At 37.7% G+C, this 72,089-nt stretch overlaps 2 protein-coding genes across 4 annotated transcripts; one reads left to right on the top strand and one right to left on the bottom strand.

The window, feature by feature from the left end:
* Nucleotides 1–38,603: 38,603 nt before the first annotated feature.
* LOC107799000 (DExH-box ATP-dependent RNA helicase DExH10-like) lies at nucleotides 38,604–57,747 on the top strand. 3 transcript variants are annotated; one of them, XR_012697981.1, is made up of 17 exons: nucleotides 38,604–39,722; nucleotides 40,233–40,547; nucleotides 40,653–40,757; nucleotides 40,874–40,942; nucleotides 41,131–41,298; nucleotides 41,378–41,449; nucleotides 41,529–41,645; nucleotides 43,147–43,371; nucleotides 43,459–43,617; nucleotides 44,519–44,608; nucleotides 44,747–44,839; nucleotides 45,947–46,040; nucleotides 50,600–50,753; nucleotides 51,241–51,389; nucleotides 51,464–51,559; nucleotides 57,029–57,121; nucleotides 57,358–57,747. XR_012697981.1 is itself a non-coding variant. In XM_075227885.1 (16 exons), the coding sequence occupies exons 1-16, from the start codon at nucleotides 38,742–38,744 to the stop codon at nucleotides 57,466–57,468; spliced, it is 2,997 nt and encodes a 998-aa protein (XP_075083986.1). In that variant the 5' UTR covers nucleotides 38,604–38,741; the 3' UTR covers nucleotides 57,469–57,747. The 3 variants fall into 3 exon arrangements, 1 of the variants encoding a protein (XP_075083986.1); XR_012697982.1 differs by having other exon boundaries at nucleotides 45,822–46,040; XM_075227885.1 differs by lacking the exon at nucleotides 45,947–46,040.
* Nucleotides 57,748–57,831: 84 nt separating this feature from the next.
* On the bottom strand, nucleotides 57,832–59,604 carry LOC107820794 (cytochrome P450 CYP73A100-like). Its single transcript, NM_001326071.1, has 2 exons — nucleotides 58,720–59,604; nucleotides 57,832–58,625 (listed from the first exon to the last, which is right to left on the bottom strand). The coding sequence occupies exons 1-2, from the start codon at nucleotides 59,583–59,585 to the stop codon at nucleotides 57,887–57,889; spliced, it is 1,605 nt and encodes a 534-aa protein (NP_001313000.1). The 5' UTR covers nucleotides 59,586–59,604; the 3' UTR covers nucleotides 57,832–57,886.
* Between the last annotated feature and the right edge of the window lie 12,485 nt (nucleotides 59,605–72,089).

Here is a 72,089-nt window from a genome sequence, read left to right as displayed (position 1 = left end):
GAGTTTTTGAAGATAAAATGATAAATGATTTTTTATAGTTGAAATTGTGTTTGGACATTTATTTTACTTGAAAAAAATTTAAAGTTTTGTGAGTAGAAAATTTTAAAAATTACTCTAGAGCTATTTTTGGGATTTGAACATTTTGTTTTCAAAATCTACCAAAAAATGATTAACATCTATAATCAAATAAATATTTGAAAATAAAATTTTTAAAAAATCGCAAATTCTATGACCAAACATGAGCTAGTCTAGCTCAACGAGGCAAATTCAGTACAAATGCTTCCAAGATGTTTTAAATGTGGGATTGTCTTAATATTAACTCAAATTAAACGAAATCTTTCTCGTTTTGCAAGAAGTTACATATGAATTTTCATACGCCTTAAAGTTTATGGGTAAGTTATGTCAAAGCTTGGTAAAAGATAAAAAATAATATTACTAGCTAACAGTTTGTTTGGATAGTTGTTACAGGGTTTAGGGTTTAGGGTTATTGTATCGTATTGTTACTTTAAATACAATGTTTGTTTTGATTGTAACTTAAACGTTATTGTATTGTATCGTTAAATCCGTTGTTATGTAACGGCAATGTCACGGCTCAATTTCCCACTATAGGTCGTGATGGCGTCCAACGTCGTCGTTAGGCAAGCCAACAGTAAACTATCAATTCAATTATTCATTTTATATTTTTAAAAGCATAAGTCTTATTAAGTAAAGGATTCAGTGCGTTTAAAAATCATGAATACTTAACATATTAGCAAGATATAAAATAAAATATAAAATATCAAGCCGAACCATAACCAACCACTAGAGTATCCCAATATCTGGTGTCACAAGTGCATGAGCATTTACTAAGGATTACAATAATAATACAACATCTGTCTAGAATGTAAATAAGACACGATAAAGTAAATAGTACGATGGGGACTGTGTGGGATGCGATACGTAGCCTGAAGTACAGCTCACCATAAAATCTCCTCAGCAGATGCGCCTACGCGCCAAGATGACCACCAAATTAACTTGTCAGATCCTGCACATTTAGTGCAGAAGTGTAGCATTAGTACGTAAATCAACGCGTACCTAGTAAGTATCTAGCCTAACCTAGGAGAAGTAGTGACGAGTGTGAGTACCTAATTTTTTTACTTATTTGAATTTTTATCACCTTATACTATGTAAATATTTTTAGAAATTTAATATATATTATTTTAGCTTTGTTATATTTTTTTAATATAGGGTACGAATTAAAAATAATTTAAAAGGATAAATTATTATTAGTAGTATTTTTTAAATTTTTTATCTTTATTTTAAAATAAAATAAACTTTTTTAAAAAAACGAAAAAATAAATATATACTTTTTAATTTTAAGATGGGAATAAAATAATAGAAAAATTAAAAGTATGGAATAAAAAAATAAAAGTAAAAGTAGGTGGAAATTATTATTTTTTAAAAGTAAAAGAAAGTGGAAAATTAAAAAAATAAAAGTAAAAGAATGTGAAAATTTAAAAAAATAAAAAGTAAAATAAAGATGAAATTAAAAAATAAAAGTAAAGGTAGCTGAATTTTTTTTTAAAAAAGTAAAAAAAGTGGAAATTTTAAAAAATAAAAAGTAAAATAAGTGGAAATTAAAAAAAGAAAAGTAAAAGAATGTGGAAATTTAAAAAAATAAAAAGTAAAAGAAAAATGAAATTAAAAAATAAAAGTAAAGATAACTGATTTTTTTTAAAAAAAAGTAAAAGAAAGTGAAAATTTTAAAAAACGAAAAGTAAAATAAGTGGAAATTAAAAAAAAAAGGAAAGTAAAATAAGTGGGAAAAAAAAAGTAAAGTAAAAAAAAGTGAGAAATTAAAAAATAAAAGTAAAGGAAAGTGAGGATTTTTTTTTTAAAATAAGAAAAATGGGAAGTGGGAATTCTTTTTAATTAAAAAATAATAAAATAAAAAAACAAAAATCTGAAAAAAAATCATAATTTTTTCCCTATAAATAGAAGAGAAATGTGAGGAGAAAAGAGGGGGAAAAAAGAGGAAGGAAAAAATAGAGGAGATAATTGAGAAAGAAAAAAAAATCTTTTTTTACGCAAAGTGAATTTCTACTCGTTTCATTATTTCTTTCGAAAATTCAAGCAATTCATCACCCTGTTTAAGACCCAAAATGCCTCAAATTCAAGCCTAAAAACACCTTGTGAAGCTTCATTGATAGTCACCCTTCTCACGCCAAAAATCAGCAGCCTCACGAGGTACAGTCGAGTTTCGGTCCGGGCTCAAATTTTAGAAAGTTCGTCGTTAGATTTTCTACTCATATGCCGATTTGCCCTTGGTTTAATGTATTTTCTTGGCTCATAATTGTTTTGCATTAATCAAGTTCTGAAGAAAATTTTTTGCTGAAAGGTTCACTGCTTATCCTGTGATAATTTTTTGTGTTTTTTATTTATACACATTATCATGTTGTAGTTTTTTTTTTACATGTTTCAAGCGATTTGTCAACAAATTATTTGAATAGTATTTCATCTTAATGAGATTTGCTATTTAGAATTAAGAATGAAGATCTTGCCATATTAATGGGCCATGAGTTGGAGTTCAAGTAAGTGAACTAGAAATGAGTTACCACATTTAATAGGAAAGAAAGAATTAGACATGGGTTGGATTGACTATAAATCTGTCAGGCCCAATAATTTTGTCACTAGACTAATAATTAGTTCATTCTTTCATAATGGATAATGTCTCATAATTTCAAAGATAGAGTAGTAAATTGTAAATATTTTCAAGTGTGGATGACTTTTCAATACTTTAAATAACTAATATATTTTCCGAATTCCAAATAATTTTCTATCCATAAACTCTTGGCCTTACAATAATTTCAAATTAGTTTAGGAAAATAATACAAGTACGCATTCACATGACTTGACCAATCAAATTCGAATAATAATAAATGTGTTATTGATTGTGTATACGTATGTGTGACATGATTCTTGACGCCAAACAAAAATAAGTACACGTACGCGTGACTTATTTCAAGATAATTTTTATAAATTTAATCAAGCAATAAAAGCGGACATAGGTAAAATATGAGAACCAATAAAACACAGGTTATCCAAAAATAATATAAGCCAAATGTAGTCAATAAAGCGACCGTGCTAGAACCACAGGACTCGGGAAATGCCTTACACCTTCTCCCCGGTCAACAGAATTTCTTACCCGAACTTTATTTTCGCAGACCAATAATAATAGAGTCAAACCTTCCTTTGACTAGAGATTCAAATAAATGGTGACTTGGAACACCTAAAAAATTAATTTCAAGTGGCGACTCGGTAAATAAAATAATCCCTACTCAAATTTGTCACTTTAATTGAAAAAACTCTTTAACCCACAACAATCCATAACACATATATCTTTTGGGGCAAAAAGAGGTGTGACAGTTCTAGCGACTCTGATGGGGACAAGAACCCAGAACCTCTGGTTCAGGATTCAGAATTTGAGATTGTAATATGATCTATACTTGGCTTTCTTGATTGTTAATATTACTATGTTTGTGGGCCTAATGTGATAATTGTCGATCATTTGCCGCTTTGATATTATTTGAACTATATAAACTGCCTTCTTATGCCTTCCTTATGAGTCTTCTGAATTTACGGGCCACACGTGCGCGTGACCCACTTTTTTGTTAGAGTTCATACCAAATAGAACGAGGTTGGATCAGTAACTAGGTCGGGTAAACTTTCGTGCTCCCGATACGTTGCCCTCACCTTGGCTCGAGCTGTCCGCTTGGGTAAGCCATGTCTAAAATACTCCGCCCAAGATTTTAAACCTACAATAACATATCCCCATGCCGGATCCCTAGAAGGAACGTTTGTTTGCATCATGTGCATTTGACTTTGGGGACTCAACACAGGGGTTGAGTCCGTCTAGGACAGGTGTACCTGAAAATTACAAGACTATCCTAATGCATCTTATGTGCTACATGTGAACAACTGATTTTTTACCACACCCGAATTTTATACTATTTTAGTGTAAATATTTCTTTTAGGTCTAATCTTGAAATTTTAAACTTTTGTCTTTCTTTTAATAGAATCTGTTTGAAAAAGAAATTATTACAAATAAATAAATAAATAAATAAATAAATAAATATATATATATTCACATACTTATAGAATATAGTTCATTTCTACTTGTAAAGAGAAAATAAAAATTTACAAAGAATACTTGGTTTATTTTAGTTAGTATTTTAATAAGTAAGATATGACATTTTTAATATTATTTAAATTATATATAAATATTTATTTTCTTATATTGTTTCTTGGTGTAAAAATGGTTGATCAATATTATCATTTTCATAATCTACCTTATCTTTCAAAATAAATGACAACAACAACAACAATAATAATAATAATAATAATAATAATAATAATAACAATAATGAAGTTAAAATAGGTCAAAATAGATATAAAGTTTTGTTTAACAAAACTTTCTAACTGACCATCTCACGTCCCATTCCCCTAACTCCCCCCCCCCTTTCACGTCTCACTAGCACACACACGATCACACACATTTATTTTAAACTATCTGCGCATCTTTATCCTCACTACTAGACATACTCATATATATAGAGTAAAAGCTTTAATCAAAGAGGGGTGGGGTGGGGGGTCCAATATTTTAAGGAGGACAACGAAACTAAAAAAAAGAGGGAAGGAAACAAAGCGACGCAACAACCTGAAGTACAGCTCACCATAAAATCTCCTCAGCAGATGCGCCTACGCGCCAAGATGACCACCAAATTAACTTGTCAGATCCTGCACATTTAGTGCAGAAGTGTAGCATTAGTACGTAAATCAACGCGTACCTAGTAAGTATCTAGCCTAACCTAGGAGAAGTAGTGACGAGTGTGAGTACCTAATTTTTTTACTTATTTGAATTTTTATCACCTTATACTATGTAAATATTTTTAGAAATTTAATATATATTATTTTAGCTTTGTTATATTTTTTTAATATAGGGTACGAATTAAAAATAATTTAAAAGGATAAATTATTATTAGTAGTATTTTTTAAATTTTTTATCTTTATTTTAAAATAAAATAAACTTTTTTAAAAAAACGAAAAAATAAATATATACTTTTTAATTTTAAGATGGGAATAAAATAATAAAAAAATTAAAAGTATGGAATAAAAAAATAAAAGTAAAAGTAGGTGGAAATTATTTTTTTTTAAAAGTAAAAGAAAGTGGAAAATTAAAAAAATAAAAGTAAAAGAATGTGAAAATTTAAAAAAATAAAAAGTAAAATAAAGATGAAATTAAAAAATAAAAGTAAAGGTAGCTGAATTTGTTTTTAAAAAAGTAAAAAAAGTGGAAATTTTAAAAAATAAAAAGTAAAATAAGTGGAAATTAAAAAAAGAAAAGTAAAAGAATGTGGAAATTTAAAAAAATAAAAAGTAAAAGAAAAATGAAATTAAAAAATAAAAGTAAAGATAACTGATTTTTTTTTAAAAAAAGTAAAAGAAAGTGAAAATTTTAAAAAACGAAAAGTAAAATAAGTGGAAATTAAAAAAAAAAAGGAAAGTAAAATAAGTGGGAAAAAAAAAAGTAAAGTAAAAAAAGTGAGAAATTAAAAAATAAAAGTAAAGGAAAGTGGGGATTTTTTTTTTTTAAATAAGAAAAATGGGAAGTGGGAATTCTTTTTAATTAAAAAATAATAAAATAAAAAAACAAAAATCTGAAAAAAAATCATAATTTTTTCCCTATAAATAGAAGAGAAATGTGAGGAGAAAAGAGGGGGAAAAAAGAGGAAGGAAAAAATAGAGGAGATAATTGAGAAAGAAAAAAAAATCTTTTTTTACGCAAAGTGAATTTCTATTCGTTTCATTATTTCTTTCGAAAATTCAAGCAATTCATCACCCTGTTTAAGACCCAAAAATGCCTCAAATTCAAGCCTAAAAACACCTTGTGAAGCTTCATTGATAGTCACCCTTCTCACGCCAAAAATCAGCAGCCTCACGAGGTACAGTCGAGTTTCGGTCCGGGCTCAAATTTTAGAAAGTTCGTCGTTAGATTTTCTACTCATATGCCGATTTGCCCTTGGTTTAATGTATTTTCTTGGCTCATAATTGTTTTGCATTAATCAAGTTCTGAAGAAAATTTTTTGCTGAAAGGTTCACTGCTTATCCTGTGATAATTTTTTGTGTTTTTTATTTATACACATTATCATGTTGTAGTTTTTTTTTTTTACATGTTTCAAGCGATTTGTCAACAAATTATTTGAATAGTATTTCATCTTAATGAGATTTGCTATTTAGAATTAAGAATGAAGATCTTGCCATATTAATGGGCCATGAGTTGGAGTTCAAGTAAGTGAACTAGAAATGAGTTACCACATTTAATAGGAAAGAAAGAATTAGACATGGGTTGGATTGACTATAAATCTGCCAGGCCCAATAATTTTGTCACTAGACTAATAATTAGTTCATTCTTTCATAATGGATAATGTCTCATAATTTCAAAGATAGAGTAGTAAATTGTAAATATTTTCAAGTTTGGATGACTTTTCAATACTTTAAATAACTAATATATTTTCCGAATTCCAAATAATTTTCTATCCATAAACTCTTGGCCTTACAATAATTTCAAATTAGTTTAGGAAAATAATACAAGTACGCATTCACATGACTTGACCAATCAAATTCGAATAATAATAAATATGTTATTGATTGTGTATACGTATGTGTGACATGATTCTTGACGCCAAACAAAAATAAGTACACGTACGCGTGACTTATTTCAAGATAATTTTTATAAATCTAATCAAGCAATAAAAGCGGACATAGGTAAAATATGAGAACCAATAAAACACAGGTTATCCAAAAATAATATAAGCCAAATGTAGTCAATAAAGTGACCGTGCTAGAACCACAGGACTCGGAAAATGCCTTACACCTTCTCCCCGGTCAACAGAATTTCTTACCCGAACTTTATTTTCGCAGACCAATAATAATAGAGTCAAACCTTCCTTTGACTAGAGATTCAAATAAATGGTGACTTGGAACACCTAAAAAATTAATTTCAAGTGGCGACTCGGTAAATAAAATAATCCCTACTCAAATTTGTCACTTTAATTGAAAAAACTCTTTAACCCACAACAATCCATAACACATATATCTTTTGGGGCAAAAAGAGGTGTGACAGTTCTAGCGACTCTGATGGGGACAAGAACCCAGAACCTCTGGTTCAGGATTCAGAATTTGAGATTGTAATATGATCTATACTTGGCTTTCTTGATTGTTAATATTACTATGTTTGTGGGCCTAATGTGATAATTGTCGATCATTTGCCGCTTTGATATTATTTGAACTATATAAACTGCCTTCTTATGCCTTCCTTATGAGTCTTCTGAATTTACGGGCCACACGTGCGCGTGACCCACTTTTTTGTTAGAGTTCATACCAAATAGAACGAGGTTGGATCAGTAACTAGGTCGGGTAAACTTTCGTGCTCCCGATACGTTGCCCTCACCTTGGCTCGAGCTGTCCGCTTGGGTAAGCCATGTCTAAAATACTCCGCCCAAGATTTTAAACCTACAATAACATATCCCCATGCCGGATCCCTAGAAGGAACGTTTGTTTGCATCATGTGCATTTGACTTTGGGGACTCAACACAGGGGTTGAGTCCGTCTAGGACAGGTGTACCTGAAAATTACAAGACTATCCTAATGCATCTTATGTGCTACATGTGAACAACTGATTTTTTACCACACCCGAATTTTATACTATTTTAGTGTAAATATTTCTTTTAGGTCTAATCTTGAAATTTTAAACTTTTGTCTTTCTTTTAATAGAATCTGTTTGAAAAAGAAATTATTACAAATAAATAAATAAATAAATAAATAAATAAATATTCACATACTTATAGAATATAGTTCATTTCTACTTGTAAAGAGAAAATAAAAATTTACAAAGAATACTTGGTTTATTTTAGTTAGTATTTTAATAAGTAAGATATGACATTTTTAATATTATTTAAATTATATATAAATATTTATTTTCTTATATTGTTTCTTGGTGTAAAAATGGTTGATCAATATTATCATTTTCATAATCTACCTTATCTTTCAAAATAAATGACAACAACAACAACAACAACAATAATAATAATAATAATAATAATAATAATAATAATAATAATAATAATAATAATAATGAAGTTAAAATAGGTCAAAATAGATATAAAGTTTTGTTTAACAAAACTTTCCAACTGACCATCTCACGTCCCATTCCCCTAACTCCCCCCCCCCTTTCACGTCTCACTAGCACACACACGATCACACACATTTATTTTAAACTATCTGCGCATCTTTATCCTCACTACTAGACATACTCATATATATAGAGTAAAAGCTTTAATCAAAGAGGGGTGGGGTGGGGGGTCCAATATTTTAAGGAGGACAACGAAACTAAAAAAAAGAGGGAAGGAAACAAAGCGACGCAACAACCATCATTTTATGAAGGCATACTCATCTTCTTCCCCTCTTATTTCCACCATTAACGTGAAGCTTTTTCTTCAAAATCACCCAAACACTATACAAACAACCATCAAAACGAGCCCCACAAATCTAAAACCAGTCCAAAATCCAATCATTGACGAGGTATTGTTGTTCGAGTTTAAGGATCTGTCTAGGTCGAGTTTCCGACGAGTCAAGTTGTAATCTTGTTGTTTGGACGACGAGTCGATGTTGAAAGTCCTGTAACTCAATACCAAAGGAAACGTCAATCACGATAATAAATTAAACGCACCTAAAGCACCTACAATGTTCATGAGTTATTTATTTTCTATATTTTGAGATTATTGTGAGGCCAAGAGTATATGAATATTGAATTATTGTGAAAGAAATGATGTACTCTAGTCTTAGGAGTAGAACTAAGAATTTTAAAGTCATTTTATCAAAATTGCCACTCAAAATTACGGCTAAGGTCTACTAATGTTTCTATTTTTATTAATAAATAGTGGATACATTTTTTGAACTTAACTCTTTGCATATTGACTTGAATTCGAGATAAATAAACTGTCAAAAATAACCTAAGCAATAACTATTCCATTTAAATAAGAGAATAAATAGCTACCGTGAATAATAATGCATTTCATCAAACAGTGATCATGTAAAATAAAGGAAAATAAAATGTCACATAGCCTACATCATTAGAGTCCATAAGATCAATCTATCCAAACAAAACATTCACGAGCTAAGTTCCAAACAAAGTGAATTTACCAAACTTATTTTGACTAAGTTTGCACACTTCATTCCGGTAATGACTACCTATTTTTCAGAGTGTTTGGCTTAGATATACATTTGGCATATTATCTGCTTGCATGGCGTGCCCATTTCCATCATTTCTAACCAAGGCACGCAGTTTGCATCGCAATTTTGGAGGGCGGTGCAACGATAGTTGGGCACACAGGTTGAGTTAAGTACAACATTCCATCCTCAGACGGACGGGCAATCTGAGCATATTATTCAATCTTTGAGGATATGTTACATGCATATGTTATGGATTTCGGAGGTTCATGGGATAAGTTTATTCCATTAGCAGAATTCGCCTACAACAACAACTTCCAGTCGAGTATTTCGATAGCTCCTTGTGAGGCCTTATATGGGAGGAGATGTCGCTCTCTAGTTGGTTGGTTTTATCCCAGGGAGGCTAGGTTGTTGGGCACTGATTTGGTCCGTGATGCCTTGGAAAAGGTGAAGTTGATCCAGGAGCGGCTCCGTACCACATAGTCCAGACATAAAAGATATGCTAATAGGATGGTTCGTGATGTTGCATATGTGGTAGGTAAGAAGGTTTTGCTCAGTGTTTCACCCATGAAGGTTATGATGAGGTTCGGAAAGAAGGGCAAGTTGAGCGCTCGGTATATTGAGCCTTTTGAGGTGCTTGAGAGGATTGGAGAGGTGGCCTACAAACTTGCATTGCCACCTAGTGTATCATATGTTCATCCAGTGTTTCATATTTCTATGCTCCGAAAGTATTATGGTGATCCGTCACATATTTTGGACTTCAGCTCGGTGCAGTTGGGTGGGGATTTAACTTATGATATGGAGCCGGTGGTTATTTTGAGCCGGCAGGTTCGGAAGTTAACATCAAAGAATATAGCTTCGGTGAAGGTTCAGTGGAGAGGTCAACCAGTTGAGGAAGCTACTTGGGAGATAGAGCAGGAGATGCAGAGCAGATATCCCCACCTATTTGAGACTACAGGTATGATTCTAGACCCGTTCGAGGACGAACATTGTTTAAGAAGGGGAGAATGTAATGACTCGACCGGTTGTTTTGTGTATTGAGTCCCGTTTTCCCTTTTGATGCTTCACACAAGTGTATTTGTAGTTTTATGACTTGTGGGATTGGTTAGTTTCGTTCCGGGAAGGTTTTGGGTTGATTTGGATCCTTTGGTTCTTGGTTTAGAAGCCTAAGTTGAAAATATTCACTAAAGTTTGACTTTTGTAAAAATGACCCCGAAACGAAATTTTGATGACTCTGATAGACTCATATCGTAATTTTAAACTTGGGCATATGTCCAAAATTGATTTCGGAGCTCCCTAAGTTGATTTGACTTGTTTTGCCGAAAGATGGCAATTTGAGGTTTAGAAATTTTTCTAAGTTTGACCGTAGGTTAACTTTGTGGCTATCGGGTTCGGAATTTAGTTTCGGACTTGGAATAGGTCTATTTTTCTATTTGAAACTAGTTTGCAAAATTTGATGTAATTCGGAGTTAGTTCGATAGGATTCAGACGCTTGGTTGCAATTATAGAGGTTCTTGAGTTTTCTTTTAAAAATTTATGTGTTTTGATATCCGATTCATGGTTCTAGATGTTATTTTGGTATATTGATCATGCGAGCGAGCTCGTATGATATTTGTAGACTTGTGTGGACTTTTGGTTTGGAGTCCCGGGGCCTCAGGTGAGTTTCGGACGTGTTTTGGAATGGTTTGAAATCATTGTTTGGTTGCTGGTGTGCTTGTGCTGCAGTTATTGCAATTGCAAGCACCAGCCTCGCAATTGCGAAGTGAACAGTAGTGAGCAGGTATCGCAATTGCGAGTTGGAGCTCGCGTTCGCGTAGAAGGAATTCTGGGGCAAGTTGGTTTGGCCTTCGCGATCGCGAGGGAATTTCCACGATCGCGAAGAAGAAAGGCACGGACAAACTTTAATTTATTTCGGGTTTTGGATTATTTCTTCTACTTCTCACATGTTTTGGGCGATTTTTGGAGCTCTTTAAGGGGAAAGTTTCATCATCGATGTCAAGGTAAGTACTCCCCACTTGTTGTAAGTTAATTACATTGATTTTATAAGGATTTAAACATGGAAATTGGTAGAAATTGTGAGATTTTTGAAAAAAAACCCTAGAAATAGTAAATTTGGATTTTGACCACGAAATTGGACATGGAATTAAGAATAAATTATATATTTGAGTTCGTGGTGTTATGGGTAATGTTTATCTTTAAAAAAAATATCAGAATCCGGGCACGTGTGATAGGGGGTTGACTTTGTTGACTTTTCGAGCGGAGTTAAGAATTGTTATAAATTGTTAAATTATGAATATTGGGCATTTTCTTATTGCTTTGCACATTGTTTGATTAGCTTTTGATCGCTCGGCATCGGTATGAGGGGTTAGAGAGGCGTTGGAGCCGGTTATGGAATTTAAGAGTGAGGTAAGTCTCTTGTCTAATATTGTGAGGGGGAATTTACTTCGTAAGTGTTATGTTTGTTATGTTCTACATGTTGTTGGAGCTACGCACGTATGAGGTGACGAGTGTCCATGTGTATGTTAGAAATCCTGATTATGTCCGGGTAAACTTAGACTCGCGCCATACTTTAATTGTACTATTTGAGTTATTCTTGCCTGTGTAATTGTTTTAATTCAAATTATGGCCTGAGGCTAGACTCGCGTAGAGTAATAGACTTGATAATTTAGATACTTGACGAGCTTCTTGATTTGCCATTGAACTTTTCAATTCTCTTACGGATTCCTCCTGCGTTATGCGTATTCATCGAAAAGTTTCCTTAAATTTCATGATCCACATGTATATTCGTGAGTGGGGTCAAGGACCGGTAAAAGTTTCATATTCTAATGGGATCGGGCTAATAGTCTCAGTAGTACTCTTATAGGATTGGGTCGTATACCTCGGCACAGTAACACATTCTAATGGGATCGGGTCGTTCGAGTCGGCAAGATATTGTATCATACTCTTATGGGATCGTTTCGTTAGCCTCGGCGGGATATTGCAACACACTCTTATGGGATCAGGTCGTTCACCTCGGTAGTTCTATGAAACACTCTTATGGGATCGCTCGCCTCGGCATAATCGTGCATGATATTTTATAAGAAGTCAATGTATCTGGGAGTTTTCCTGATTTGAGACGTGGCATTTTATCTAGTGTTGACCATTGTGTATTCCATTCGTGGTATTATCCGATATTTGAGGACTTCGTGTTTACTGTTCAGTTGAGGATCGTATTGTGTACTTATATCTGTTTCACTGTTCTTACTTGCCATGTTTCGTACCTGTCTACTTTCATTATTATACTTGATTTATTGGACAACTAATAAGTGTCTATGTCGACCCTTCGTCACTACTTCTCCGTGGTTATGCTAGATACTTACTAGGTACGCATTGATTTACGTATACATGCTACACTTCTACACTAATTGTGGAGGTTCTAAGATGTTCAATTAGTGGTCATTTGGGCACATAGGCGTAGCTGCTGAGGGGAATTTATGGTGAGATGTACTCCATGCTATGATTCGCATCATAGAATGTCTTCATCATATTTATTTACTTTATCCTGTCTATATTATTATCGTACTTTCTAGTAGATACTCATGCACTCGTGACACCGGGTTTTGGGAATATCTAGTAGATGTTTATGATTTTGCCTATTGTTGTCACCTTTTATTTTATGTTTTACGAATATTTTATATATCCATGTTATTCTAATGCGTTAATTTTCTTATTTAATAAAAGCCAAGATATTAAAGGTAATAAAATAAATAATTAAATAGATGGTTCACCGTTGGATTACCTAACATCGACGTTGGGTGTCATCACGACCTACAGTGGGAATTGGGTCGTGACAATTTGATATCATAGCACTAGGTTCACTTAGATCGCACGAGTCATGAGCAAGTCTAATAGAGTCTTGTGGATCGGTACAGATACGTCTGCACTTATCTTCGATAAGCTACAAGGCTATTAGGAGAACTTTTCTTTCTTGATTACTCGTCGTGGGATTTAAGTTCATTGGATCATATGTCTTCATTTCCTTCATGCTCATTCTTACATGATCTCGAGTATTCGGTCTAAGTTGGGCACATGCGAGTTGTGGAGATGCTACATATATGGTACATGATATTTTTCCTACATATGCAAGCGGATTATTATCGTCATCTTGATGAAGGGTGTTCTGTCATTTCAGCCTAGTGTATTGTGATGTTCATGCGTTGTTATCACGCAATGCTTGTGTAAATGGTAGGGTGTTTATTTATGTGTCGCGATAGTGAATGACTCGAGAGTAAGATTATTCATTTTATGGTTTAGAGAATTCGACATTTAATTCCAGCGCCGAAGAGGCAATTGGACTATGGATGTTCAATCTTTGGTTAACGGAGTAGCGAGATTGGATATGTTCGAAATTGGTGGAATTCTTGTTAGTGATGTGGTGTCTTCGCCCTAGATTGAACACATTAAAGTTCGACAGTATGATGGTCTCCATTTGTTTTCCTTTGGGGCATATTATTGTGAGATGGTACCTAAGAAGCAGTTAACGGAAATGGCAGTGTATTACAACTTCAGGGTCGAATTAGTATTCCAGCGTTGAGGTTTCGAGAGAGATGACCCCCGAGGTGATTTCTGTACTTAGAGAGTTTGAATACGACAGAAGGACTTTTCATGGAGTGTAGGGGAATGTGAATGCTTGATTATCATCTTGGGATATAACACAGTTTCGCGTTTTGAACGTATTGTTAGACATTCAGCTAATGCTAATATGATGAACGTACTCCTAAAACTAGTTGATGAGCGTGGGCCTAGGAAAATCAACTGATTTCATACGAGATATGGTTATGGCTATACCATTAGAGGATATCGGTATGGGGTTACACATATGGGCTATTTCGTGTGAGCAGGTTAGCGGTTACGTGATTTCTGATGAAGTTCTAATAAAGAGTTCTTCCTTTTATTCAATGGGATGCATGTATAGCGATGTGAGCTTAGATCTCTTGAAGAAGATGGTGCGATTGCCAGAAAGTCGAGTGCGTGATTGTGGCTGATAATTCGGGATGCGTTATGATTAGTGCAACAAGAACTTATGAGAAATTTGGCTGAGTAACGGTGCGAGATCATGGCAACTAAGAGGGATGAGTCATTGTGGGTTTTGGATTTATGGGATTATGGCTTAAAGCTAAGTGGGGGAGCCTACCGTCTATGATTGGGTCACATGGTTATGTGCCTTTAAAATTTTTGGTTATCAGTACGTTAGTGGGTTAGTTATGTCTAAGGGAAGAAAACATCAGGGGTAATCCGAGTAAGGGATTTGATGGATGTGTGCTACATGTAACCTTATTGATATGTGAAGGTTGTGGAATGATTCAGAATTTATACTTCTTGTGGATGTGGTATACAAGGGAAAGGATTCATCCGGTTGCTTCTTCGGAGTGTTTGTGTGCTAACGGAGCACTATTTGTTTGGTTATATAACCAGGACTGGATTAGAGTGGGCGACTCTCAATAATAGTTCTAGTGGGCTCGAGATTTAAGGTGTGGTGCTTAAGGATTTTCGAGTTCGTTATGTGGCCGAGGATTGAATCATGCAGCAAAGTGTGAAGTGTACTTGGAGTGTTTTTATGTTAACAGCGGATATGCAGTATAGTGTTAGATTGATAGGAGAAACAACTTTGGATTCGCATAAGATCTAATCAGAACGGGTGTATCAGTAGGAGGTACTATTGAGTGCTTGAGAAGTGGCTTATGGGTATTGAGGCGAGGTAGTCATGAGGTTTGGGGTCACTCGGGATGAGTGTCGAATGAGGTCCATTGTGTGATGGAAATGAGAGGTATTGACTCTGAAGGCAAGTCAAGAGTAAATTGGGAGAAGTTAAGTCAGTAGTAGTGGTTTGGATCAGCATGGTTAAGGAAATGATCGGTTCCTTCAGTGTGGTAAGGTTATACAAGTGTTTTGTGGCTATACTTGCGGGCTTGATAGCCTCTGTAATTTGGTTCTTTGATGGGATTCAATCATGATGGTTTGGTTATGGGCAAATGGGTCCAAAAGGGTTATGACGAACTAGGCCACAACTTGAGTTATGTGTCTTTTATGGTTATGGGAAGTTAGTTGTGTGTTGCGATTCTTCTTCTGAAATGAGTTAAATGAAAGGTTTCTAGTCGATAAAGTTTTTATTCTACCGGTGGTTCAGGAGTTATGATGAAATTCTTGTACCATCGCATAATCGCATGATATGTGCAGTGAGCAATGTGGAATCAGGATTAAAAGATCAAAATTGTGGTTTAGTTTGAACGGGATGTCATGAGCTCGGAGGAACTAGGAAAGATTTCAGATGTTCAGACGATGTTGACGCTATTTTAGTGCCGCATGAGAATGGTATTCTGTAAAAAAAGGCATAATGTATTGAATTGCGGATTCTTGATTTTCATTACAGAAATAGTATGGTTGGTAGCCATGGATGTGTAGATTTTTCTACCTGGTGCGGAAGGTCATGGGCGTATCTCCCATGGGATGATCGTATAAGTGTGACATGTCAGTTATTTATGTGGTACAAATTGAAATCGGGTATGAAGATTCTGGTACTGTCGCTAATTTGAGAGTTTATGTCTGATAGATGCTCTGTCCCTTGGTTGCGAACTGTGGAAGTTTGTTCCTGATTTAATGATCTATCATATGTGTCATGGATGGGGTGGGTCTTTAGGAGGTTATAGACCTATTTGGGGATGATCGGAATCAGCTTTGAGGTCCATGGGTAGGCCTAATATGAATGTATATTCTATACCAGATCAGATATGCTTACGGCATAGCATTGCTTATGGATGAGTCTTCGGCATGCTACTCTTTATGCCATGTGGGTTGTGAGACGGCTTGGTTATTCACACGTGTGTTGTGATCTTGTATAGCTTGTGGTGTTATATGAGCGAGATGGATCTCGAGATGCAACTTTGAGATGTTGAGTACGGTTCATTTTACTTATTTTGTATGTCTTGTTCCTTATATCTGAGTTAGGTTCATAGCACTTGTCTGGTTGTTTTATATGTTACGCGGGTTGGATAGTTCTTTACTAGATTTCGTTTTCCTTATTGGTCATATTCGAGTTGTGGTTTATTGGTGCATCGATGGCATCGTATGAGATTTTTAGATGGTTTTGGTATGTCTGTTGACCGATCAGCTTGTACTGGGTGAGATGAGGTTGTTGGACCTGAAACCAGTGCAATCGGATATATATAATGTATATTGGAAGGAAAATGTCACTTATTAGTTCAAAATGAGGCAATGGTTCTTATCGAGTGGAGAGACTCCATGAGTTATTGATCCGGAAGGTGGTTATGAATTTTTACACATCTCTTTAATCGTTGCAGTATTGTGAGGGTTGGAACATGGCTTGTATGTGTTATGACGTGTACTACTGGCACCGGGTTCGTGAATTTACAGCTATCATGGTGTGAGGATGTTACTATGGGCAAATGAATTATGATCATTGTGTGATTACAGCATGTGAGTAAGATCATGTTTTTGGTACAACTTGTCGAGATTGATATGGGGTATGTATGATCGAATCAGACCTTATAGAGAATTCTGGATGTTGGAATTTGGTTCTAAGGCTTGTGGGCTAAGGTAGCAGGAAGGAACTTCAGCCAGAGTAATGCTAAGGTACTCCTATGGATTGTGGTGGCATGGGTAGGTGCACGAGGCATTGTACAATGATTTTGGACAACTCTGGAACGGTTCCTAGCACGTTTAAGGATGAATGCATGTTTAAGTGGGGGAGAATGTAATGACCCGACAAGTCGTTTTGAGTTCTAGAGCATCGTTCAGCGGTTTGCGGGCTTAAGTAGATTCTATTTATGTAATATGACTTGTGCATATAGTCTGATTTGAATTTCGGGAAGTTCAGAGTTGATTCGGAAGAAACGTTCTCAATTCGGAAGCTTTAATCTAGAAGAGTTGACCAAGGTTTGACTTTTGAGTAAACGACCTCAGAATCAGGATTTGAAGGTTCCAATAGATTCGTATGATGATTTTGGACTTGGGCATATGTTAGAATCGAGTTTTCGGTGGACCGAGAGTGTTTTGGCACTTATTGTGGGATGTTGGCATTTTGAAGATTTTATAACTTCCTAAGTTTGATATGAGGTGGACTTTGGTGTTATCAATGTCTGTTTGGAATTTCGAGCCTTGGAATAGGTTCGTATTGTGATTTATGATTTGTACATAAAATTTGGCGTCGTTCCAAAATGTTTATGTGTGATTCGGACGCGTTTGTCGAAGTTTGAGTTTTTGAAAGTTAAAAGAAGGATTTTGATCGTTGAATCGTGATTTTGAGGTTATCCGTGACATTTCAAGCCTTTGGATAAGTTTGGATAAGGTATTGGGACTTGTTGGTGAAATTGGACTGGGCCTCGGGCATGTTTGGGATGGTTTCAGACCATTTCTCTATGTGTTGCAGCAACTGGTTTCTCGTGTATTTGGTATGCATCGCGATCACGGAAGAAGGGTTGTGATCACGAAGAGTTAAGTGGACTGGTGGAGACTGTGTTTGATAGTAGGCTATAACTATGTAGTTTGGCCACTATTTGCACTCTAAATTGGCTGCACTTCACTAATATTTGAGCGCTAAATGATAGTAAATTGCTCTGCGTGGCTTTGACTCCTTCTTTGCTATCAGGTACTTAAGTGTTGCATGGTCAGTATAAACAATCACTTTTGAACCAATCAAATAATACCTGAATTTGTCGAATGCAAACACCACAACCAACATCTCTTTCTCAATCATAGTATAATTGAGTTGTGCACCGCTTAGCGTTTTGCTTGCATAGTAAATTGGGTGCACCAGTTTGTTACATCTCATACTTTAATATTAGGATAAGTCGTAGTAATCCACATGAGCTTGAAAGGATTAAGACCATTCATGAGATTATAGAGAATTTGTCACTATGTTATTATAAGACCCATAAGTTTAGCAACCTTGATACCGTTATTAACATTTGATATGGTATTTTGAGTGGAATATTTTTGTAAAACAGTTTGAAAAATATGATTTTATATAATTATTAATATTACTACTTTCAATTATACTCATAATATGAGAAAGTTTATGAGCTTTTCTTTATTGTAAAGATAGAAATTATTTTCTCACGAGAAAAGAAGGATATCTTTTTACCATTTTAAGAATTAATCGTACGAAAATTTGTACTCTTTATATGAGATTATGAAAATTAAAAGTTGAAAAAATATATGTATTTTTACATGGATGTTTTAATGAAATAATAGTGTATGTATTAATTTTATATGGTACCACATGACCATGATAGTAGGGTATATATAAAGTGTGTTAAAAGTGGGTAGTATTTTAAGTAATTTGAGATAATTGGTTAATTAATAATTTTTTTGGAATATTAGTTAGTTAATTATAAAATTTTAGATAAGTCTTGAGCCTCCCCCCCCCAACGTGGCAGCCATATAATAGTCATTAGATGACTCTTAAATGAAAATTTGCAAGATGGCACTTTGAGAGGGTTTGATACCTAAGTCATCACTTTAATAGGAATTCTAACATATTTTACGTCAATATCAAAAATTCTCTTGGAGTTCTTTAACACATGAAAAGAGAAATGTTTAGCAAAGTGTTGATTAAATTAAATTTCACCATTAGAACTCAGGTCATACGCAAAAGTTGTGATAGAAATGCTAGACCACACACGACCATTGTCATTTCTATCCCTCTTTTCAACTTCTTCCTCTTATTTTCTTCCTTTTTGGGTAGGAAATGGCTATAGTAATATTTCAAAACTTCTAATTAGAATGTGTAGGTATTAGAACTAGCCTTTTCTAGTGAACAGTGAGAAAGTATGATAAATATAAAGGCATCTGCCTCAAAAGCCCTACTCCCAGATAACACTTACTAAAATGGCTTGTTCTTTCTCATAAAATGGTAGGCAACTTAGTAACGTGACATTTCTGCTTCAACAAGAATTCGAGCAAGAATATCATATGGAGTTTTCCCTACTCCATGTATGTTAAGGCTATCTCTCATTTTCTTTTGGCATGATTCAAGTAAAGATACGTAAACTTAATTTTATTCCATAAATGGTTCTACTCTTAGCAGTTAAGGATATCTATGTTATTCATTCCGGTAAAGTTATATTCAAGTATGTCTAAGTACGTTCCTAAGTCTCTATTGAGGTATACGATAGAGATGTTAATATTTTTAATATAGTGATACATGCATCTTCATGCATGTACCACCGGTTAGGTAGTTATGTATCATTATTTACCGCTGGTTGGGCAGTTATACATTTACCATTGAGTTACGACCGGTTGGGCAATCATACATTTACCAACGAGCTAGGGCCGGTCGGGCAGTCATGTATTTACCACCGCGCTATGGTCAGTCGGGCAGTTACCACTGATCAGTTGGGCAGTCATGCATCATACGATATGGATAACAGATTCAAAGATAAGTATTATATATATAAGTATAAGTATGCATATATGGTGGCACTTCAGAGATTCAGGTTGATTCTTATATGTCTTTAATTAATGTTGACTTATTGTTACTTTTCAGTTCTGCCTTACATACTCAGTACATTATTCGTATTGACGTCATTTTGTTGGGGACGCTGCATTCATGCCTGCATGTATAGATAATCAGTTGAACGAGCCCGCATAGTAGACGAGGTTAGCATTCAGTGAAGGATCGGTAAGACTCCACTTCATTCGGAGTGCAGCCGAGTCTATAAGTCATCGTGTCAGAGTTTTGTTATAGATTTATGGGTAGGCCGATACCCTGTCCCATTTGAGGTCAAATAATCTTAGAGGCTTTGTAGACAGAGGTTCATTTTGTACAGTATGTTAGAGGCCTTGACGGCCCATATGTGTTCATGTTTTAAGAAAGATGATTCATTGATACAATATTTTCCTACTTACAGTTGTACATTATGAATTGTGGCCATGTGGGCCCAAGATAGTTACAAAAGGAATGAGTTCAGTTAACTCGACCTATGTATGTTCTAATTTTGGTCGAACAATCCTGAGTTACAGAGTGGTTCGCTCGGGCCAGCACGACATGGGGTGCCAGCCATGCCTTCCCAAGTTTGGGGTGTGACACAGTTTGTCCTTTTGCTGCCCCAGAACTGCTCCTATAGCATAGTCACTTGCATCACACATGAGCTTGAACGGTTGCTCCCAGTTGGGTGCAACGATGATTGGTGCAGTCACCAATCTCTTCTTCAGTTCCTCAAATGCTAACGTGCAGTCATCAAAAAACATAAAGGAGTGATCCTTTTCAAGGAGTTTACATAATGGGTTAGCAATTTTAGAGAAATCCTTTATAAATCGCCTGTAGAAACCGGCATGCCCAAGGAAACTTCTTACTGCCTTGACCGAAGTGGGCGATGGAAACTTCTCAATCACGTCAACCTTAGCATGGTCGACCTCAATACCTTTACTTAACACTCGATGTCCCAACACTATACCTTCTTGTACCATAAAATGGCCCTTCTCCCAATTCAGCACTAAATTTGTCTCCACACACCTTTTCAACACTCTTCTTAAATTGTGAAGACAATCTTCGAATGAATCCTCCACCACTGAGAAATCATCCATAAAGACTTCCATAATATCTTCAACCATATCAGTGAAAATGGCTAACATACATCTTTGAAAGGTGGCCGGTGCATTGCATAGGCCAAACGGCATTCTCCGAAAGGCAAAGATGCCATACGGACAAGTAAATGACGTTTTCTCTCTATCCTCGGGGGATATTGAAATCTGATTGTACCCCGAATATCCATCCAAAAAGCAGAAGTGAGACCACCCTTCCAATCTATCCAACATTTAGTCAATGAATTACAGGGGAAAATGATTTTTCTAGGTGGCCGTGTTCAGTTTTCTGTAATCCATGCAAATTCGCCAACCCGTGACTGTACGAGTTGAGATCAACTCATTATTCTCATTTTGCACTACAGTCATTCCACCCTTCTTTGGCACACACTGAACTGGGCTGACGCAGTTACTATCAGAGATGGGGAAGATGATTCTCGCATCTAACCACTTGATCACTTCTTTCTTCACCACTTCTTTCATGTTAGGGTTCAGCCTTCTTTGATGTTCTCTGGAAGGTTTGTGCCCATCTTCCAGTAGAATCTTATGCATACAAAATGCCGGACCGATCCCCTTAATATCTGCAATAGTCCAGCCAATTGCAGTCTTGCATTCCATTAACACCTACAAAAGTTGTTCTGCCTGCACATCTAACAAACTGTATGAGATAATAACAGGTAAAGTGGATTTAGGTCCCAAGAAGGCATACCTGAGGTAAGACGGTAACTGTTTTAGCTCCAACTGCGGTGGCTCCTCAATTGATGGCTTAACTGGAGGTCTTTTTCTTTCTTCTAAGTGTAAGGACTATAATTAGAGCTCTCTTTTCCAGTACCCTTGCCCTTCAAGGGCCAAAACCCACTCCGCCAATTCATCACCATCCATTTCTTCTAAGTTCATGAGGTAGGCTGCTAGAGGGTCTTTTGTGTTCAGAGTCTCATCTTCCTCCAGCAAAATCCACAACCTCTATTAGAGAGCAGTTAGCAAACTCACTGGGTCGCCGCATAGATTTCTGCACATTGAACGTTATCTCTTCATCGTTCAGTCTCATCTTTAGCTCCCCAGTTTCACAATCAATTAGAGCTCTCCTAGTGGCCAAGAATGGCCTTCCCAAAATTATGGGAATTTCCTCGTCAACCCGGCAGTCCAAAATGACAAAATCTACCCGAAACACGAACTTTCCAACCTGCACCAGCATATCTTCAAGTATACCTGAGGGCCTCGTCACCGTTCGGTCGGCTAGCTGGAGTAACATGGATGTGGGTCTTGTTATTCCAATGCCTAACCTTTTATAAATAGCCAAGGGCATCGGGTTTATGCTCGCCCCCAAATCAAAAAGTGCCTTAGCAAAAGCATAGTTGCCTATTGTGCATGGGATTGTGAAACTCCTTGGGTCATACAACTTCTCATATATGTGTCTCGTCACAATCGCGCTACATGTCTGAGTCAGTGTAACCGTGGCCAAGTCTTGAAAGTCGAACTTACGAGACATCAAGTCCTTCATCATTTTAGCATAACCAGGCATTTCCTTCAAGGCGTCAATCAATAGAATATTCACCTGGATTTGCTTCAACATCTCCATGAATTTCTTATACTGCTCATCTTTCTGATATTTGGCCAATCTCTGGGGGAAGGGTACTGGAGGCCGCTTCCTTCCTGTGATTTGAGTTTGAACCTGCTCGGGCTCTGTTTCTACTGCCTTCTCTTTCACTAGCTCAGTTTTCTTCGCAACCTCTTTTTCTTTGCTAGATTTAGCTGGTGCATGTTGTACCGTCACCTCTGTTAACCCTGTCGAATCATCTACCTCGATTGGTACTGGCACAAGTGTTTCAGTTGGTCGGCTTTCGCGAGCAATTTCTTGCTCTAGATCAAGATCTCTACCACTTCTTAAACTCATCTCCATAAGCTTCTTCGGGCCCTACTCTTTTGGATTGACATGCGTGTTTGCTGGCAACGTCCCTTGAGGGCGATTATTCAGAGCCATGGACAACTGCCCTAATTGAAGCTCAATGCCTTTTATCGCTGAGTCATGTGCTTCGACCTTCTGTTGCATTTTTCCATTGGACCTAATCAGTTGTTGTAGCATTCCTTTGATTTCGGACAACCCATCATCTTGTCTCACTATCTGTTGTTGTTGAGGCTGTTGATAAGCTAGATGCTGATTTTGCTGATTGTAGCCTTGTTGCCTTTGGTAAGGCACAACTTGACCTTGTGTCTCATAGCTCCAGGATTGTTACTATTATTATACTGCTGCTGTGCTGGTCTATACTATTGATTCTGCTGCCCCCAATTATGACCACCTTGTCGTTGTCCTCCATAGTTGGCCACATAGTTCATATTCTTCTGATAGTTCTGGTTGTCACCTTCCGCACTCCACGAGCATACATATGGTTGGTTGATGCATGGTGTACATAAACCCCCATTAGTCGTGTCAACTATGTGTACCTGCTACTTCTGGCCTGATTCATCAATCTTTTTGGTGAGGATACTCATTTGCGTCATCAGAGTGGCCATATTTTCAGCTATGGAGTTGTTTGGATCCAAATCCATTGAGTGAAAAACATGAGTGATCGTAGAGTCTCTTGTCATCCATCCTGTGTTCTGAGCCATTTTATCGAGTAAAATCTTGCATTCTCTAAATGATTTGCTCAAAAATGCTCCTCTTGCTGAAGCATCAACATTGGCCTTCAAGTTGTCTGCCAATCCCATGTAGAATCTTTACCCCAACATCTGATCTGGAATGCCATGATGAGGACACTTAACTAACATACCTTTGAACCTCTCCCACGTTTCTTGTAGTGTCTCTGTTGGTCTCTGCCTGAAGCTCAATATCTCGTCAACTTGTTTGGCAGTTTTATTAGGTGGGTAGAACTTGTTCAAAAATTGCTTGACTAATTCCTCCCAAGTAGTGATGGAATTTATGGGGAGTGAATTGAGCCAAGTCTGAGCCTCTCCCGTCACCGAGAATGGAAACAACAACAACCTTATTGCTTCCGGTGTCACATTTGGTTGCCTTTGCGTGACATATATCGAGAGGAAAATTTTCAGATGCTGCTGAGGATCTTCAATGTAAGACCCTGAGAACAGTCCCTTGTTCTACAATAAATGTAGCATGTTGTTCGTGATTTGAAATGACTCAGCTTGTATTTGAGGGACTGCAATTGCGATTGCCAGATTTTCGGCGGTGGGTTGTGCCCAATCATACATGGCTGCTTCTGGTACAAGAGGCACCACACCTTGATTGTTTGGTTCATTCGCATTGTTTCTGTTGTTGTTTGGATTTTCTATTCTGACATCTATTTCTGATTCGATTTGTTCTGTTGAATTCTATTGATGTTTGTCTTTCTTGTTCGCATGATTTAATGCCTTGAAAGCTTTCTCAGGATCTGATAATGCGTCGAACAATTCACCAGTTCTTGAGGAGTTTCTAGGCATGCACCTGTAACACCCGAGACTACAAACATTAGAAATTCAATGTATTTAGTTTAAGATGAAGAAAATTGACTACACTAAGAATTCTAGCACTTTTTTGCTTCAATTAATAATACCGTTAAATTCTTCGGCAACGACGCCAAAATTTGATCACGTCCAACTATGCCTTATAAAAAGAACTAAGCGGTCATTGCAAATATAATCCGGTTTACAAGTCCGGAGTCGAATCCCACAGGGAATTAACGTACTAATCACAACTTTTAGTTCAACAAGATTCCAAATAATCAACTTCCAACAAGATTGAATAATGACTTGAGTTTTTACTAACAATTAACAAGGTAATTAAAAGTTGTAAATTTATTACTAACAAAGCAACTGTTGTAAACAAAATTAGGAAGATCTAGAGTTACGATTTCCCCTCTTATCGGAATCCTCCCTGCTATGTCTGCTACAAATTCGCCTAGATACTCTCTACCGATCGTGAGCACTTTAGGTATCGTAATTCTCTTCTGAGTAAATACAATAATTTACTAAACGTATTCTTCCGAATTACGCTAGCTAGCACTAGTTTGCCGCTCACTACAATCACACCAAGGTTTCGTTATTCCTAAACCCACATTTAAACCCTCTGTATTGATCCCTTATATACGTTAGGAGTGATGTTGTTCAACAACTACCTAAATATGTACCCTTTATCCAAGTAATACACACTAAATAGGTATAGTCGATTGAGGGCCCTTCAATCAACCACAATAATCACGTAGTTGAACATGTAGAGAAAATTCAATGGCAAATTTATATTAAAAGCCACAAAGATTCATCCTCCAAGAGGTTCCATCAAACCCTAGAATAAAGAGTTTAGCCTACTCATAATTGTTTTAACAATCACAACATAAGAATTCATTATCAATGATAAAAAAGGGAGAAAGAAAGATAAAAACTCGTTTCCGAATCTTCCGTCTAGATCCTTTCCTGTTCTTGCCTTCAAAGTTCTTCAAAAAAACCAAGATACCCTCTTTTTGGGCGAGCTGAGCTTCATATAGGTCAAGGACAGTCGCCTCTGAAATTATAATTTTAGCCCTGGAATAGATTTTCTCGGAGGGACATGCACGACCGCGCACCTGGGCAGGTGACCGCGTATCTGGCCGCGCACTTTGGCCAGTTTCTGCCTGACTTGCGCGGCCCAGTGCACGGTCGGTGCACGGCCGCACACCCGGGCGATTTTTTGAACTTTTCTTTGTTCTTTTTAAATGCGCTAACTTCCTTCGATCCTCGAACAAACTCCCAATTTACTCCATAAGCCTTTACTTGGCCTTCAACGCTCTATATTATCTCAAAATACTCCTTAACCTCATTGTCACCCGTAATTGCTCCTGCAAAGCATAAAAATACTCATCCGTTGGGTTTTTTTGCTACAAGTATTCGATTTGGAAATCCGCGATAGGAAAGGGGTAGAGAACCAAGTGGCAGACCACCTTACAAGGTTGGAGGGAGCTGAAAAGAAAGTAGAGGTAAAAGATATAACTGAGACATTCCCAGATGAACAATTACTAGCAGTGGCAATGGAGGAGGCGCGATGGTATGCAGACATTGCAAACTACGCGAGTGGTATTGTCCCCTATGACCTTTCCTCTGTCCAAAAGAAAAAGTTCTTTCGTGACTGTCGCATGTATTATTGGGATGAGCCTTATCTGTTCAGGATTTGTGTTTATAACATGATGCGAAGATGTATCCCCGAGATAGACCAATCTTCTATTTTGCAAGCTTGCCACGCATCACCATATGGTGGCCATTTCAGGGGAGCAAGGACAGTTGCGAAAGTGCTGGAGTCAGGCTTCTACTGGCCAACATTGTTCAAAAATGCACACTTATGGGTGAAGGGTTGTGATGAATTCCAACGAACCGGGAATATTTTCCACCGACATGAGATGCCTATGAACCCAATTCAGGAGGTAGAAGTGTTTGACATATGGGGAATCGATTTCATGGGGCCTTTCATCAGCTCATATAGCAACAAGTACATACTCGTAGCGGTGGACTATGTGTCAAAATGGGTGAAGGCTGCAGCGCTCCCTACAAATGATGCAAATGGGGTAATTATTTTTTTGAGAAAGAATATATTCACCCGATTTGGCACCCCAAGGGCAATAATCAGTGATGGAGGCACTCACTTCTGTAATCGCGCCTTCGCCTAAGTTGTTAGAAAAGTATGGTGTACGCCACAAGGTTGCCACCCCATATCATCCACAAACGAGTGGGCAAGTGGAAGTTTCGAACAGAGAGATAAAGAGCGTTTTGACAAAGACTGAATGTTACACGAACAGATTGGGCGAGAAAGTTAGATGATGCACTCTGGGCATATCGTACCGCTTTCAAAACTTCGATTGGCATGTCGCCGTACAAATTGGTGCTTGGGAAGACGTGTCACTTACCAGTGGAGTCGGAGCATATAGCCTTATGGGCATTGAGGTAGTTGAATCTCGACATAGAAGAGGCGGGTACAAGTAGAGTCACTGAGTTGCATGAGCTTGATGAGTTTCGCTACCAGTCTTTTGAGAGCGCAAGACTATATAAGGAAAGAATGAAGATGATGCACGACAAAAATATTATTGAGCAGAACTTTAAAACTGGAGATATGGTATTGCTGTACAATTCAAGATTGAGGTTGTTTTCAGGCAAGTTGAAGTCAAGATGGTCGGGACCATTTCGTGTGGTAGAGATGTATCCAACTGGAGCCATCGATATTACATCGGAAGATATCTCTCGCAAGTTCAAAGTTAATGGACAAAGGCTAAAACATTACTAGGGCATGGTTAAGGAAGACAAAATGATCTCGACTGTGTACTTAAAAGATCCATGATAAGGGATAACCCGAGTCTTGCCGCGATGTTAAATCCGGCGCTTTTGGGGAGGCAACCCATGTGTTTGTTGTAATTCATCGTGCCGCGACGTTAAATCAAGTGCTACTTGGGAGGCAACCCAATATTTTTTGTGTTTTTGCTAATTTTCGTGTTTGATTTTGAATTGTGGAAGTATTGACAGGTTTATCAATGTGTAGGGATGAATGTGTGCGAGCTGGAATTATTCAGGTGAAGAAATGAATTTGAATAGGGGCCAAAAGTGGCATAAGTCGAGAAGTTGATACTTCAAATGTTCACGGCCACACACTGACCGTGCATGTGGCAGCGCATTTCTGGACCTTCACTACTACACATGCGCGGCCGCGCACCGACCGCGCACTGGGCGCCGTGTTGTAGGGTATTTAATTGGTTTATTTTATTTTTCTTTTCTTTCTTCTTTCTTTGTTTTTATTTTAATATACACGACCCCCCCCCTTCCCTCTCCCCTCCTAAATCTGACCCCCCCTAAACACAAGAAACAAAATGCCCAACCCTTCCCTTCTCCCCAATTTTAAAATCAAAACCCTATACTTTTCCCCTCATCTCTCATATTCCATCACTTCCCAACCCAAATCCTCATAAGTTCTCTCGGGTAAGTGTCATTTTTTTATTTCCCTTTTAATTTAGTTTGTTTTTTTCTTTTTTTTCCTTTTTCTTTTCTTTTCTTTTCTTTTCTTTGTATTGCAGTAGAATTCATTGTTGTTCTTTTCTTTTCTTTGTATTACTAGTATACTTATTTGTATGCGAGGTGATAGTTGAATTTCACCTTGTTGGGTTGGATTAGACTTTGGTATATTTTTGGTTGAATTGGGGTTATAATTGGGTATTTGGGGAGTTTGGGTAAACTTGTATATTAAGTATTTGTATAAATGCCACAGTAAGTTTGAGAATGTAATTTTGTGACCAAGTGTGCTGGTGAAGTCTGAGTAACCGCTCTTGGTTCACACATCGTGCCTTTTATTGATAGTGGCAATTGTTTCAGGTAGTATGACGCCCTCCAAGAAACGAAGAACCACAAGTGCCTCTTCTAGTGGTCACGCAGGCTCATCCCGATCGCGGGCCTCAACTAATGCGCCCCAGTATGATAGTACCAAGTTCGTATCAAGCGCGGCCCAGGAACGTTTTAGCCATAAGGCTCCCAAGAAACCCATATCGGAGAGGGGAATTGATATGGGGTCCCTCCAAAATGACTGTCCCAATATGTATCGTGAATTGGTTCGGTGCGGGCTGGGTATATTCTTTGAAGAACCTGATGAAGCCAATTTAATGATTGTGCAGGAGTTTTACGCAAACTGTCTAGAATATATGAACCATGTCTGCACGGTACGACAGAAGAGTGTGGATGCATCCATCGAGGCTATTAGGAGGGCTTACTGGTTGCAGTGTTTGGGATAAATCCTGAAGCGGAGGACTACTATGACGCCTATAATAGAGAACCAAGCTCGTGGAATATGTTCTTTAGAAGAATATATGTGCCCAACAAGGAAGTAGTGTGGATTACTCAAGGGTGGAAGTTTCATTCTACATCACTTACCTTTAAAGGGAAGTGTTGGCTCTATGTCATAAATAGCCGCATGTTGCCTTCTTCTAATACCACTGAAGTGAATGGTCCCCGGACTGCACTGATCCGGTGCTTTATCAATGGCCACGATTTTGATGTGGCTAAGGTTATTCACGATAAAATGTACATTCGTTGTCTAGTGCAGAGGTATGGGTTCTTCTTTCCTTTCTTAATCACTAGATTATGTCGTGCGACATGTGTACCGGAAAACAAGAACTTGGATGGGAAAGTAAAAAAAGAACAGAAGTTCCGGACTGATAAAGTAGTAATTGGAAAAGATCCTGCTGCACCCGTTGAGGCAAATAGCGATGAGTCTGATGCTCCAAATGAGGCTAATGAAGGGCAAGATGAGGTTGTGGCTGCTTCGCCCCTGCACAAGCAGGTTGTTGAGGGAACATCGGTTGTCAAATGGGACACGAGAATGACGGCCTTAAAGCAGGAAATGACAGGGTTGCGTACGTCTGTCATGGACGTGGGAGCTAGAGTGGATGCCCTTGCTACCCAAAATAAAAAATCTGAGAGGAGGGTCATGGCATGGCTATGTGCACTTAGCAGGGCTTACCATCTCGACCCCGACACTGTCTCCGACCAGGACTGACTCTATCAGGGAAGTCCTTTACCTTGCATTTTTTCTTTATGTGACATGTGGACATTCCGCCATTTAAAGTGTGGGGTGGGGGGATATCTTGTATTTATGTTGTATATATATAGTAATGTAGATTAGTGTTAGTTTCTTTGGTTACTTAATTTTTTTTTTAAAATGAGTGAAAATTTCAAAAGTTTCGACTTTTTCCGACGATGGATATCATTCGACGGGTTTCTTGAGGGATTAAAGTTGAGTAAAAAAAAGATAAAAAGATTTTCTTTTGTTGGTAGTGTATCAATTCCCCCTTGATTTTTCTTTGGGCCGCGGTTCTTTTTCAAGGGTTTCGTTTGAACCGGGTGTAGTTAGTTTTATTTTTTTAGAAGTAGAAACCAGTGGGCTATAGGCTGAAATGAAAACAGGGTCTCTCAACTTCGTTATACCTTGAGAATAGCGAGTGCGGTAGTGTGACGATTAGGTTCAGTTGTTGACTCTTGTATATGTGCCTTAAATTGTATGTTCTTAACTTGGCTTAAGTGCTTTGACTAGAGTGTTTTGATGATCCAATCTGGAACGAGTCATGTGCCATGTGTGTGTGAGATTTGGTGTATTATGTGCATTGCATTTGATGTCTAGAACTTTCCCCGTGTGTTTGCAAAGTGAAATAGTAGTTTTGTTCAGTCTTGGAAGTGATATAGACGTTTCTTTGTTGAGTCAGATATGTATATTTTACCCGCCTAATTGTTATGTATCGTAGTTAAACCCTTTGAGCATGTAATCTTGTTTCTTTGGTAACCACATTACAAGCCTTGCCCCTTTGTTTGAATTAACCATCTATTTGAACCTTTTAACCTCTTATGAGCACTTGAATTGTTATGAACTTTGTAAAAGTTAAAGTGTGGGGTGGTTGGTTTGGCTTTTAAGTGGAACTAATGAAATAAGGAGAAAGGTGCACAGTTTTGAAAAAAAAAAGCAAGAGCCACTTGAATTGAAAAAGAGAGAAAAGAAAACAAAATAGTTGTATTGTTGTGAATTTTAAAAATAAATAAATAAATAAATATTCCCTGATAAGTGGTGACACTTGATGCAATTGTTCTTAAATAATTGGGAGTTAATGTATATTGTTTTGAAGGCGGAGTATGGTTTGACATAAGTGTGGGGTTCCGACTGCTAAAGAGTATGTATTAAAGTGCTTAGGGAGGTGTAGTCACTCTTATATCTGAGTGTATCCTACCCGTCCCGCAGCTTACATTACAACCAGTTAAAAGTCCTACTTGATCCTTGACTGAATGAACTCAATTAGTAGAGTAGTATACTATGGGCAAGCCTACGGTGCATCTTTTGTGGCACATGAATGTCGTTTCTGAGAGTGAGTGAATTCTGTCTATCTTGAAGTTCCTAATTGTTCATGAATTTTATTAATTGTGGAACGATTATCTTATGTTGTGGGAGGGCACTTGATTCATGAAGGAAAGGTAATTCTTGACCTATGTGTTGGAGTAAGTGAGTAAGTTGTGAATAACGCGTGATGCTTGTGAGTCAATTCTTGAGGTGAAGATGTTACACTACTGTGCTTAGTCGGTCTATTTGAAATATTCTTGGTATGATGAGTTAGGAAAGTCGCTTAGTGAGGTTATGTCTATGTAAAATGTGGTTTGTTTGCTCGGGGACGAGCAATGGTTTAAGTGTGGGGTATTGATAGTAGGCTATAACTATGTAGTTTGGCCACTATTTGTGCTCTAAATTGGCTACACTTCACTTATGTTTGAGCACTAAATGATAGTAAATTGCTCTGATTGAGTATTTTTATGCTTTTTCAGGAGCAATTCCGGGCTACAATGAGGTTAAGGAGTATTTTGAGATAATATGGAGCGTTGAAGGCCAAGCAAAGGCTTATGGAGTAAATTGGGAGTTTGTTCGAGGATCGAATGAGGTTAGCACATTTAAAAAGAAGAGCAAAGAAGAGTGCGGAAAATCGCCCAGGTGCGCGGTCGTGCACCTACCGCACACTGGGCCGCGTAAGTCACGCAGAAACTGGCCAAAGTGTACGGCCAGATACGCGGTCACCTGCCCAGGTGCGCGGCCGCGCACGTCCCTCCGAGAAAAATTATTCCAGGGCTAAAATTATAATTTCAGAGGCGATTGTCCTTGACCTATATGAAGCCCAGCTCGCCCAAAAGAAGGGTATCTTGGTTTTTTTGAAGAATTTTGAAGGCAAGAATAGGCAAGGAGCAAGACGGAAGATTCGGAAACGAGTTTTTATCTTTCTTTCTCCCTTTTTATCATTGATGATGAATTCTTATGTTGTGATTGTTAAAACAATTATGAGTAGCTAAACTCTTTATTCTAGGGTTTGATGGAACCTCTTGGAGGATGAATCTTTGTTACGTTTAATATAAATTTGCCATTAAATTTTCTCTACGTGTTCAACTACGTGATTATTGTGGTTGTTTAATTACCTTGTTAATTGTTAGTAAACACTCAAGTCATTATTCAATCTTGTTGGAAGTTGATTATTTGGAATCTTGCTAAACTAAAAGTTGTGATTAGTACGTTAATTCCCCGTGGGATTCAACTCCGGACTTGTAAACCGGATTATATTTGTAACGATCGCTTAGTCCTTTTTATAAGGAATAGTTGGGCATGATAAGTGTTCTATGCGATCAAGGAAAATATTTCGCGATCGCGGAGCTTGAGCAGGAGGTTTTTCGTGTTCGCATGGGAAGAGTCGCGAACACGAAGGGTTATTAAGGCTGGCCTGTTATGGTAGAGTTGTTCTACACGATCGCAGGGGGAGTGTCGCGATCGCGTATGAGGAAGTACTGAGGCTAGGCATTTATAACTTCGCGTTCGCGAAGGCTGGCACGCGATCGTGTAGGTTTGGATGACTGTGAATCGTGATCGCGAGTTGGAGCTCGCGTTCGCATAGAAGGAATTCTGGGGCAAGTTGGTTTGGCCTTCGTGATCACGAGGGAATTCCGCAATCGCGAAGAGGAAAGGCCTTGGTAGACTTCAATTTATTTCGGGTTTTGGCTCATTTCTTCCACTTCTCACATGGTTTGGGTGATTTCTAGAGCTCTTCAAGAAGAGATTTTCATCATCTATGGCAAGGTAAGTAATTTTCACATATTGTAAGTTAATTTCATAGATTCTACAAGGATTTAAACATGGAAATTGGTAGAAATTGTGAGATTTTTTTACAAACCTAGAAATGGTAAATTTGGAATTTGACCACGAAATTGAACGTGGAATTAGGAATAAATTATATATTTGAGTTTGCGGTGCTATGGGTAATGTTTATATTTGAAAAAATTCGGAATCCGGGTACGTGGGTCGGGGGGTTGACTTTTCGATCGGAGTTGGGAATTGTTAAAAATTATTAAATTATGAATATTGGGGTATATTTTGATTGGTTTGTACGTTATTTGATTAGTTTTGGATCGTTCGACATCTGTTTGAGGTGTCAGAGAGGCATTGACCATTTTATATTCCATTCGAGATAGTATATGATATTTGAGGACTTCGTGTTTACTGTTCAGTTGAGGATCATATTATGTATTTATATCTGTTTCAGTGTTCTTACTTGTCATGTTTTGTACATGTGTACTTCCATTATTATACTTTATTTATTGGACCACTAGTAAGTATCGATTTCGACCCTTCGTCATTACTTTTTTGGGGTTAAGCTAGATACTTACTGGGTACGTCTTGATTTACGCACGCATGCTACACTTCTGCACTAATTGTGCAGGTTCTGACATGTTCATTTGGTGGTCATTTGGGCGTATAGGCGCAGCTGCTGAAGGGACTTTATGGTGAGTTGTACTCAATGCTACGATCCGTAGCACACAGAGTTTCTATCATATTTATTTATTTTATCCTGTCTATCTTATATTCCAGACAGATATTGCGTTATTATCGTACTTCCTAGTAGATGCCCATGCATGTGTGACATCAGGTTTTGGGAATATCTAGTAAATATTTATAGTTTTGCCTATTGTTGTCACCTTTTATTTTATGTTTTTACGAATATTTTATATACCCATGTTATTCAAATGCATTAATTTTCTTATTTAATTCAAGCCATGATTTAAAAGCAATTGTTGGCTTGCCTAACGACGACGTTGGGCGCCATCACGGCCTATAGTGAGAATTGGGTCGTGACAAGGCTAGTCTGGGTAGGATCGTATTTGCGACATTTTAGTCGCATTTGCGATGGGAGCAGGCTTTGCAATTTTGAAGCCATTGTCGTATTTGCGACTTCCCCTTAGTCTGTCAGGAGTCGCAATTGCGAGTCTTTCTTCGCAATTGCGAGGGTTTCAATTGCGAAACCAGTGTCGCAATTATGAATCCAGCATCACAATTGCGACATCTGAAACTGAAAAAAGGGTTGGAAAGTCGGGATTTCATCTCATTTCTCTTATTTTAGAATCCTAGACTCGGTAGGAGGCGACTTGGAGAGGAGATTTTCACCTACAATCATTGGGTAAGTAGTTTTAATCATTTTTCAACTATATTTCATGATTACATATGAGATGTGACATGAAATTTATGAGAATCAAAGAGAATTTTTGTCTAAGTTTTGAAAAATAAAAATTTGGGATTTGAGAGTCGAATTGGACTCGGATTTGAAAACAAAACACATATATAGACTCGCGGACTCGGGTTTTGACCGGGTGGGCCTGGGATTAACTTTTGTTGACTTTTGGAAAATTGTGCGAAAATCATAGCTTTATTAATCGTAATTGGTTTCTCTTACATTGTTTGATAATATAAAGTCATTTTTGTTAGATTTGAGCCGCGAATGCGAATTTTAGGGGAAAAGTTATTTTGAGGGTTGATTTGGCTTGCTTGAGGTAAGTAACACATCTAAACTTGGATTTTAGATTATTTAACCATGAGAACTACGTTACATGAAAGATATTGGGGTGACGTGCGTGTGTACGTGCACCAGTGTGTTCATAGTTTGGGAAGGTCTTTAGTCTATTACCGAGCTTGTTTTGTTATCATGCCTTGTTATACCCGCGTTTTCCCTGCTTGTTTGATTACTTGGACTGTGATTCATATTAGACATCATATTTAGGCTAAGTGTTATTTGTTTGAGACTTGATAGGGCTATTCTTGTTGTTTCTGAGCTATACGCCTTATTTATATACATATTCTCAGTCATGATGCTATATCCGTATGATATCTCTGTCTCAGTACTTCTTATTTGATTCCTCACATGTTGTTGATGTCTCGTATATGTAACACTGTTAAACTGAATACTGTGAGATGTGTTGACTGAAACTTGATCGGTAAGTGACTAAGATTGGACCATAAAGACGATTTTGTATTGATTTTGAGGTGACGCGTACGCTATGTCCGTATTGGGCTAAGTGTTATTGTTTTGGGTCGACGCGTACACCAGGCCATACTATTGGGCTAAATAATTATGATTTGTGGTTGGGCATGATCCACCCCTCTGGAGTCTGACATGCCAGTAGTAGGCGCATGCACATTATGTTATCTACGTGCTTGATGATGAGCAAATATGCCAGACACTTGTACAGTGCTAAGTGTGAATATTTTGATGGATCTTATGTGAAATCATTAATTTGACATGTATACTTGACATGTAGGCATAAAGACATACTTTCCTCACGCTAGCTGGTAACTGAAATACTTTATCGGTGTTAGCTTTAACTGTTATACTAGAAAGCATGCCTAAATTCCTGAAATGTGAATAAGTTGAACATAATATCATCGAGCTACTTTCTATTGTTTTCCCTTTATATTCTAAACTGTTACTCCTCCTGTTTCAATTTAGATGACACACTTTCCTTATTAGTCCGTTCCAAAAAGAATGACACATTTCTACAATTGGAAATAATTCAACTTTAAACTCTTCATTTTACCCATCTTACCCTTAATGAGAATCTTTTATAACCACACAAATGTCATCATCCCATAAAACTTTTACCCTTTAAGCTTTTAAGATCACACCTTTCAAAAGTCTTATTTTTGTTCTTAAACTCCGTGCCGAGTCAAACTACCTCATCAAAATTAAAACGGAGGGAGTACTAGTTATTGATGTTGGCATCTGTCTATTGATTCTGAGCTCGTCACTACGTTCAACTCAAGGTTAGTGTTGTTACTTATTGAGTACATGGGTCGGTTGTACTCATACTATACTCTACACTTCGTGTATAGATCCATGTACATTCGGTCGAGGCGATTTCCATTGTTGAGTTTCTATTAGCTTTTGGGAGACTACAAAGTAGCTGCTATATCGTCCGCAGTCCTTGAAGTTCTCTTTTAGTTATTTCTATCTTTATTGTTCTATTGTTCAGACAGTTGTATTAGAGGATTTTGCTTGTATCTTGTTATACAATAGTGTTCGTGTACTCGTTGACACCAAATTTTGGGGATGGTTGTAGTAGTATTATGGTTATATTCTCATGTATTTCATGATATTTGTCCTCTGATGAGTTATTAAACCATGTTTATTGATTTCATTATTATTTTGAGGATGTTGGCTTATCTAGCGAGTTGGGTTAAGTGACATCACGACTAGTGAATTTTGGGTCGTGACAAAAGCATTGATATAACAAGGAAGCATTTATATCAATTTATAAGTTAAAGTGCAAGGAGATGAACCAATAATGTAAAACATATTTCAAAATCATCTCCTTTAGCATTTAAGTTCAACCAAAATCATGTGAGGTTTTACCTTCGGAAGCACTATACAGATATCAGCATAATAGAAATAACACTAGGTGATCAACCTAGCCACAATTATTTGATCCTACTTGCCCGGGTGCCTTCCCGTAGTACTGTGCGAGTCGACTTGACCTCATTACATTTAATAATGATCATTTTCCTACAAATTAGGAGACTTTATCCTACAAACCTCGACTTAACCTTGGAATGTGTCACTACACCGGTACATGTAGTTCCATGGTAATGAATTCAAAATTCGAATCAATCTTGGTGGTCTCCACTAGTAACTCCCAAAATATTTGACTTTTCTAAAATAAAATGATAGCTTATAAGCCTAAAAGAAATCTACTTCAAATCAAATTATAGTGTTCATAACTGATCTATCCATTTGAACAAAAATCAAATGAAAACCTTCTTCAATTTCATGTTAAAAGAAATTAACAAAATGAGAATTTATCTTTTAGTTCAACAAGTGTCACTCCAACATGTAAAGAAATTAACAAAATAGTGTAATCCCAACCTGCTCGTCCCCACAAGTTAGGATCTACAACTACCCACTTTTAGAATTAGATATGAAAAATGTAATTTTTTTTGTTAGTTAAACATATGTAAAGGAGGGGGATAATCAATCTGTTTTTTTGTCCATAAACCCCCTCCTCATCCATATATATTATGTTTACAGTATGTATTGTAATTGGAGGTTATAAGCCCCCCTCCAAACTTGATTTTACTGGAAGTGAAATATATCCCAACCCAGATATTGATAGACAGTTTATTAAAAAAAAGTATCCAATGTCTTTAACCAATCACAATCTATACAATTATATCCAACATGAGTCAAGATTTGCTCAACAATACCTAACAATACCAATTTAAGCCTTTACTCTTGATCCATTCTTAACAGTCTCATTTATAGTACTTAATAGTGTAGTTAGGATTATAAATAATCTATATTTAATGCCCAAGTTACTATTCATGTCTTCCTCAATCACCAACCATTAAAATCCAACTAGGGTTTCATAATTTCTCACATTCAACTACTTCTTAATATCATGAATATCACATATACACTTATTTATATCTCATAAATTAGAGTGGAGTAGAAGAATTTACTTTTTGAAGGAAACCTTAGAAAATCCCTTCTTTGGTGTTCTTGGTGATTCTTCAAGATTCAAGTGAATTCATATGGATTAGATCCATAAATGTTTTAGTTCTAATATACAATGGTATTATAACATCATAGATGTATCAAAAAATCATACCTTGAAGTGTATTAGATACGGGCTTGTCCCTTTCTCTCTCTGAAATATCAAAGCTTCAAAAACCTTCCTCAAATTCTCTCTTTGTGTCTCCTTCTATTTATATAAAATGGGGTGTGTAGGAGCTGTGCGTAGCTACGCACCTGAAGTTCCTCTCTTTTTTCATCTGGTTTCAGCTACGCATGCCAGCGTAGCTGCCCACCCTAGCTACGCACATCTAAAGCTTCTCCTTTTCCTTTTCTTTTCTTCTTGGTTTTAGTTACGCATGCCAGCATAGCTACACATTCTAGTTACCCCTCGCTACAAGAATTCTCTTCCTCCTTTATTTGCTAAACCCTCCAAGTCATGCATTTAGCCACTCAACTAGGGATCTCCAACACTTATGACCTTATGCTCAAGTATCCCAATGGCCCCACTACCCTCGCATGGGTCTGTTTGTACATCGAGGTCTTACTAATTATTCTCTTAAGCTTGAATTAGGCTTAATCGTACTAGAAAACTTCTAGGCTTTATACTCTGCTATCTTGAGAGTAAGATATGCTAGATTATATGTTGAGTTGCCACTTGACTACCCAGTGATACCCTTTATCTTTAGTGGCCAACACAAATTAAAATTTGTATGAAGGATTTTTTTTTATGAGTTTCTTCTAAATCAAACTACCCATGATAAATCAAAACAGAATGATTGCAATCCCAATCAAGTAATTTATAAGTGGGCCCAAAATATATATACACAATGTAAATTGCACATTTAAGTAAACAATCAAAATACAGCGGTGGGACTCCAATATAGAGAGAAAATGACAAAATAAATAACTATAAGCCAACCATCTAAAATTTTAAGGTAAAAGAGTTCCTGACCCAATGATCCCTTATATTTGGTGGAAGATTTAAAATGATCACTTAAATATAATTTTGAGTAGTTTTAATTCTTTAAGTTTGACAAACGTAATATTTTTGGTCTACATCAAATATTTAAAATGTTCTGATTGCTATATTTAACGAAAATTGTGAGAAAGAAAGAGATTTAATATGAATTCACATTTCAAGGTGTAACTTTTTCAGTTTTTGATAAATTTGATTTATTTTTGTAGTTTGGTGCAATTTTTTCGAGGTATAATTTTTGATATTTTAAAATTATTTTTGATGCTTGGTGAAATTCTTGATGTTGCTATTTTTCAGATTCGACGGAATTTATTAGTGTTTCGGTTAATTTCTTTTTTCCACAGTTCCCGTTAAATCTAAATGCTATACTTGATCAAGACCAAATGTACATACTTTAAAAACTTATTAGAGAATCAAATAGGAGTATATTTTAAACTTTATCTCAAACCTAAGGACCATTACTGTCGTTTTCTCCCAAAGAAACATCAGCTGTTTTCTTTCAGGGAGGGCGGGCTGCCAGAATTGATTTTATACTTCAGAGAGGGGTTTAAGCCTAAACCCTAAAACAAGCTGAGATGGAATCTTCTTCTCCGACTGCAGGGAAAAGAAAGCAACCGGAGGAGAACTCCGACGTGAACTCAGTCCAGAAGCTAAATTCATCATCCTCAAAGAGAGTCACTTTAGCTCGAACCTGCGTCCACGAGGTAGCAGTTCCAACTAATTACACTTCAGCCAACGACGAAACAATCCATGGAACCCTCTCAAATCCTTCGTATAATGGAGAAATGGCAAAAACCTACCCGTTTAAGCTCGACCCATTTCAGGAAGTATCCGTCGCGTGCTTGGAACGTAAAGAATCAGTCCTCGTATCCGCACATACCTCCGCTGGGAAAACAGCTGTCGCCGAGTACGCAATCGCAATGGCATTTAGGGATAAGCAAAGGGTTATTTACACTTCACCTTTAAAAGCTTTGAGCAATCAGAAGTACAGGGAGTTAAGCCACGAGTTTTCTGATGTTGGTTTAATGACGGGTGACGTCACGCTTTCGCCAAATGCAAGTTGTTTGGTGATGACAACGGAGATTTTAAGGGGTATGCTTTATAGAGGTTCTGAGGTAATAAAGGAAGTAGCTTGGGTTATATTTGATGAGATACATTATATGAAAGATCGCGAAAGAGGGGTAGTTTGGGAAGAGAGTATTATATTCTTGCCACCGGCTATTAAGATGGTGTTCCTTTCGGCTACCATGTCGAATGCTACTCAGTTTGCTGAATGGATTTGTAATATTCATAAGCAGCCTTGTCATGTGGTGTATACTGATTTTCGGCCTACCCCTTTGCAGCATTATATGTTCCCTGTGGGTGGTTCTGGATTGTATCTTGTGGTTGATGAGAATGAGCAGTTTAGGGAGGAAAATTTTGTTAAGATGCAGGATAGTCTTGCAAAACAGAAATCGGGGGAAAATAAGAGTACTGCAAATGCTGCTAAGGTTAGAGGTAGAATTGCTAGAGGTGGCTCTTCTTCTGGTGTATCGGATATCTGCAAAATTGTCAAGGTGTGTGTAGTCTGGTCTTTAGATCTTATGATATTCTCTTGTTTTTTGCTTTTATTTCTTTCTTTGTTCTATCAATTTTTTTTGATGATTTGTAGATTTCCCCACCATAACGGTGTTATTACAAAATTAAGCTTGTTTCATGAGTGAAGCTATGCTCTTCAGAGAAATTTGTGCTTCTAATGATGACATGCAAAATGGTCCAAATTCTTTTTATGTTAATTTCAAGGAGTTAGATTAATAATATCAGTATTATTGTATATTAGATGTTAAAATTAGTTATTTTAGTTGCAATTTGATTATCATAGTACTAAATTCATACATATGATATTTTTAAATTTTCTTTAGTGTGCTCCACTTCTCGCTTTTCCCTTCAAGCCTCATGGACCTTGTTGCTCTTTTGCGCTTATTGCACTGTGTCGTAATGCATTTCCCTTTATAGTTGCTTTAATCATTTACTATAACAATGTTGATGCCTCGTATCACTGAAGCAATTGATTCTTTCTCTGTTAGATGACCATGGAAAAGAAGTTTCAGCCAGTCATTGTGTTCAGTTTTAGTAGAAGAGAATGTGAACAACATGCAATGTCTATGCTCAAGCTTGATTTTAATACCGAAGAGGAGAAGGAAGTAGTGAATGAGGTTTTCCGTAATGCAATGGCTTGCTTGAGCGAGGAAGATAGAAACTTACCAGCTATTGCATTGATGTTGCCCCTACTTCAGCGTGGAATTGCTGTTCACCATTCTGGCCTGCTTCCTGTTATCAAGGAACTCGTGGAACTTCTCTTCCAAGAAGGACTCATAAAGGCTCTTTTTGCAACAGAGACAGTAATGACTTTTCTTTTAATATTTTGTGGCTCTTTTTATCTTGTGCAGTTAACACCCCTAATGATTTTTTCTTCTTTGTTGTTTTTCCTTCTAATGTTCTGATAGTTTGCAATGGGGCTAAACATGCCTGCAAAAACTGTTGTCTTTACCAATGTAAAGAAATGGGATGGTGATAGTCATCGTTACATTGGATCTGGTGAGTATATACAGGTGAGTCAGAATTGCCCATATAACATGACGTCATGACATAAGAGCCCATATAACATGCCTTAAAATCATTTTCATTCCGGTTCTTGATTCTTCATATTCTCCTCTCTTTCATGTAGATGAGTGGAAGAGCAGGACGTCGTGGCAAAGATGACCGTGGTATTTGTATTATCATGATTGAAGAGCAGGTAAGTTGGTAGTAATATTCTCACTTGAAGAGTATCTTGTTTATAACTGTTATTGCCTTCTTGAAATGTATGTTTCTTGTTTGCCACTTAAGCATATGCAAACTATGTAGTTAAGTATGTCTAAGGTATCTTATGTATTCTTCTTAGCTGTTTAGATCGATGGCTTATGTAGTGTTTGATGATTTCAGATGGAGATGAATAGCCTCAAGGACATGGTATTGGGTAAACCAGCTCCATTAGTCAGCACATTTAGGCTGAGTTATTACACACTTTTGAATTTAATGAGTCATGCCCAAGGCCAATTTACTGCTGAGCATGTTATCAAAAACTCATTTCACCAGTTTCAGTATGAAAAGGTTGTCTCTTTGTCTAAGTCCATTTTCTCTTTGACTACGTTATATGTAATGACTGACAGTGAGGTTGTCTTTTTGTTAGGCGTTACCTGACATTGGAAAGAAGGTCTCTAAGCTGGAAGAAGAAGCTGAGATGCTTGATGCATCTGGGGAGGTCATAAAGTCGTTATCTTGGTATTTTACATATATATTCTTATGCCATATATCCTGAACTTGCTTCGCTTTACATGTAGGCTGAGGTTGCAGAATATCATAAACTAAAACTTGAGATAGCACAACGTGAAAAAAAACTTATGGCTGAAATAACACGGCCTGAAAGGGTTCTCCATTTTCTTCTTCCTGGTAGGCTGGTAAGTGGCGAGAGAAGCATCTCTATTCTCTGCTGCATTTTTGTGAGTGTATTGAGCTCTGATTAGTCTGTACATATGTTACATTACTCTGTTTTTGACCTCTTATATGATTTTGTTGCCATGTACCCAGAAATTTTCTTTTGACATTGCTCTGTGCCTCACCTCTATTTGTGAGTGCACATAAATCTATCTGTCACATCTTTGAAAGCTCACAACGATATAACTTTTAACTAATTACTGTTAATACCTAAACCTCGTTGTGAGGGTACTCTTATTCAATTTGAGATGAGTTGTAATCCTCTTCTATTACCTTCTGCAACTTAAACTTTAGATATTTCTTTTAGTTTCTTGCCCTCCTTTTTTTTTGGGTCAGTAATTTTTTGCTTTCTTTCTAACTTTACTATTGTGATTTTTTCTGATTGGGTCAGTTGCTATTGCTCCTTACCTATCAAAATAGATGGAGGATTCTATTTTCTCAAGATGCCATGTGATTGTTGAGTCTCCCACTTAGCCATTGCACTCATCATGGATCCCATGCGATGGGTGCTTGTTTGTGCTATAGATTGCTTTTGCAGTTTTTTTTTTTAGTATTTCCGCGCGAATATGATGTTACTCACCGTATTGGCGCGGGGTTGATGAAATGGAGGCTTGCATTTGGGTTTTTGTGTGATAAAAATGTGTCACCAAGACTTAAAAGGTAAATTCTACAGAGTGGTGGTTAGGCTGACTATGTTGTATGGGGCTGAGTGTTGGCCCGTCAAGAAGTTCCATGTCCTGAAGATGAAAGTAGTTGAAATGAGGATGTTGAGATAGATGTGTGGACATGCCAGGAAAGACAAGATTAGGAACAAAGTTATTAGGGACATGATGGGAGTGACCCCATTTGTGAGAATCGAGGCTGAGATGGTTCAGGCATGTGAGGAGGCGAGACATAGCTGCCTCGGTTAAAAGGTGTGAGAAGTTGACCATGGCGGGTCTGAGGAAGGGTAGGGGTAGGCCTAAGAAGTATTGGGGTGAGGTGATTAGGCAGGACATGTCACTGCTTCAGCTTACCGAGGACATGACCCTCGATAGGAAGGCGTGGAAACGAGTATTAGGGTTGAGGGTTGACAGATAGTCGCGAGTCTATCCTAGGCGGCTAGGCTTGTCGGTAAAACTAGTCCTATTGTTGTATTTGCTTATTCCTGGTTCGTTATTAGTACCTGTTATGTTATTTGCTTCCATTATCCTATTACCTTGTTGTTGCTATTGTTTGTTGATTTCGTTCACTGTTCCTTGAGCCGAGGGTCTACCGGACACAACCTCTCTATCTTCATAAGGATGGGGTAAGGTCTGCGTACACACTACCCTCCCCAGACCCCACTTGTGGGATTACACTGAGTTTTTTGTTGTTGTTGTTGTCGTCTATTTGTATTATCTGGAAATTCATTCACTTAATAACTTTTTGACTTTCCCCACTACACGGCTCATCTTAGTGTGTAGATCGCATTGGTGATTGCAGGTGAAGGTATGGGAAGGTGGAAAAGATTGGGGTTGGGGTGTTGTAGTCAATGTGGTGAAGAAGCCTCCAGCACCGTCAGGTTCTTTGCCTGCTGCACTCTCTGCTTCACGTGGCACTGGCTATATTGTTGATACCCTACTTCATTGCTCTCTTGCTTCTGGTGACAATGGTTCTCAACCCAAACCATGTCCTCCTCGTCCAGGGGAGAAGGGAGAAATGCATGTGGTGAGTACATAATTTTGTAATAATCATTCGTTTATTACAACTTAATTAGAATATAACTTTATTCCTGAGTATGTTTCCAAATTTTAGGTTCCCGTTCAATTACCCCTGATTTCTTCCCTCAGTAAGCTTAGAATATCTGTTCCTGCGGATCTTCGGCCACTGGAAGCAAGGCAAAGCATCCTGCTTGCTGTACAGGAGCTTCAGAAACGATTTCCTCATGGCCTCCCAAAGCTTAACCCTGTAAAGGTAGGAATTATATTACTGCCGGTTCCACATTGGATTGGAAATTTGCCATTTTTTATATGGAACTAGGCCATTTTTATTACGAAGCATATGTTAGTAAAAGCCAAAACTTAACACCTAATGTTGAGAGAAGATTGGAATCTTAATGGATGGTGTTCTTTTTGGTTCGTTGTTCTGATATATTTATCCGGTTGCGTGAAAATTCTGTCATGGGATATTGTCGGTCATGTTATCAGCCAGGGCTATTGGTCAAAAATAAAAAAAACAGTCACTTATAGGAAACTGGAGCCATGTGTAGTCCAGCAGTATTTTACTTGTTCCTTAACAAACAAAGGGAGCTATATGCATGTCGTGGTTGATGTGTACCCTATATGATTGTAGTCTAGGCTACCTTCTTAGGGACTTTTTTTTAATAGCTGATACACATTTCTCTAAAGTTAAAAAACGGAAAAAATAGAGGAAGAAAGAGCAGGAATGGTGATGTATCTTTAGTCAGCTGATTGTACTATTATTATCATGTTATCGTCATCCATTCTGTATTATAGCTCCATTTGTTGCCTAGTACCATTCTAGTGTTGACCTCCACTTATGGGATTACACTGGGTTGCTGTTGGTGTACCATTCTAGTGTCCTTCTAATTTCTATAGCTTGTTGAGAATAACCATTCGTACTTTCTTCGGCATTCATCTTATGCTGGTCAGGATTCTGAATTTATTATTCTTGTAATCTCACATGAGTTTAGTGTCATATCCAGCTATAATATTTTCTTCTGTTTGGGTCAAGTATAACGAAGGTTTGCTGGTTGTGAAATGAACATTACAAAAATGGAGTAGTATACTTCTTCAACTTCAACTACTGATCAAGATAAATTTGTTGCTACTTTTCCTGATTTCTACCATCGTAGGACATGGGTTTTGAAGATCCCGAATTCGTTGATATAGTGAACCAGATTGAAGAACTAGAGAAAAAATTGTTTGCTCACCCACTGCACAAGGTACATGAAGAAGTTTATTTTGAATAATCTGTTTAGTCTTGAGGATGCATGAAAAATTGAAACATTTGCTTTTATGCTTTTGATGATGGTTTAATTATTGCCGCTACTTCTACACATGATGTTGCACACATGGAGCAGTCACAAGATGAACATCAACTTAAGAGTTTCCAGAGAAAGGCAGAAGTGAACCATGAAATTCAACAACTCAAGTCAAAAATGCGTGATTCACAGGTAAATTTCTGTTGTGTCATGAATCATTCAATCAACTACTCCATCCCAAACTAGTTAGTGTTTGCTTCAAGAGTCTTCTATATCTATCCCACTCTATTCGGTTTTTTTTTTCTTTACTTTTGTTTGTTTCTTTTTTCTTATATTAATTTGTTAGGTCACTTTCTGATCTAACTTTTCTATTCAAGATTGGCTTTCTCTTTTCATCTAAAAGGTTTAGGATGTTATCTTCTGAACATTTTATATCTTGTCGCACATTTTTGCTCTCACTCTTCTCAAGTTTTCTTTTATACTATTATGATACTCTTTTTAGTTTCAAGATGGTATTTATATATCAAACCTCACTTACAGTGATCCTTGGAGTTTGCTGTTATCTTTTAGCACTTCACTGGATTTTGTCAATGTAATATGGCCAAATTTTCATGACATTTGCCATGACATAATATCCATTATAACAAATTTGTGGTTATGACATTTGCCATGATATAATATCCATTATAACAAATTTGTGGATCATGACATTTGCCATGACATAATATCCATTATTAGGCCAAGGATTTCTTGCTATAAATAGAGGAGTTTCTCATTTGTAAACACACCAATTCAAGAGCTTTTCACTCGTCTTTCTTTCTCCTCCTTTATTTCATTATAGAGTATTTTGTAAGAGAGTGAGTGTTGAGAAACACTTGTGTGAACCCTTTCTTTGGAGTGATCTTGTGAGGTTATTTTCTTGGGGTATTTGGGATTAATTAGAGTATTTACTCTAATTTTGTACTCTCTTTTGTACTCTTGTTGGTATAGTGAAATTGCTCCTCTCCGCTTGTGGACGTATGTCACCTTGACCGAACCACGTTAAATTTGTGTCTTATTTATATTCTTTAATTGCCGTATTATCAACTTCCATTGTCTTTGTTATAGTCATTATACCATTGTTTGGCTAAATTACGCACTATCCGGGTTCCCGATCCTAACAAATTGGTATCAGAGCCAGGTCTAACCGGGTTTGTTTCAGTAGCCAATATGACTCTAACAAAGTCTTATGTTGAGAAATTTGATCGAAGTGCAAACTTCGGAATGTGGCAATTAAAGATGGAAGCTATCCTAATTCAGGATGGCTTAGACTTGGCGTTGCAAGGAAAGGAGAAGATGCCGGATAAAATGACGGACGCGGAGTTTGCCGTCATAGACAAAAAGGCAAAAGCAGGTATTATTTTAAATCTTTCAAATGAGGTTTTGCGTGAAGTTGCAGCAGAAAGCTCAGCCAAAGGCATATGGGAAAAGCTTAAAACCTTATATATGAAAAGAACAGTAGAAAACAGGCTTTACCTAAAGCAAAAACTCTACACTTTTCGTATGGCTGAAGGTACCTCTATACATACTAATCTTGATACTTTTGATTCTCTTCTTATGGATTTAAGTAACATAGATGCTGAAATCAAAGATGAGGATCAAGCTGTGTTATTGCTTGTTTCCTTACCCCAGTTGTTTAAACATATAAGAGATACTATGCTTTATGGAAAGGATAATATCTCTTATAAAGATATCAAATCTATTTTGAAATCAAAAGAACAAATAGATAGAGATATTACTGGGGAAACTAGTGGGAACCAATGGGAAGGCTTATTCATAAGAGGTAGATCCAATAAGAAAGATTCAAGTAGTGAGAAACCTAAATCAAGGTCAAAATCCAGATACAGAAATGTCATGTGCAAATATTGTCATAAGAAAGGCCATATTATTTCTGAATGCTTTAAATTGAAAAACAAAGAAAAGCATACAGAAAAGAAAAATGAGCACAAAAATAGTGACACTGCCGAAGCAAGTGTAGCTGCTGATGAGACTGAGGGAACTATTTTTTTAGCAACTAATAATAGTTTCAAATCTAACAATGAGTGGATTTTAGATTCGGGTTCTTATCATATGTGTCCCAGTCAGGATTTATTTACCACATATGAATCTATTGGAGGTGGAGTTGTCTTGATGGGTAACAATGTTGCCTGCAAAGTTATTGGAAAAGGTACAGTCCGAATCAAAATGCACGATGGTGTGGTGAAAACTCTCACCAATGTTAGACATGTTCATGACTTGAAGAAAAATCTCATCTCTTTGGGCACTCTAGAATCTCTTGGGTGCAAGTACACAGGTGAAGGTGGAGTTCTGAAAATTTCTCATGGTGCTCTTGTGATCATGAAAGCACGCAGATCTGGTACGTTGTATACTCTTTTGGGATCTACTGTTACAGGTGCTGCTGCAGTTTCAATATCAGGTAAATCAGATTCTGACATCACCAAATTGTGGCATATGCGATTGGGGCATATGAGTGAAAAAGGTCTTTTCCATCCTCAGTAAAAGAGGTCTCTTATGTGGCCAAAGTACCGGAAATATGGAGTTCTGTGAACATTGTGTGTTCGGGAAGCAGAAAAGAGTCAGCTTCAAATCTCCAACGATTCATAGAACAAAATGTACTTTGAATTACATTTATTCAGATCTTTGGGGTCCTTCACGTACCCCATCAAAAGGTGGTGCCAGGTATATGTTAACTTTCATTGATGATTATTCAAGGAAAGTTTGGGTTTATTTCCTGAAAAATAAAAGTGATGTTTTCTTAAATTTCAAACAATGGAAAGTTTTGATTGAGAAGCAAACAGGAAAACAGGTTAAGCGGCTTAGAACAGATAATGGCTTGGAATTTTGTAATGATGAATTCAACGAATTTTGCAAGAATGAAGGAATTGCTCGACATCGTACTGTGAGAATGACACCTCAGCAAAATGGTGTGGTAGAAAGGATGAATAGAACTCTTTTGGAAAGGGCTCGTTGCATGATTTCAAATGCTGGGTTGACAAACGCCTTTTGGGCAGAAGCTATCTCTACAGCTTGTTATATTGTCAACCGAGCTCCTTCTGCACCTTTGAACTTTAAGACTCCAGAGGAAGTGTGGTCAGGTACTCCTGCTAATTATTCTGATTTAAAGATATTTCGTTGCCCTGCACACATGCATGTAAATGATGAAAAATTAGAGCCAAGGGCTAAAAAGTGCATTTTCCTTGGGTATGCATCTGGGGTGAAAGAATACCGACTGTGGTATCCTGATCCCATGGCACCAAAATTTATAATTAGCAGAGATGTAACCTTTGATGAATCCTCTATGTTACATTCTAGAAAAGAGTCTTCTAGTTCTTGTGATACAGATAAAGAAAAGTGTACACAGAACCAGGTGGAGATTGAGATTGGCATTCCTTCTGAGCCAAGCTAATCAACTTTGGAGCAAAATAAAGTTGAAACTCCTGAAGTTGAGACAGAAGCTGAAATTCCTGAAGTTGAGACTCTTGAAGTTGAACCAGAAGAAGAGGAGTATTCTATAGCCAAACATAGACCAAGAAGAGAAGGTAAACAACCATTAAGGTTTGAAGATTTTGTTGCATTTGCTTTTTCAGTTGCACAGGAAACTGAAGAAATTGGAGAACCATCAAAATATTCAGAAGCAGTTTCTGGTGCTGACTCAACCAAGTGGCTGATTGCAATGAATGAAGAAATTGAGTCTCTCCACAAGAATGGTACTTGGTCTCTTGTGAAGCCGCCATCAGGAAAAAGAATTGTTGGTTGCAAATGGGTCTTCAAGAAAAAGGATGGCATTCCAGGGGTTGAAGATGCGAGGTATAAGGCACGATTAGTTGCAAAGGGCTATAGTCAGGTACAAGGAGTTGATTTTAATGATATTTTCTCACATGTTGTTAAACATAGCTCTATTCGTGTCTTGCTTGCCTTCGTTGCCATGTATGATTTGGAATTAGAACAACTTGATGTTAAGACAGCTTTCTTATATGGCGAACTTGAGGAACAAATATACATGCATCAACCCGAAGGATTTGAAATTGAAGGAAAAGAAGATCATGTTTGCTTGTTGAAGAAATCCTTGTACGGATTAAAGCAGTCTCCAAGACAATGGTATAAAAGGTTTGATTCCTTTATGTTGGGTCATGGTTATTCGAGGAGCATGTATGATAGTTGTGTTTACTTCCGGAAGTTAAATGATGGTTCATTTGTGTACCTATTATTATATGTTGATGACATGCTCATTGCTGCTAAGGATTTAACAGAAATTCACAATTTGAAAAGTCAGCTGAAAAGTGAATTCGAGATGAAAGATTTGGGAGCAGCTAAGAAAATCCTTGGCATGGAAATCAAAAGAGATCGAAAAGCCAACAGGCTATTTCTGACCCAGAAGAAGTACTTGGAGAAAGTCTTGGAGAGGTTTGGCATAAAAGATGCTAAACCAGTTAGTACCCCTATTGCTGCTCATTTTAAGTTATCAGCTGCTCAGTCCCCGCAGTCAGTGGAAGAAGAGAGGTACATGGCACAAGTTCCTTATTCCAGTGCAGTCGGCAGTATTATGTATGCAATGGTTTGTACACGTCCAGACATTTCACAAGCAGTGAGCGTGGTAAGCCGGTATATCGCTTGCCCTGGTAAAACACATTGGCATGCTGTGAAATGGATTCTCAGATACTTGCGAGGTACTTCAAATACATGTTTGGAGTTTGGGAGAAATACTAACACTTTGGTTGGTTTTGTAGACTCAAATTATGCAGGTGATCTTGACAAAAGAAGATCACTGACAGGCTATGTATTTTGCATCGGGGGTTGCGCTATTAGTTGGAAAGCTACATTACAACATGTAGTAGCTTTATCTACTACCGAAGCAGAATATATGGCAGTGACCGAGGCGATCAAAGAAGCTTTATGGTTGAAGGGTCTATTTGCGGAACTCAGTTTACACCAAGGTGGTATTACCATTTTCTGTGATAGTCAAAGTGCCATTCACTTGACTAAAGATCAAATGTATCATGAGAGGACGAAGCACATTGATATAAAGTATCATTTCATCCGAGAAACCATTGCTGAAAGAAAAGTCTTTGTTCAGAAGATCAACACTAGAGACAATTCTGCTGGCATGTTCACAAAACCTCTTCCAGTATCCAAGTTCAAGCTTTGCCTGAACTTGATTGGCATTTATGAAGAATGATTTTGCCCATTGGGGTTTTTGCGGATAAGGTGGAGCAAATTTACTATATATACGCCGAAATTAGGCCAAGGTGGAGATTTGTAATATGGCTAAATTTTCATGACATTTGCCATGACATAATATCCATTATAACAAATTTGTGGTTCATGACATTTGCCATGACATAATATCCATTATAATAAATTTGTGGTTCATGACATTTGCCATGACATAATATCCATTATAACAAATTTGTGGATCATGACATTTGCCATGACATAATATCCATTATTAGGCCAAGGATTTCTTGCTATAAATAGAGGAGTTTCTCCTCATTTGTACACACACAAATTCAAGAGCTTTTCACTCTTGTCTTTCTTTCTCCTCCTTTATTTCATTATAGAGTATTTTGTAAGAGAGTGAGTGTTGAGAAACACTTGTGTGAATCTTTTCTTTGGAGTGATCTTGTGAGGCTATTCTTTTGGGGTATTTGGGATTAATTATAGTATTTACTCTAATTTTGTACTCTTGTTGGTATAATGAAATTGCTCCTCGCCGCTTGTGGACGTAAGTCACCTTGACTTGACCGAACCACGTTAAATTTGTGTCTTCTTTATATTCTTTAATTGCCGTTATTATCAACTTCCATTGTCTTTGTTATAGTCATTATACCGTTGTTTGGCTAAATTCCGCACTATCTGGGTTCCCGATCCTAACAGTCAATTTATTTATTTAATACGAAATTGATGATTTTTCAGCTTCAAAAATTTCGGGATGAACTTAGAAACCGTTCCCAAGTCCTAAAGAAGCTGGGTCACATAGATGCTGATGGTGTTGTGCAGTTGAAGGGCCGAGCAGCCTGCTTGATAGACACTGGGGATGAACTTCTTGTGACTGAACTGATGTGTAATGGTAATGTGACTACTCCCATATGAGCATGCAATTTAACTACTTTGGACTTGATTTAGGGTGGGATCAATGTGTATGGTTTGGAAAAGCATAAAGACGATGCAGTTTTCACTCTTAAACTAAAAAAGCGAATGAGTTCAAATTAAACCGAGGTATGGGCTGCCTGGGTTAGTCTTTTTGCGATCTAAAGATCTATATACAACCACGATGGCTGCACTGGAAGTAAAACTAAAAAGAACTAATCCTTTTTTTCTTTTTAATTGTCCAGTAGTCTCTTGTATGTCTATAGGTTCTCCTTGAATGCTTTTGCGAGCTGGATTCAGTAATCACTCTGGGTGCTTTAGCTTTCCTTGGCCATCTGGCCCTTTATAAGCTGCTTATCTTCTGTTTGACACTTCCACGCATTGGATACATAGTACTCCTGCAGTGGTGCTAAACGTAGCTACAAATCACTGATATATGATATTCTGAATAATCTTGGTTTTGCTAGGTATGTTCAATAATCTTGATCATCATCAAACTGCAGCTCTGGCAAGTTGCTTTATCCCAGGGGACAAATCAAATGAACAAATAAATTTAAGAGCTGAGCTTACTGGACCATTGCAACAACTACAAGATAATGCAAGAAGAATAGCAGAGGTCAGTCTAGCAAGGGTTTTGGTCTTCAATCTTTGTGTGTCGGAAGCACAACTAAAAACTCTCTGTGTTTGCAGATTCAACGTGAATGCAAGTTGGAGATAAACGTTGAAGAATATGTTGAAGCATCAGTACGACCATTCTTGATGGATGTCATCTATTGTTGGTCAAAGGTGACTAAAGCTTCAATTGTCATGTGTTGCTCAATTCCATGCTTGAAATAGAGATCAATACTAGAAGTTCATCTTTATGTCCCTACTTTACTATCATATATTTGTATTCTTGTTTTTCTAATTTTTTTTCCTGCAAGTCAACTCTAAAGGTGCTTATATTGAAACTAGGTTTCCATGCTTCAAGCCAGAGAAACTACCATGTAATGGGCATCATCTTCCTGCAACCATTGCCTTCCAAGCTCCTGTATTTTTTGTTTTCTGTAACTGATGGGTGAAAAGTGATTTTGTTAAAAATCATACCTTCTTTTTTGGGGGGGGGGGGGTGTGAGGGGGAAGGGCTTCCATCAGATTATACATGAGCTAATCAGAGAAACTAACCAAAAACCAAAGTCTGTCCTTTCAACCATTAACTTCCAAGCTCTTTATTACTCCCTCTGTCCCGTTCTATATGACACCCTTTCCTTTGTAGTTTGTGCTAGAATAACACATTTCTATGTTTAGAAACAATTTAGTTTAAACTTCCACCACAAAATTATCTATAGCATGTTTAGACTTTAGACCTCAAGTTTTAATAGTCTTTCCTTCTTTCTTCATATCTGGTCAACACTATCACATAAATTAGGATGGAAGGAGTACTTGCAAATCTATTGGAAGTCCTCTGCCTTCAGTGTTGACCAAACTCTGTTCTCATGTTCATCTTTTTGGTTAAGCTCCAGGATCGTGATTTACTGTCACGACCAAACTCCCACCTGAGCCGCGATGGCGCCTAACACTACTTGCTAGGCAAGCCAACAGCTTCACAATAACAATGAATTCAATAAAACAGTATTTAATAAACTCAACAACGGAAATATCATGAAATAACTACGAAACAACAGTAATACCACTACAACCATCCCAATAATCTGGTGTTAATGAGTACATGAGCAATACTGGATATAAAAAAATACAAGGTCAAATCCTCAATACAACTGTCTGAACAATAGAACAGTGATAACGGAAGTAAATGAAAGAGAACTTCAAGGTCTGCGGACAACAAAGAGCTACCTCGTTGTCTCCCAAAAAGCTGGCACCAACACAACTCTAGCAATCACCGCGTCCGGAAGTATCTGGATCTACACATGAAGTGCAGAGTGTAGTATGAGTGCAACCGACCCCACGTACTCAATAAGTAACAAAACTAACCTTGGGTTGAAAACAGTGACCAATATCAATAATCAGCAACAATTCAGGATATAAAGGAAACAATATAAGTAAATAACTCAATGATATCATGTTCAACTCGTTCACATTACAAAAATTTAGACATGCTTTCCAAGTATAATAGTTAAAGTCCAACACAGATAAAACATTTCATTTACCAGCTAGCATGAGGAAAGTACATCTCTATGCCTACATGTCAAATATACATGTCAGATTCAATAGCATCTCAGTGAAACCATCAAGAATAACCACACTCACGGTGCTTGGCACAAGGCCCCTCACTATCACGGGGGATTTTGATTTTTAAGACACTTCAAAACTATATCAATTTTTAAGACAAAAGTGTTAAGAATGGGGTAGAAGGGACACTTTTGTGATTAGTGTTAAATGACATAATTTTTAAAACCCCCAAAGTTTTCTTATTTACAAATAAGTCCCCCACCTCCTCCACCCCTATTCCTCCTCCCCTCATTCTCCTCATCCACCTCCTCCTCCTCCCCTTGTTCCTCTCGCAACGTTCCTCTCTATCCTCCCCTTGCTCCTCCATCTCGCAACGCTCCTCTCTATCCCCCGACACTCCTAATCCTCAAACATTTAGGAACATGTTTCAAATATCTAGAGAAATGTTTCAAACATCTACTGAGATGTTTCAAAACATCTGCACAAATGTTTCGAACATCTGTGGAGATGTTTGAAATATCTGTGGAAAAAAGATCAAACATCAAAAAGAAAGAAGCGGAAGAAATATCTTGAGGGATGTTTCGAACATCCCCGAGATGTTTCGAACATTCCGAGAGATGTTTGAAACATCCCGGGAGATGTTTGGGGGGATATTTGAAACATCCCGGGGATGTTTTGCATAATACTCATTTATGGGAATGTCTCAAAATATCTCGATAGTATTTTGCAGAATACTCACTTTGTAAAATTTCATATTTTGCTCTTTCTCTCGTATATTTTAAACAACTAGAAGAAAATAAAAGATAAAAAAAGAAGAAGATGAAAATGAGATGAAGAGGGAAAGAAGAAAAAGACAAGGAAGAAAATGAAGAAGAAGAAGATGACATGAACGAACCAACAGCAGCAACAATGAAAGTTGAAGAGAAAGAAGAAAGTAGGGAAGAATGAGAGAACGAGGAAGAGAAAGAAGGAGAAGAAGTAAAGAGGAGAAAGAAGAGGGAAATAAAAATTCGAAATAATTTGAATGAGTATGGGTTTTTAATTTTTTTGAAAATTTTAATATTTACCCACAACTTTTGTTATTTTTAATCTGACCCCCGAACCTCTTTAATTGCATATGTTTTGTTAACAAAAAAATGTGTCCTAAATTGTTACACAATACTTCAAAAAGTCTTTTTTACCTAATTCTTCCCACTATCACACTCAACTACACTCAGCACTGTACGGGTGCCTGGCATAAATGCCCTTCACCAAAGCATGTGTATATATCACTGCAACTACACTCAGCACTGTACGGGTGCCTGACATAAATGCCCCTCACCAAAGCACGTGTATATATCACTGTGCCTGCGCTCACCGTAAATATCAGACTTCGGAGGGGCGGATCCTGGCCCAAGCGCTAATCAAAAGCCAATATGGTCTTTTGCGGCGTGCAACCCGATCCAAATATAACTCATAACACGGCTCTATGGCCCACATCAATCAACAACCTCTCAAGTCTCAAGGGCTCACAATCTCATAGAACTCAGCTCAAACAGTATCACATATGGAAAACAACAACATGTGATGTAATAAACAAGTAATATACAGAGACTGAGATATGATATGCAAATGAGTAATCATGACTGAAACCCTCAGGGGTTGGCCTGGTGGCAATTGACTTGAGCCTTGGGGTTTGCTCCCTTTCAAGGTCTCAAGTTCGAAACCCACTGGGTGCAAACAATTTCTGAGGGCCATCGGACTGGGTAAAACCTGAATTAACCGTGGTGCACTTGCGGGAAACTCCTTGTCGAGGGCCTGTGCACCCCCGGGATTAGTCGGGGTTCAAAGAGACTCGGACACCCGGTGCAAAATCAAAAAATGAGGAATCATGACTGAATATAAAAATACAATTAAGGCAAACAACATAAATAGCCCTATTATGTCTCAGCCCAATAAGCACACAACCTAACATGATTTCTAACATGAATCCTAGCTCCAATAATCATAAGAATAGAGAAAACACGGATATAACAAGGCATGATATCAAAACAAAGTCTGGTAATAGTCTAAAGTCCACTCGGATCATGAATACTCCAGTGCACGCACACACGCTCGTCACCTAGCATGTGCGTCACCCCAACACATCTCATATAACATTAGTTGTCAGGGTTAATTACCCTCAAATCCAAGTTTAGATATGTTACTTACCTCAAACACGGAAATCAATACTCCAAAAAGCCCTTCCCACGCGAATCGGTCTTTGAGCGACTCAAATCTAGTCAAAACAACTTAATATTAACAATAGAAGCCATAGGAAACAATCCCAAACAATAAATCTAAAGTCTTTATCCAATTATGCAAAGTCAACCCCGAGCTCGCATCCCAGAACCCGACGAAACTTATAAATTTCGAACACTCATTCCGATACGAGTCCAAATATATGTGTTTCATCCATTTCCAACTACAAATTTCACCCTCAAATCATCAAATCTCACTCTCCAATAACATAGTCTAAAATCCCCAAGTTTCACCTTAAATTCACATAAACTAGATGTAATAATCCATTGGTAATCAATATCTATCATCAAAATTTAATAAACTTCACTTATCTCTTCAATTGTGGTGAAAAGCCTCCCAAAAATTACCTCCAACCGAGCTCCACAATTCCAAATAGTGAAAAATGACCAAACACTTCGAAAATATAAAGTCTGCAAGTGATTCCGCATCTGCGGTCACTTGACCGCATTTGCTGCTCCGCTTTTGCGGAGATGATACCGCATTTGCGATCCAGCCCAATCCTCAGGACTTCTGCGCTTGCGCATCTGCGGTCACGCATTCGCAGATGCGGCCCCGCACCAGCGCCAGGGCCTCCGACCTGCGATCTTCCCCAACTCCAGCCTAGCTCGCTTTTGTGACCGGTCCTCAGGTGCGAATGCACCAGATCAACAACACTTTAGCCATGCAACACAAATCCAAACAAGCCGAAACCAATCTGGGTGGGGACCCCGTCCAATCATTTTAACCAATCCCAAAACATAACACGAATCTACTCGAAGCCTTAAATCACATAAGACAACTTCAAAATCACGAATCACACCACTTTCAAGCCTAAGGAACTAAAGAACTTCCAACTTCCAAAACTCATGTCGAATCACATCAAACCAACCCGGAATGATCTCAAATTTTGCATGCAAGTCCCAAATAACACAACAGACCTATTCCAACTCCCGGAACCAAAATCTGGATCCGATATCAACAAAGTCAACTCCCGGTCAAACATATCAACCTTCCAAACCTTCAACTTTCCAACTTTCGCCAAAAAGCACTAAACCAACCTACGGACCTCCAAATCCACATCCAGACATACGCCTAAGTCTAAAATCACCATACAAAGCTATTGGAATCATCAAAATAACATTCCGGAGTCGTGTACACAAAAGTCAAACTCTGGTCAACTCTTATAAACTTAAGCTTCCAACCCTGGGACTAAGTGTCCCAATTCACTCCAAAACCTCCCCGAAACCAAAACAACAACCCCGGCAAGTCACGTAACGACAAATACACATATTTAAAGCATCAAATAGGGAAAATGGGGGCTAAAGTACTCAAAACGACCGGCCGGGTCATTACATTTACCTACAAGAGACATATTCAGGAATATTAATCTGCTATAGGGCAATTATTTTTTATTCTGGAACCATAATTTTCTAGTTGGAACTGCTGATTACTTTTGCCTACCTTTTTTATGACTAATACCAGTTGGAGGAAACTCGATTGTTATCAAACTAGTTTTTCATTTTTTTCATGGAAGAGTATTTTTCAGTTCATTTCTAGCTCAGTCTTTTTTTTTTTTGATGACTGAGAAATCCGTCTGGGGCCATTTCTAGCTCAGTCTTCAAGGAATCGTTTTAGTTTTGCAAGATTCTTTGAATAAAAATGAATACTTCCCTAAATAACCTGAAATACAGTTTACTGAAATGAAGGTTAAAAGGATTTTTCTTTCCACATTGAGTTGACCCATGGTCTTTCCTTGCCCCCATTAAAAGTCAGAAAAACTCGGAGGCTTTAATTTTTTCTCTTATTTGTATTTATGCTTTCTCTTAGGGAGCGTCTTTCGCGGAGGTTATACAAATGACCGATATCTTTGAAGGTAGCATCATTCGGCTGGTACGACGGCTTGATGAATTTTTGAACCAGGTAATTCAAGGATACTTTTGTATTGTGTTTATGTGGAAAAATGTACCAGACCTTAAAAATCGTGGATTCGACCAGCTAGTTTGGTGCATCAAGGAGTACTTTCTCTAAATAAGTTTATCTTTTTTCATCAACACTTTTGACATGAGCATGTCAACATTATATAATACTTCTAGATATGAGTTCCCCCCATATATATTTGGAATCAAACAGTTGAAATTTTTCTCGTGGATTTACAGTTGAAAGCTGCTGCACATGCTGTGGGAGATGTGGCTTTGGAGAACAAGTTTGGTGCAGCCAGTGAAAGCCTCCGACGAGGAATAATGTTTGCAAATTCTCTGTACCTCTAGGAGCGTGTACTTGGGAGCTTCATTAGCATTAGATTAAGTGCTGTGTAAATTTTTCCCAATTGACATGGAGATTAGCTAGCAAATTCTTCATTTTGTTGGGTTTTTTCCCTTTTAGATAAATTGACGGAGCTTCTTACTGTTTGAGGAGAGCAAATGTGTAGCGGAAGTGGGGTTTCCTAGTCGTAGCTTTTTGTAGTTAAGTGGCATGAATTTGCTGTCATATTTTTGTAATACACATGAAAATTTTGATGCTGGAAGGCAAAATATTTAACCTGAAAATGTCTTAGCTATTGTAGGATAGGCACAGAATGTGAAGACTTCCATTAATTTGAACTAACTAATGATATTGGGGATACAAAGAGGTAACAAAAACTGTAATATTCATTGAAATCTTTATAGAGTAACAAAAACTGTAATATTATGCAGCAATAGGCTTGAAGACAACCGTGGAATGTTTTGCAATGTGCAAGCTAAACTGCCCTCCTTTCTCACTTGTATCAACTTTTCCTACACCTGGAGGAGCCTGCATTTCAAAATTTGACACCAGTTTGGCTATGACAAGCCCCAGAATTGGCAGTGCAAGGATGATTCCGGGGCAGCTCCGCCTCCCCATACCGAAGGGCAAGTACCTGAAATCAACCTTGCCACCAGCAACAGCTGCCTCTGTGCTACTATCCTCCTCGAGAAACCGCTCGGGCCGGAATTCGTTCTGGTTTTTCCACCAGGCAGGGTTGTTAGCCAGCCACCATGCATTCACAACCACCTTAGTTTCTTTAGGAATAGTGTAACCACCTAGCTTTGCTTCTTCAAGGTTCATATGTGGTACAAGTAAAGGTATTGGTGTGTGGAGTCTTAATGTTTCATTTACTGTTGCTAGCAAGTAAGGCAGCTCATGTAGGTTTGATTCTTTGACTGACTTTCCTTTGAGGACTGTTGAGATTTCATCCCTAATCTTCTGTTGAACAATGGGATGATTTACAAGCTCAGCTATGGCCCATTCCATGGACCATAGAGTTGTTTCAATTGCTGCAACATTGATATTCTCCACAATATAGAGTACATTTTGCTCACTTATTTCTCCTTTCATTTCAGCATCTATAATGTGATCAATAGCACAACATATCTTGTGTTTTTCTCCATTTTCACCCATTATTTTCCTGTTCTCAAAAATATTTGAAGAAATTGTTAACATGAATAGTCACTATTGCACTAAAAAAAAATTAACATAGTTAGTAGGGAAAAATGAGTTACCTTCTTTTCCCTACAAAATAATTGTTGAAGAATGCAAGTCTCCTTGTTTGTAAGTCTTTGCACTTGTTAAGGTACCCTTTCAAGAATGGTCTAAGCAAAGGGATAAAATCACCATAATTGTAGTCAAAGCTCTGAGCTAATCTGCTTCTCTCTGAATTAAACTTTGTTGCCTCAATGAACAAAGGATCATCTTGGGACTCAAACTTGGCATCAAACATCATTCGATACATAATGTTATATAGCATCAGCTGCAATCGTTTCCTAATCACAATTCCGTCATATTTCACTTTTTCATTCTTCTTCAAGTCATCAACAACTAGGTCCATCTCATTCTCCCACATATCACTATATTGGTGCACCACTTTGTTAGTGAAAAATGGAAGCGTCATAATACGCCTCATTTTTCGCCAATGGTCACCATAAATGGTGAACACCATGTCTTGTCCATTACCAGTAAATATATCAAAGACAACGTTACGTGGACGGGACCCAAACTCGACCCCTTGCGTGTGTAGAACTTGGTTAGCTAGCTCAGGGTTCGATACCACAGCTAGGTTTTTTGAACCAAGTTTGAGTAAAAATATAGGACCATAGGTTTGTGACATGGTGGCAAGGAGTTGATGGTTCAAGTCATTGCCAACTTGAAGCCAATTACCAAAAATTGGGACTGCTGTTGGACCAGGTGGGAGGTTGTTTTGGGGCTTAACACAGAGGAAGTTGATTATTAGGGGAAGTAAAAGGACAATAAGTGAAATGTACTCAAGAGGGAAAGGTATAGAGAGGTAGGAGGATAGTAATTTGGCAAATGAAAGAAATACAATTGAAAAGAGAATGCAAAAGATGGTGTTGTTGAGAAGTTTGGCCATGTTTTTAATTAGCTAGAGGTGAATTATGAGAAAAATGGACACAAGGGATTGGAATGAGAAGGGACGTATATATGAGTAATATCATGGTGGGGGTAGAAAAGTTGGTGTCCAATGGTTTTGGGTACAATCCATGGGCACGTCGAAAATCTAGGTAGGAGAACGTAAGTTTATCTATAAGGTCAAAGATGGTGGTTGGTAAAGCAAATTTACCTACATTTAAACATTCTTTCTATGCAATAAAAAGTGAAAGAATCCAATTTGTCTTAAATTAATTTCATTTTACGGTTTTCCGCATTTCAAGACGGTTGCCACCAATATAACAAGAAGAGTCTAATTAAATTTTATGTATTGATAGGTGAAACTATATTTATATAATCAAGTCATTTTAAACTAATTACAAGTATATCTTTATAATAAAACGTTAAATAGATAACATGTTAAAATGACAACTAACATGCAATCACAAGTTAAAATTAGTTGATAGTATAAAATATGTTTTCACTGTTAGTATCACAGGTCATACTAAGTAGTGGCAATTTCAAGTACCTTGGTCGGTTATTCAGAGGGGAGGGGAGATTAATGAGGATGTAACACTATATTGGGGTGGGGTGGATGCAGTGAAGGTTGGCATGTCTTGTGTGATAAGAGAGTGCCACCGATACTCAAAGGTAAGTTTTACAAAGCGGTGGTTAGACCGGCCATGATGTAAGGAGGTGTGAGCGACTGGCTTTGGAGGGCACGAGAAGAGGTAGAAGACGGCCTAAGAAGTATTGGGGAGAGGTAATCAGGCAGGACATGGCGATGCTTCAGATTTCCGAGGACATGGCTCTTGATAGGAAGTTGTGGAGGTCGAGTATTAGGGTTGTAGGTTAGGAGATAGTTGAGTCTTCCTTACTTCGTACCTTTGTGAGGCTAGTCTTGTAAGGTTTTTGTCGATGTCAGCTAGTGAAAATGTTGTGTCTTACTACTCCTTTGTTTACTATAGTGCCGGGTCTATGTACTGTCTATCGCGCTTGCTTTGCATCTACTTTCTCATTTCCATGATGTTATTTTCCTATGGTTTCTATTGGTGATACTAATATTGTCTCTTTTCGTCTTCTTGAGTCGAGGGTCTTTTGAAAACAACCTCTCTACTCCCTCGGGGTAGGGATAAGGTCTCTGTACACACTACCCTCCCCATACCCCACTAGTGGAATTTCACTGGGTCGTTGTTGTTGTTGTTATTGTTGTTGTTGTCAGTGTATATAACTAGGGGTGTATATAGGCCGGGTTAGTTCGGATTTTGTAATTACCAAACCAAATCAATTGTATCGGGTTTTTAAATCTATAGACCAAACCAAACCAACAAAAGTCGGGTTTTTCAATCTCAGTTTTTCTCGGGTTTCTTGAATTTTTTGGGTTTTTTCCCGATAAACTTGTGCTCAATATTTCTTTAGTCCTAAATACGATTTTACCAATAATAACCATGTTTTTATTTTTTATTTTTATTTTTTAGCATTGACCTAAAATATGTTAGTCAATAGGTTGTATGGTTCCAATTTCAATTCTAGAAAACTGATGGAAACTTTAATCAACCATCACTCCTCAATTCTCCTTACTTTCTCATGTTTAGTAGTGTCCATTGCAATCGCATCCGGAGACAGTGAAATAGTCATAATTTACACAACCATGTAACTATAGTAATTGAACTTTTCAAATAATATTTCTTCTGCCAACGCAAAAACATCAAAAAGATAAAATGCATATCATATTGCACTCTGCATAAGAATTATCACCAACTTTTTAAGAGTAGACATTACAACCAAGAGTCCTAACAAATAAACAAAATATATATATATATTAAACTCTAAGAAGTTGATAGTGTTTGAGCTAATTGAGGGTTTTGGTCTAATGGAACGTAGGGTTTCTTGCCTTTGGAGAAGAGGCAAAATGGTTTCGATTGTTTTAGTCTTTTAGAACTAGTTTAGTACTAGTCTAGTTCTGCTTTAGAACTAGTTTTTGGTTTGGGCTCAAAAATACTTTTATGGGCCAGACAAAAAACAAAAAACACTTATATGGGCTATAAAACCAACTCAAAATATTATGCTAAATATAGAAACTATAAAAAAATTAAGAAATATTTATAACTTACATTCTAATAAATATTTTTATCTATCTAATATTTTAAAATATGCATACATGTAATGTCGGTTGGTTTGGTTCGGTTTGACTTTTTTTTGTTTAATACCAAACCAAACCTATTATGGTCGGGTTTCTTTTCAATATCAAACCAAGTCAAACCAAATTACTAGTCGGGTTTTATTTTCGGTTTGACTCGAATTATCGGATTGGTACGAGTTATCAGTTTGGTTAGTACACCCCTATATACAACTTAAATCGTGATAAGAGAATTAACCTTTCTTTTCTTTGGTCAAGTTCCATGATTATTAAAAACCATCCTTTTGATTATCAGTTGAATATTAAAACCTCTTTCTAAGTATTACAACTTATCAACTTGCCTAATTCGGTTCATCTATACTATATATTCACAAACATATGTGAGATTGATATTAACTCTTTGTAGTACTGTATACGGTCAAAATCGGTTTCGACCTTCGTATGAATAGTCAAGATTGGAATATAATGGACCGAAGGTAATCTTTATAATATCGAGATGAGATCTGAAGCCAGGATACCGAGGTCAAAGTCATTATCGAGCTCGGGTCCAAATCGAACTATGATGTGAAGTGGTGTTATCGAGTTCAAGAGCTAGAGACCGACCAATACCGAGACTGAATCAATACCGGGCCCCGAGTCAATATCGAGCTCTAAATCTGGAGATCGACCAATACCAAGTCCGATCAAGATCTAGCTAAGAAGACAAGAACCGTTATAGCCGCACTAAGGGAGAGAATCTCGGCGGGAATTAAGAAAAAACCAATTAACTAATCTATCATGGGATCCCCACTATGTATTTTTTATTCTAAAGTAGGGTTTTCTCCATTATAAGAAGAACGACTATCATTTCTGTAAAGGGCATCAAGGCATCTACATACTTCCATATTGAAAAGATTATTGATATTCATATAGAGATTATCCTTTTTTGGGCTTTGTATATTGATTCGTCTTGCTTGTTCATAAATCATTTTTCACTCAATTTGGTTTTTATTTCATTATTTTTACATTCAATAATCGATATATTTCTACTCACTTCTCCGGTTTGTGCCAAGTTATACTACGTATGCTTAGAACTACATATAAATTCAACTCTATCCGTTTTTCGAGTAAACAGTTTGGCGCCCACCGTTGAGCTAATGATATTAGTGGTTATTTGGAACAAATCTCTATGAAACACACTATTTCACACTTGCTCTTGGAAGTGTCTTTGAATTTTAGGTTGAAAACGATGAATTCTCAATTAATGTCCCTACCTATCGACAACGAAGTTGGCCTTCAAGATGAGAACAACAACTTAACCCCCGAGGGTGGAAGGCCACTCGTCGATCCCGTTGGAGCTCGGGTCGAAGAGCCAATAGACGTTAATTCACATGCTGCCATCGAGGCAAACCAACGTTCCGACCCTGAAAATAGCATTCATGGTGGAACTCGATCTGCAGCTCGAAATACCCAAAACGCTGAGGAAAACGGAATCAACTTGCATATGATTTTCGAAATGTTGCAAGCTCAACAAGTAGCAATAGCCCAATTGCAGAGCCAACTCAAGCACCGACCAGACTCGAGCCTAATCCACCCCAAGAAGTCACCCACAAAATGGGGCCGGCTGTAGTAAGGTCAAATGAGCAGGAATCGGGGACTAATCCCGAAATTGTTAAGATACTTGATGAACTGACAAAACGAATAGAGTCAGGAGAAAGGAGGATCGAAGAAAATAACAAAAAAGTAGAAACATATAACTCCAGGGTTGATCAGATCCCGGGGGCACCACCGATATTGAAAGGCTTGGATTACAAAAGATTCGTACAAAATCCCTTCCCCCCGAGCGCAACTCCGAAACCGATTCCCAAGAAGTTCCGCATGACCAAAATTTCTTAATATAATGGAACAACCGACTGCAACAAACACGTCACCTCTTACACATGTGCCATTAAAGGGAAGGATCTAGAAGACGATGAGATCGAATCTGTATTATTGAAAAAATTCGGTGAAACCCTGTCAAAGGGAGCGATGATATGGTATCATAATTTACCGTCTAACTCTATCGATTCTTTTGCTATGCTTGCGGATTCTTTTGTAATAGCACACGCTGGGGCTATAAAGGTCGAAACCAGGAAGTCCGATCTTTTCAAGTTAAGACAAAAAGATAACGAGATGCTAAGGGAATTCGTATCTCGTTTCCAAATGGAACGAATGGATCTACCGTCGGTCACAGACGATTGGCTGTTCAAGATTTCATTCAAGGTCTAAACGAACGAAGATCGATGGCTTCACGATGGTTGAAGTAGAATCTGATCGAGTACCCAGCTGTTACCTGGGCCGATGTACACAATCAGTATCAATCGAAGATCAAAGTTGAAGATGACCAGTTGGGTTCTGGGCCCGTTATTAAAAGGGACATCAACCGAGAACCAAGGCCCATCAGGGACCGATACCGGCAGTATAGTGGAGATCATAGGGGTAACGAACCAAGACGTAACCTCGTACAAGGTGATAAAAGAGGTGATCGAGCCCAAGGGTCTCGGGGGCTGATGAACAGGAATGGGTTCGACAGGCATATTGGACCTAAGGAAGCACCACGGTTATCAGAATATAACTTCAACATAAATGCAACCGCCATCGTGTCGGCTATCAGACGCATTAAAGATGCGAAATGGACCCGACCTCTGCAGATCGATCCTTCCCAGAGGAATCCTAATCAAATGTGCGAGTATCATGGCACTCATGGCCATAGAACAGAAGATTGCAGGCAACTGAGAGAGGAGGTAGCCCGTTTATTCAATAAAGGGCACCTTCGAGAATTTTTAAGTGAACGGGCCAAAAACCATTTCAAAAATAGGGATTTCAGAAGACAAAACGAACAAGAGGAGATACAACACATCATCCACATGATCATCGGTGGGATAGATACCTCCCAAGGGTCGGTGCTTAAGCGCACTAAGATGTCGATTGAAAGAGAGAAGCGATCTCTCAGGATTACGCACCTAAAGAAACCCTGTCCCTTAATGATAAAGACGCAGAAGGAATCATACAACCCCACAACGATGCACTGGTAATATCTGTACTCATGAATAAAACTCAAGTTAAACGTGTGTTAATTGATCGAGGTAGTTTGACAAACATTATTAGATCAAAGGTCGTAGAGCAGCTCGGTCTACGGGACCAGATCGAGCTCGCAACCCTGATTCTAAACGGGTTCAGTATGGCATGTGAAACTACTAAGGGCGAGATAGTCCTGCCAATAAATGTGGCCGAGACCATCCAAGAAACGAAGTTCCATGTAATCGACGACGACATAAGGTATAACGCTCTTTTTGGAAGGCCGTGGATCCACAATATGAGAGATGTACCCTCGACCCTCCACTAGGTTCTGAAATTCCCAACATCGGAGGGAGTCAAAACGATTTACGGAGAGCAACCAGCCGCAAGAGAAATATTTGTCATCGATGAGGTAATTCCGATATCTACACTATCATCGACCAAGGGATCAGATTCGAAGGGTGAACAAGATACCAAATAGCAATCACAAACGTCAGCTTCGACCCAACTAGGAAATCAGGAGACTAACGAAGACGATGACTATGGGATCCCTAGATCCTTTGTGGTCCCCGACGATACCGATGCTTCCCAGTCAACGGTCGAAGAACTGGAGCAAATCATGCTAGTCGAACATCTACCCGAGCGAAAGGTATACCTGGGCACGGGGTTAGACCCCGAGCTCAGGAAAAAGCTTATTCAATTTATTATAGCTAACATGAACTGTTTCTCTTGGTTCCATCTCGACATAACAGGGATCCCACCGGAGATAGCCACTCATAGACTGAGCTTGGATCTAAACTTCCGTCCGATAAAGCAAAAAAGAAGGCCCCATTCCGAGGTCAAACATGCCTTCATCAAGAACGAGGTAACCAAACTTCTTAAAATAGGATCCATTCGAGAAGTTAAATACCCCGAATGGCTAGCAAATGTGGTGGTGGTCCCTAATAAAGGAAATAAACTCAGAATGCGTATAGATTATAAAGACTTGAACAAAGCATGCCCTAAGGATTCCTTTCCTTTACCTAGCATCGATCTTGTGATCGACGCCACGACCGACCACGAGATTCTCAATTTTCTCGATGCCTACTCTGGGTACAACCAGATACAAATGAGCCCGGAGGATCAAGAAAAGACCTCGTTTGTCACCAAGTACGGCACCTATTGTTATAACGTAATGCCATTCGGTCTAAAAAATACCGGTGCAACTTATCAGCGCCTAGTAAATCGAATGATCGAAAAACAAATAGGGAAATCAATGGAAGTTTATATTGATGACATGTTAGTTAATTCCCCGCGAGCAGAGGACCATTTAAAATATTTGCATGAAACTTGCGACGTATGAAAGAAGTACAATATGAAGCTCAACCCCAAAAATGTGCATTCGAGCTTGGCTCGGGCAAATTTCTTGGTTTCATGGTATCCAATCGAGGAATCGAAATCAATACCGATAAAATCAAAGCTATCGAGGACATCATGGTAGTAGATAATGTGAAGTCCGTGCAAAGGTTAACGGGGAGAATAGCCGCCTTGGGATGATTCATTTCGAGATCCTCAAATAGGAGCCACCAATTTTTCTCACTGCTTAAGAAGAAAAGCAACTTTGCATGGACTCCGGAATGCCAACACGCTTTGGAAGAACTAAAGCGGTATTTATCGAGCCCGCCTCTGCTTCATACCCCGAAAGTGGACGAACAACTTTACTTGTACTTAGCTGTCTCGGAGATAGCGGTAAGTGGAGTCCTAGTTCGAGAAGAACGAGGTACGCAATTCCCTACTTAGTATGTCAATCGGACCTTAGGCGAGTCCGAAACTAGATATCCACACTTAGAAAAATTAGCGCTTGCTTTAATAAGCACCTCTAGAAAATTAAAACCATATTTCCAATCCCATCCGATACATATTATAACAACTTTTCCTCTTCGAAATATTTTGTGCAAACCCGAGCTTTTGGGTCGATTGGCCAAATGGGCCATAGAAATCGGTGGGTACGATATCGAATATCGACCCCGAATCGTTATCAAGTCTCAAATCTTGTTAGACTTCGTGGCTGACTTTTCGCCAACCTTCGTGCCCGAGATTGAAAGAGAGCTACTTATAAAATCGGGTACCTCTTCGGGAGTCTGGACCCTTTTCACGGACGGTGCCTCGAACGCGAAGGGGTCCGGATTAGGCATTGTACTAAAATCACACATAGGTAATGTAATTAGACAATCTATTAGAACTATAAAATTGACTAACAATGAGGCCGAGTATGAGGTCGTGATTGCAGGTCTCGAACTAGCTAGAAGCTTGGGAGCCGAGGTCATAGAGGCTAAATGTGATTCCCTCCTCGTGGTAAATCAAGCCAACGGGACTTTTGAAGTCCGAGAAGATCGAATGCAGAGGTACTTGGATAAATTACAAGTGACTCTACATCAGTTTAAGGAATGGACTTTGCAGCATGTACCCCGAGAACAGAACAGCGAGGCCGACGCTCTTGCAAACTTAGGTTCGTCGGTCGAAGATGACGAAATCAACTCGGGGACTGTCGTACAACTTATAAGATCGGTGGTCAAAGAAGGACACGCCGAAATAAACTCCACAATTTTAACCTGGGATCGGAGAAACAATTACATAGAATACTTCAAGAACGGGAAACTTCTGTCAGATCCAAAAGAGTCGAGGGCTCTGTGCATGAAGGCAGCGGTTCACCTTGTCCGAAGACATAACGCTATTTAGGGTGATGTTCGATGGTCCACTGGCAATATGTTTGGGACCAGGATACACCGATTGCATCTTACGTGAAATTCACGAAGGTACTTGTGGGAATCATTCCGGTGCCAATTCGTCGGTCCACAAAATAATCAGAGCAGGATATTCTTGGATGGATATGAACAAAGATGTAAGGGAGTTCGTTCGAAAATGAGACAAATATCAAAGACATGTGCCCATGATTCATCAAATCGGGCCTCGACGTGTAACAACTCTTTTAAGGAGGTATTAAAATAGGAGAGTCGCCACCTAATGGTTTAAGGTGCGTTAGGGCACCTATTTGCATATGATTTGGGTTTGAGTAGTTTGCATCACCAAAGATCGGGTAAGGGTTCAAAATTACCTCGAAGAGAAGGTGTGAGGCACTCTTCGAGGTCCACAATTGCGGGTCCTAACCGAACTTGAATTATATGAATTAGTCAGATAAACAAAGACAAAGAAAATAAGAAGTTTGGGAAGTATGATTATCAAAGACTTTGTGTAAATACAAATACTTGATTTAAAGATAAATGAGGGGTCCAAAGTTTTTTAGCCTAAAGGATCACCCCGTGCAACATAAATAATACTTCGTAACTCCCTCGAGATGGGGTGTTACTCGTATTATTCAGCGAGCACAGACTATCATCTCCTGCTACCTGATTACTATCTTTAAGTTATTACCTAAAGCGCACTAGTTGATTCTAAATCGTGCCTTATGAGTGAACTACTCGTCCCATGCCTATGGTCCAGGAGGCATTTGGACCTCTATTTTTTTGGGTGGTTCTAGACTTGACTTAGGCTGCTCAAAAATATTAAAACTAGGCAACAATTCAAAACAAATAGGACTACAATTAAATCCAATTAAAGGCTCACATTAGCCTCCGCAATTAGGCAGACAAATGCATGCAAACAGATTTTACATATAGGCAGTTTTCAGAATTGAAGGGATTGCAATTATTAAACTCTATAGGCACGGTTTCTAGATGATCTGATTCAGATGCGCAAGCCACTTTAGACCTAGGATTTCTAAATTACCAGTTGGTACGTGCCAATTGCTGTTAAGTGGCTATTACAGATTATCAATGGACAAATCTATAGGCATGATTTCTAGGTGATTTATACAATAAGGTACAATGAAACTCATTAGAAGTGCTCAAAATTATTATGCTTCCTAATAATCGCGTGGATGAACAATAAAACAACGTTTGAAAAGCGAGTAGTGATGTCCTATAGGCATGATTTCTAAAGCTTGGCGATTGGAACTGATTCTCATACAATTAGCTCCCATAGGCATGCTTTCTAGATGGACGATGAGATTGCAATAGCGAATTAATTAGTTAAAACCCTATGGGCATGATATCTATTGAACAGATTAAGGAGCAGTCATTAGCAATTATTTTCTATAGGCATGATATCTAGCAAAACATAGTAGTAAACACAAGAATAGATATAATACTCATGCATTGACAAAATACTAATTATGTGAGCCTGTGATTCCCTAATGACATGATTTCTAATAGTACACAAAGAGATTCACATATAACAGGTCGGATAGCAAATAGATCACACAAATCCTATAAACAAGCTTTCTACCCTTTTCATGCAAGTATTAGGAGATACCCATTTTCCAATTCCACTATCACCCCAATTGTTATTACAAAATTATTACAGGCCCAATAATGAATAAATTATAAAGTAGTACAAGCAATAATAGTAGGCTCAAGACATGCCCAAAAGATACCCAGCACTGACAAGCCTTCAATTAAGCTCTTTCTCCACACAGATCTCAACATAGCCCAAAAACCATAAGAGAACTCGAACCAAACCCAACAACCATGGTTTTATAATAGGATCCAGGAAACAATAACTTACACAAGTCAATTTGCACATTCAACAAGCAGAAAGAAGGACAGAACAGAGTAGTAAGGAAAATGGCCAAAGAACTTGAGGCCCTAGAGTGTGTCAGAGTTCACAAGGGTCTCAAAATAGACCCCGAGCAGTGCTCACACTAGGGAGGTTAATAGAGAAAAGCTTTAGTATCCTTGGCCTTCAGCCGGCCAATAATAAGAGGTTAGAGATAGCATAGATAACAAATGGGGGAGAGTGGACAATGGTTGAGGGACAGGAATTGAGGGAATACACTTATAACTTAAAGTAGACATAGCAAGGATGAGAACACAAAGCAACTAATCAAACATGTCACACAAATTAAACGTAGGTTCAGCAGGGAATTAGAAGCACGTTCAACACTTAGTAAAATAACACATAGACGACCACATATTGAAAGAGTTAGGGAAAAAATAAGTTTGCAAGATTGACAAAGATTATCATGCAGAAGTGCATAATACTAGCAAATTGAAACCTAAAAGGTCCAAATTATGCTAAGTATACATCCTAGTGTCATAAGACAGACATGTTAACTCTCATCAGGGAACAAGACAATATTTAGAAATGATAGGGGAACACACATTATGACAAGTCAAGTAATTACTGAAGGAACAAGGAATTAAGTGAGCCAAAGACATGCTGGGGGACATATTACCAGGGAAGTAATGTCATAGTTGATGGAAAAAATCTTAACACAGATTAGAACACATTACATATGCAAGATAAGTATTGCAGAGGTTCAGAACAGAATGAAAATAAACTCATGTCAAATGGCAAACGTAGGCATTCAAGTATTGACCAGTAGACTAATTAACAAGGGAAAATCTAAGCTATGCCAGGGATTCATCTTAAAACAATTCAAACATAGTAGGAAAAACAAGTTGAGATAACTGTTCTATAATTTAAAACCATCATTAAAGGGGTATGAGATCAAGTAAGCATGCTGAGTGACACAATTGCAGAGAAACAAGTCATAGTTAACAGTGTAGGCCTTAACACATGTTATTACAGATGTGAGGCATTCATTACAGAGATTCAGGACAAAGCATGTAGGCATATTCTTGAACATTCAGACACCAATACCCTAGCTAAACGAGCTTAGGAAAGTTCAGATTATCCAAGGTAGACATAGACAATCTCAGAACTAGCAGCATTAGGAGGAGTTAAATGCTAGAGAGATTTAAAAAGAGTGTAAAGCTAACAGAGTTATCCATAAAAGTAGCCCAGAAACACATTAAGCCATAGATTTCAGAAGCGAGAGCACATGCAAATCAGAGACACATAAAAATGAAATTGCAAAAGATCAAGCAACTTACCAGTTAAACAGACAACAACAAAGAACAAAAATTCCACAAGAACCCATAATCTTAATGCGTCAAAGTTCCCAAAAGATTCAAAAGAACTCCGGGTAATGCTCGCACCAAGGGAAAGTTCGAATAACAGAATCTCAGTGGCATTAGCTTTCAGACGGCCAAAAATGTGGTACAGAACAAGAGAATGAGGGAATCACAGAACAAAGCTCCAACTTTTAGTGAAAGTATATCGATTCCACCTCTGCTTCAAAGGGGGATAAGGAGGGGTTTATATAGTGACAGAAATCGAACCAGTCCACAAGGAAAACTGTAAAATCGAACATAAATAAGAAAGTATTAACATGCTGAATCAATAAAAATCGGATTAGAAAAAAAAATAGGTAAACCCTAATTGACAGAAATTAAAGATTGGCCGAAAATCTCGGCTAATCGGACTCATATAGCCATGGTCATGATGTATATGAACTAAATACTGTCCAGATTCAAGCGATTGAAGTCGAATGGCCGGATTCTGAGAGATAGTACTTGCCATGTTTAGGCAAGTACTAGGTGATACCATAGTTTTGTAGAAAATAATGAGATAACACACAGAAGGTAAGTAAATCATGGAGAGAATCCATGGTTGAGACGGATTTGGAGAGATTTGAAGGGACGGCTAGGGTTTCTGTGGAGAGAGGAGAAGGTTCGAGAGGATTTGGGGGCGGCGGACGGGCGAAATAATGGTTAGGGTTTGGGTGAGGTTGATTTAAAAGGAGAGGATGAATGAGGGCCATTGATCTTGAAAGATCAACAGCCATGATTAAAAATTTGAACGGGGCGGATCGATTAACAGGTACCGATCGGGTTTTAGACATGGGTCATTTGTCTTTGGGCCGGGGTAATTGGGCTAGGTATTTGAGTGTTTGGGCTATTCATTTGGTCCGAAATTGGTTTAAAAATTGGGTTGTTGTTTAAATACCCAAAAATTATCAAACATAATTTATAAAAGTAATTAATAAATAACAAAAATATTATTTATGCACTAAAATAATTGAAAATATTAACTTAACATTATAAAAATATGAAAAGCTATTTTGGCGCAAATAATATAATTATACATGAATATAGGCTATTATTGCAAAAATATGCAATTAGCCTAAAAGTACAAATGCAATTATAAAACAAATGAAGTAAAATATTATAAAACATACATGTTAGTGTAGATAATAAGTTTGGATGATTATGGCATCACAAAATAATTTAAAGGATAATTATTAGATATTTATATAATAAAAATATAGAAAGAAATTGATTTAGAGCTTTAAAAATTATGAAAAATTATAGAAAATACTTGTATAGGTTTTAAAACTAAATGATGATGCAAATATGCCATTTTGAAAGT

This window comes from Nicotiana tabacum, chromosome 13 (assembly GCF_000715075.1).
Source record: "Nicotiana tabacum cultivar K326 chromosome 13, ASM71507v2, whole genome shotgun sequence".
In the NCBI taxonomy this organism is placed as follows: Eukaryota; Viridiplantae; Streptophyta; class Magnoliopsida; order Solanales; family Solanaceae; genus Nicotiana; species Nicotiana tabacum.
The sequence above is the reverse complement of the archived record's forward strand: the minus strand, read 5'-3'. Positions and strand labels throughout refer to the sequence as shown.

What these genes read in the sequence shown, in the direction of transcription:
- LOC107799000 (XM_075227885.1), top strand. Translation starts at nt 38,742, where the DNA reads ATGGAATCTTCTTCTCCGACTGCAGGGAAAAGAAAGCAACCGGAGGAG. An exon ending in AGAAGGGAGAAATGCATGTG is followed by an intron (nt 43,372 to 43,458) that starts GTGAGTACATAA and finishes TCCAAATTTTAG; the next exon opens with GTTCCCGTTCAATTACCCCT. An exon ending in TCATCTATTGTTGGTCAAAG is followed by an intron (nt 51,560 to 57,028) that starts GTGACTAAAGCT and finishes GCTTTCTCTTAG; the next exon opens with GGAGCGTCTTTCGCGGAGGT.
- LOC107820794 (NM_001326071.1), bottom strand. Translation starts at nt 59,585, where the DNA reads ATGGCCAAACTTCTCAACAACACCATCTTTTGCATTCTCTTTTCAATT. An exon ending in TATTTTGTAGGGAAAAGAAG is followed by an intron (nt 58,626 to 58,719) that starts GTAACTCATTTT and finishes TTTTGAGAACAG; the next exon opens with GAAAATAATGGGTGAAAATG.